The sequence below is a fragment of the Haliotis cracherodii genome, unplaced genomic scaffold (genome assembly GCF_022045235.1).
Source record: "Haliotis cracherodii isolate W230 unplaced genomic scaffold, xgHalCrac1.p SCAF_27, whole genome shotgun sequence".
Taxonomy (NCBI): Eukaryota; Metazoa; Mollusca; class Gastropoda; order Lepetellida; family Haliotidae; genus Haliotis; species Haliotis cracherodii.
Window position 1 is genome coordinate 180879 of NW_027266283.1, and position 72089 is coordinate 252967.

The 72089-nt window shown below is 39.2% G+C and overlaps 1 protein-coding gene and 2 pseudogenes across 1 annotated transcript; 1 reads left to right on the forward strand and 2 right to left on the reverse strand.

The window, feature by feature from the left end:
* Positions 1 to 5753: 5753 nt before the first annotated feature.
* LOC139473112 (involucrin-like) lies at positions 5754 to 6257 on the forward strand. Its single transcript, XM_071255634.1, has one exon. The coding sequence runs from the start codon at positions 5754 to 5756 to the stop codon at positions 6255 to 6257; it is 504 nt and encodes a 167-aa protein (XP_071111735.1).
* An 8410-nt stretch (positions 6258 to 14667) lies between these two features.
* Positions 14668 to 35880, reverse strand: LOC139473113 (ankyrin repeat domain-containing protein 50-like; annotated as a pseudogene).
* Positions 35881 to 36359: 479 nt separating this feature from the next.
* On the reverse strand, positions 36360 to 46410 carry LOC139473288 (uncharacterized; annotated as a pseudogene).
* Positions 46411 to 72089: the final 25679 nt, after the last annotated feature.

A 72089-nucleotide genomic window follows, 5' to 3' on the forward strand; every position in this document is an offset into this window, starting at 1 on the left:
TTCTGGTGTTTGTTGCAACGATGTGGCAATTTCACGTGTCTGATTTGAGGGAGAGTATGCTGCAATAAGATCGTCTTTGGAAAACATTCTCTCGATAAGTTTTGTAGGTAGGGAATTGGAATGAGGTCCAACTTTGGCATCAGTACCAAACAAGGCTTTGTATTGTGATTGTTTGATACTATAACGGTGTCTGCTGTTTATTTAAATTGTACAAAACGCATTCCCAAAAGCCAGTCTGTTGAATCACAATCTCATGAAAATACAGATCTGCGATCTCCGCCAAATATAAATCTGAGGACATTCCATTACGGGTCACACCAGAACGACCTGTCATCCGACCAATGAGAACATCGCTTATCAGATCAGGAACGTGAAGTCGGAATGTGTTTTCTAATGGTAGTAATCTCGAAAAGGCTAACACAAGGTATTCCTAACTGCAGCCACGGCCTGTACGACTGATTCCGTCAAAATCATCGTCTGTCTCTCGCTTCAATGGGAGACACATTTGAACGGAAGAGACGTTGCAAAGCACGTGTGATGTACTGCCAGTCCCATTTTCCAGACAATATGTACATTGCTTGCGTGAATCAGTCAATATGTATTGAGTGAAATTTTCAGTCAATATACATATTGCTTGATTATTGACATTGACTGTAACATATATACCAGCTCACACTGTGATTCTTACTCCCCCAGTCAGAATGCCAGCTCACACTATAATGATTCCTCCCTTACTGGATATACCAGTCCACATTAAGATGCTTCCCTCAAACTGGATATACCAGCTCACACTGTGATTCATACTCCCCCAGTCAGAATGCCAGCTCACACTATAATGATTCCTCCCTTACTGGATATACCAGTCCACATTAAGATGCTTCCCTCAAACTGGATATACCAGCTCACACTGTGATTCATACTCCCCCAGTCAGAATGCCAGTTCGAACTATAATGATTCTTCCCTTACTGGATATACCAGTCCACATTATGATGCTTCCCTGCAATTAGATATGCCAGCCAAAACAATGACGCTTCTTCCGTGATTGGAAATACCATCCCACACGATTGATTGTGAAGTTTGTGTAACATATTAAGCCCTAAAATCGGGGTACAGCTGCCCAGGCTCCACACATCACTATGTTTACGTTTCTCCCTTGTGAAGCGACCTGCTCCAGCGATAAAACAAAAACTAGTCGGCTCGGTTTCAAGTATATTGTGCACACAGGATTAAATAAAAGAAAACTACAGTGTGATTAGATTTAACACTTTTAATTTCTTGATGGAGAATTTTGGCGAGTGCAGCTGGTGGATGCCGCTGGGAAAGATATTTTATATGCGCCTCTTGTTACGACAATTTCAGATACTGGTGGTGTGTGTGTGTGTAGTGAGTGAGTGAGTATGGTTTTACGCCGCTTTTAGGAATATTCCAGCAATATCACGGCGGGGGACGTGTGTGTGTAGAAGTGTGTGTGTAGAAGTGAGGACCGGTCTCAGATGCCGGCCTTTCTAGGATTGCGTCCCATACTCGCATTCCGTAATTCACCCTGATTCACCTCCCTAATAATCCGTACAAAGCGACATATATTGCTGGGTCCAGCACATACTCCACCAAATTTCTGCCTCAAAGATTAACCATAATCCGAAACACAATCAAGAAAGGACTTTATTCACAGGATTGTCTGGTCCAGATTCGATTATTTACAGACCGCCGTCATATAGCTGGAATATCAATGAGTGCAGCGTTAAACTACAAACAAACAAACAACTATAAGGTCTTTTCTGAGCAAATCTTCATTTTTTCACATACAAATTCGTGGTGATTAAGCACTGATTTGTTGTTTTTCACTTCAGTTGACAAAGGCGTGTAATAAAAGGGTAATTTACAACCATGCTTGATAGTATCCTGCACAAAGACAGTCGATCCTATTTCCTTCCAGTTGCCTCAAAGTCTCAAACGTCCTCTAACTCTGATTTCAGCATCACCCTGAACGTATTCGTAGAAATTATCAGTGAATTCAATAGCCACAGGAAAACTAAAGCGGGGAACAATCGCTGTAGGCTTCCTATACGGAGAAAACCTGTTTTCTTAACAGCTCTGGCTTCAGCTCGGAACATCCTTCTTTGATCGTCGGAATTGTAGCCAGCTCATTGCTCTTATGCTGACACACTGTTTCCCACGCAGCTTCTGACGCATGTGCTTGTTTGATGTGCTTATTTCTTCTTTCAGTGCGTGAACTCCAAGTTGCGATTAGCTTGTGAAAATACTTCTCTTTTCCATAGTCAAAAGTAAATTTAATTCACTTCAAATTGTTCATAGAGTCAGCATTGAAGTTATACTGTATTTTATGGCCGTCACGTTTCACGAAATTTTTCTCAGATATAATTTTCTGATGATCCAAATATTTGTTTGTTTGTTTGTTGTTAAACGCCGCAGTCAGCAATATTCCAGCCATATGACGGTGGTCTGTAAAGAATCGAGTCTGGACCAGACAATTCAGTGATTAATATCATGAGCATCGATCCACGAAATTGGGATACGATGACATGCATCAACCAAGCCAGCGAGTCTGACCACCCGATCCCGAAAGTCGCTTCTTACGACAAGCAAAGTCGTCTTTTACGGCAAGCATGGGTTGCTGAAGACCTATTCTACCCCGTATCCAGTGATATAGTTTCAGTGAAGTCCTATTCAAACTATCATGCAAACCTGCGAATTTAGCATCCATTGCAATGCCAATGTCTTCTTTTGATACCAACTGTGGTAAAATGCTGATCTGAGGCGGAATGGCCATGGTTCAATGAACAGGTGCACGTGCTCTATACGGGAATAAAATTGCCTGCTTTGTGGCTAGACCGAAGGCGAGAATGAACTATACGCGCTAGGACGTCACTCACACAAGCGCCTTCCATGCATGAGTTACTCCCCTTTGTATCTGGTTTGTATGTGTAACCGCCTCGTTCTTACCTTGCCGATACCCTCCTGCCGAGGTCTTACTTTCCCGACCATAACCGAGGCGGAGTGCTTTATCCAACTTACAAACCGTAAACACAGCGTTAATAACATGTTTTCAGTAATTCGCTACGGTATTAGGCTTCGTTTAACGGTATTTAGGGGTACAACGAGGAATGGGCGATTTCTCGTCCGCACCGTTAGTCACGTGACTTTTTGCACGAGCTTTTCGTGGGCACTACCTCGTGGCACATTCACACTGAATGCAGTAGCCAAGCCACAAAACTCTCACCAGCACAGTAAAACGCATGTGTGCAGCGGGGGGAATTGAAGGGCGGAAGACGAGGGCGGAAGACGAGTCATTCCTTAAGAGCCACATCAGCAACGCGCCTTTGTCATGCTTGGACAAACAGGTAAGTGTTACATAATGACGAGACTTAAATGTTTTTGTGTGTAATCAGATTGTATTGCTTACTAAGGGTTGTCAGAACACCAACACCAGTTTATGAAATTCAGTCCTATTTTATCAAAACCATAATTCTTAAAATCGCCGAAACACACCGTTTTGTTTTGTCTGAAGGTTGAATGTAACGGTTTGCAGGCAGTTACTTAGTCCAGAAGAACAGTACCCAATGTGATGATTTGTGTGTACAATGATGTCCTCGAGAAACTGGTTGACATGAGGTTTCACTTTTGTTCGGCTATATACCAGCCTTTCAACACACGTCTCACTACATCAGTTATGACCAGTTGTTAACAGTTTAACAGGTGATGCCTCCTAACGAATCGTTTTGTATGCCTGTGATCTGACAAGTTAGCACTGGTGGAAAATAATATTCGATTACAAATATTAGTGTAAAATGCTAAAATAAATTTGTTAGTATTCCACTTCTGTGAATTAAAAACAAATATGGTATAGTTTTAGTTTGAAAAAATGCAGTATTACCATTGTTTACACTTTAATAACATTTACTTTTAGGACATCACAGCCAAGCTGTAAGAATTTACAAACGTTCCTCGGCATCTGAACCATCTGAAGCATCTGAACCATCTGATCCTGAGATAACTGAAGCATCTGATCCTGTCAAAATCCCTGTCTTTACATAACTTACATATATTGATTTGACCCTATCCATATAAACTTGGTATTTTGAGTATTTACTTTTACTCCAGTAAAAATATTAATCTTCTCATTGCATACAGAGGCTTCTTCGGATCTATCTAACCTTAAAGTTGTATTATCTGCAAATTGTGCAAGCAGAGATTCAATATTACCAATCGGTATACCTTTAATTATTTCATTATTGCAAGCATTTTTGCGCAAAGAATAAAGATATATGGTAATATTGCATCCCTCTGGCGACAACCACTTGTAACCTTAAAAAAGGGACTAGCCTATCCATTTACCAAAAGACTTGATCCAATATTTTTTAGGTTATTGATAATGTTCCATTTCTATATGCATTATCTAGAGCATTTATAAAATATCTATGAAGATCCAAACTAAAGGAATTTTCATTTGCTCTTAAGACATCTGGGCCAGGTTTTTTTCTTCAGTTTTCTTAATGCTTCAATTGCCCCATCATAAGTCAATTCTCCCTAAAGAGAAAAAAACATATCATCTTGTCTTGGCACATGAATATGATTTCTCAAAACCAGTTTGTGCTTTTTCACCTTGTTCTACCCAATAAATAAAAAAAAGAATGTTTGGGGGGTTAAATAGAATGCATTAGAAAATTGAAATTGTTTTCTCTTCTAATACACCTATAGCAGATTTTGCCTGTAGTTTACGATACAGCTCATTTTCACATAATGACCCTAGGGCAGGTCTTCCGGTAAGAAAACCTCAGGTGTAGGTTTTACTTTTCAAAAGTAAACCTTGTTGACAGGTTTTACTTTTGAAAAGTAAAACCTGCTCAGTAGTCAAGTTTTACTTTCTAGGAAGTAAAACATCGGATAATGTAAAACCAGAAAGAACCACAACACGGAACGTTCTGTTTATTCAGTGAAAATTCAGAATTACTGACTAATGCCGATCTGCGTCCTTGGTTTCCTTTGATTCACCATGGCCACCTTGTTTGGGTCCGACAGTTTCAGTCTTTGCCTCATCCTCGTTCTCCGAAGATCTTACCACCGTGCAGGAAGCAGTTTGATGCTTCAGTTGTCACTGGATCATAGGGTTCAGATGCTTCACTTGTCTCAGGATCAGAAGGTTCAGATGCTTCACTTGTCACTGCATCAGATGGTTCAAATGCTTCAGTTGTCACTGGATCAGATGGTTCAGATGCTTCAGATGCGTCAGTTGTCTGAGGATCAGACGGTTCAGATGCTTCAGTTGTCACTGGATCAGATGGCTCAGATGCTTCAGTTGTCTCAGGATCAGATGTTCAGATGCTTCACTTGTCACTGGATCAGATGGTTCAGATGCTTCAGTTGTCTGAGAATCAGATGGTTCAGATGCTTCAGTTGTCACTGGATCAGATGGCTCAGATGCTTCAGTTGTCTCAGGATCAGATGTTCAGATGCTTCACTTGTCACTGGATCAGATGGTTCAGATGCTTCAGTTGTCACTGGATTAGATGGTTCAGATGCTTCAGTTGTCACTGGATCAGATGGCTCAGATGCTTCAGTTGTCTCAGGATCAGAAGGTTCAGATGCTTCAGCTGTCACTGGATCAGATGGATCAGATGGATCAGGTGCTTCAGATGCTTCAGTTGTCTGAGGATCAGATGGTTCAGATGCTTTAGTTGTCACTGGATCAGATGGCTCAGATGCTTCAGTTGTCTCAGGATCAGATGTTCAGATGCTTCACTTGTCACTGGATCAGATGCTTCAGACGCTTCAGTTGTCTGAGGATCAGATGGTTCAGATGCTTCAGTTGTCACTGGAACAGATGGTTCAGATGCTTCAGATGCTTCAGTTGTCTCAGGATCAGACGGTTCAGATGCTTCACTTGTCACTGGATCAGATGGTTCAAATGCTTCAGTTGTCACTGGATCAGATGGTTCAGATGCTTCAGATGCTTCAGTTGTCACTGGATCAGATGGCTCAGATGCTTCAGTTGTCCGAGGATCAGAAGGTTCAGATGTTTCACTTGTCACTGGATCAGATGCTTCAGATGCTTCAGTTGTCACTGGATCAGATGGATCAGATGCTTCAGATGCTTCAGTTGTCTGAGGATCAGATGGATCAGATGCTTCAGTTGTCACTGGATCAGATGGCTCAGATGCTTCAGTTGTCTCAGGATCAGATGTTCAGATGCTTCAGTTGTCTCAGGATCAGATGGTTCAGATGTCTGAGCCCCTAGCATCAGGTAAATGGCAAGTTCAAATGTTACTTTTCCTACCCCCTTGGAGATCAGGGGACGAAGGATTCAGAGCTTGATGAAATGGTCTAGGTAAAACCATCATCCACTACCCTGACATGGACTGTATGTCGATGAAACTTACTTGTCCCCAAAAAGAGAACTCACTTGTCAAGTCCTTTTGGTCATGGGTCGCGTTTGCTTCTTTTGGCACTCTTGACAATATAATGATATTGATGACTCTGTAACGATGTTGGTGGAAGCATGACATTGGGAAAGACTGCACATATCAAATGCCCTGTTCCATTCAATTTGGTGTAAAGGGCAAAATATCTGTACAGAATTAATAAATGGACCACTGAAAACAACATATAAAGGTCAGTGCCGATATGTTTCGGGCTAGTTCAATTGTTGTACCGTTACATATAAAGGGTAGTGTCACACGATATTCACAAGAGGATGTAGAAGTGACAGAACCTCAAAAGAAATGTTTACAAGATCATTTATTACAAAGAGAAAAGATATTTCCAAAAATATCTACTAACTACTCTTACTAATACTACCTTACTCTACCAGTAAACTGTAACACTGTCCGACAATCACTGCTTCCACTCCAACGCAACGACTAAACTAATGTCTACTACTACTAATACTACCACTACTACTACGATTTATCTGCTCATACCAATAATGCTGCGCCGGCATTTAACAACAAAACAAACACTACACACTGAATACTACATTCACTCACAACATTCTGATACAAGACGTCGAAGGCAACATCTACACTGACCACAGCAACCGTGTGGTAGGTCATGCCTGCCTCCCTTCAGACGTTCTCCAAGCTACACATGTAGGTGCGTACCAAGTTGTCCCCAGGGTAGGAAGGAGTGTCTTGCCTGTATGACATCTACAGTGGAAGGACTGTACCCGCGTCGCTGGGAGTCACCTCCAACACTATTACTCCAAAGTATTAGAACACTTCCACATACACTGTATACATACGGGTTGAAATGTACACCACTACAACTGATACAGCTGAAGCTGGAAAATATACAAAACATTTTTTTACAATTTTACTTCATATTACATTTACAATATACATTTTGCCAAACAAAATATTTCAAATATTACTACACATTCAATTCATTAATTATTATTGTAATTTATTTATTACACAGTTTTACAATAAACGAATACTATAAAGTATGAACTACCTGCGCGCAACCTTGGCCAAAGATGTAGTGGTGGTCTGTGACGTCATCGCGCTCAGCTACAAGACCGTGACATGAGACGTGACATGAGACGTGCACGGACATTCAACATTAAACCTAAACATACCTGTAACACACGCATGCGACTTGGTTGGTATAGGGACGGTATCATATATTGCATGCGAACAGATTTGATTATTGTGATTGGACATTTGACAGGCCAACGAGGTTTGCGTCCTCTTGTTGTTCCATTGGAATTATCTGCAGAAAGTTTGAACTGCCAGATGACAATGCCAGGCCACATCTTACCCAGGTCGTCACTGATTATCTCTGATGATGGGACATATGGACATTGGACTGGCCCGCTAAGTCCCCTGATATATCCCCAAAAGATCATTTGTAGTATTTCCTCAGGCAGTGAACGTACACCATAGACCCAGCACCAGCCAACGTGACCCACCTTGGATTTGCTCTTTGAACAGGTGAAATGGCAGGCAATACCAAGAGCAACCATACGCAAGGTAGTCAATAGAATGTCATCATGGTGTCGTGCATAGATCACTCAACATGAGCTACGATCTATCTACGAGCAGGGTTTACATAAAACACGTCCCATTTTAATTCTGGAAACCCAAAAGTCCAGAAACTCTACCGTCCTTTCCCAGTCTCGGTCAAAAGTATTTACAAAAATAAGCATGCTGTTTTCATGGGAACATACTAAGGAAGAAAAAATGAAAAAAAAGTTCAAAAACTCAATATTTACACCAAATATGGAATTATCTGCAGAAAGTTACAAAAATAAGCATGCTGTTTTCATGGGAACATACTAAGGAAGAAAAAATGAAAAAAAAGTTCAAAAACTCAATATTTACACCATCTCGCCCATGGACCTGCCCATGGGCGAAGTTTGGCCCGAAGATTGGCCCATGGGCGAGAATATTTTCCTTTACTCAAAACTCATGTTTTTGTTTCGCAAATATTTAACTTGTAGTCCATCAAGTATCATACACGAAATTTAACTCATTTTAACTTAATTCAACGATTTTATAGCGATATTAAAATATTTTGCCCATGGGCGAGAAAAAGGTTTGGCCCATGGGCGAGCATATTTTCCTTTGCTCAACAGTTTTAGTTTCGCAAATACATTAAGGGATTATAAGCATGACACATGATTCAACTCATTTTAACTTAATTCAACTAAATTTTGGCGTTATTAAAATATTTCGCCCATGTTTTCGTCAGTCCCTTTAAAGAATTAACTAATTGTTTACAAAGTTTATTGTATCATGTGAAACACACTTTGTATTTATCATTACATTACTATTTTAAAAGGGCCTTTGGTTGGATGTTTCCTTTGCAGAAGTTTTACAAAATTCACCTTTTTTACAAATTGCAACGATCTTTAATGAACCCGGCCTTATCTCTCAAAACGTTTTGACAGTTTATCATACAGATTCATTCGCGTGTACACCAATTCATTGGCGTTATTTTTCAACGAATTAAAGTTTATTTTGTTTCTTTTTCACTTCCCATTTTTATGTCTCGTTAATACATCACACTGGGAAATTAAGTGACAATAGATATGCAATAAACAGGTACACGTGCGCGTATTTAAAGGGGAAAAACCGATTCGTCTTTTATTGCATAACGTCTAGCTGAATATCTCACATTCTAACGAAATCTCGAAATAATTATTTCATTATATGCGGTGCGATGTTTACAGGCGATTGAGTGAATATCATGACACTAAAGCAACTTTTAAATGCATTGTCTTTTTTGGTATGAAAATGTTAACAGTTCAGAAAAAAACAGCCTTCTTATGATAATTCTCATATTCTCATTAGTACGTTATATCTAATTACTGTGTCGGCATCATTTACAGGTGATTCTACAATACCTGCTCTCGGTCAATTACGATCTAAAACACCACGCGCGAATAAACAGTTATGCAGGTGTTGCTGTTGGCAAATACCTAGCCTGTATATCTATATTTTTTTTGTGGATACATGTATTACACATTTTCGCTGATATGTGGATATATTAAGCACAAAGACAAAAAAAAGTTCATGAAAGATGAATTAGTGCCTTGATATATTCAACGAGATGTGTATCACTGTTTAATGGGTCATTCAATAAAAGTATGTTTGGAGGAGATATCAAAGGAGCTGCCCAATATACACAGTGTCGTCCGGTGAACTACCACCCTATCCTGTCCGTAAGAGTTATGTAATCGGTACACAAATATATTTGATGCGGCGTCAGTGTGGAAGGAGTTTGAATTACGTCCGCCACTGGCCACAGAGGTAATCCTCAAAGTATAGTAACAATCAACAAGGTCAATGCCGTACTAATTACCTAGTGACGCACGTAACAACGACTGTCAATCTGTCTGCTACAGCTACCATACCACCATCCCTGTCACAACTGGCATATCAACGGCATATTCAAAATATTAATTGTAGAAACGTCGTTGAGAGACTAACGTATGTCGTATACAGTCCTCATATTTGATGAAAAAATAGTAAAGACGTCAACTGGGAATTCAACTGGATGTTACCTTCCTTATATCAGCTAACAGCCCTGTTTGTGAAAATATGTACTAGACATAAGATTTATAGACTAATAAATTCAATTGTAAGACCGCAAAGACCATAAAACCGAATTAAATATGTCTTGGTATCATCTCTTGTGTATTAGATGATGGTAATGACCTGAAATGTTTTAACGTTAGATTAGGAAGGAGAGACATTAAAGTGTTTTATAATACTTGGGAACATGAGCAATAAGATGTAGCAACATAAACATGCATGGAATGGAATAGGGAAAATAGTGAAAACAAATTGAAATAGATTTTAATAAAACATTATTGTTATAAATAACTTGCAAAAGTGGTGCCCAAAATTGTTTGACCGTGTTATGTGCGTTGTAGACTGACGACTAGCAAGTAATTGTCATGCTGTACGCATGGTTCCATATACAAATTCAGATATACAACCGGTATAAAACTGAGAACTGAGATGCCAAGTATCACCTGCATTCACACACGGAAGCAACATACTTGTATGTATGCCCTCTCCTCAGAAAACTGTATCACTAAAGTATTTGCATTGTAATAAATATAGTAATAATAAATCTTGGTAACTTTGGTAGGTCTCCGACAGATATGATTTTCAGATATTTTACACCTTTGATTGATACGGATTACGTAAATGTAGTCTAGTCACTGTCTCTAATGTATCTGCTTGGTTAGAAATTTCAATTGTCCTGATATAGCACTGTTCCTAAAATAAGCCAGTTTCTTTTACCGGGTATAAATAGTTGATTTGTTGTGTCACGCAGTCATTTATACTTGATCGAATGATTTCCACGAAAAATTTCCGGCAGAGAGTTCTGTATTTTATTATATACATGTATTGTTAATTGTAGAAGATGCTTACATCATTGTATCTCAGAACACAAAACTGATAACATTCAAACATGTAATTAATTAGTACACAGTTAATTGTTACATATAATTTCCTACATATTCCTTTTTAAACAAAAAGCCTACATGAATACTGAAATCGGTGTCCACTGTTAAAAGGGTATTAGTGCAGTCAGCCATGGTAAATGGAGAGACAATCATAAGGTGATTAATTATTGTCTGTTGCAGAATATGCGGTAAATGTGTAGTCATGTATACATATACACATTACACATATACAGATGAAATACACGATATGATACAGTGCAAGAACAAATTAAGATACGGTTTCTATTAAAAATGATTATACGATTATGGATTTAATTGGCATGTTTAAATTTTCAGGCCAACACGCTGAGATACAGCATCGGGCATACTCAACTGGAGTTGTTTTCTGCCGGTCGTAAGTTCATCGTTTGACTGAGCACACTTTTGTCGAGGTTGCGATAATTTCTTCTCTTTGTTGGCAGCCTGCCACTGGCCTGAATTTTGAGAAAGGTCTCAGCATGGGACTGTTAATTTCTGTCAAAAAGCTTACAAACTTGTAGATGTTAGGGCGGTTAGGACCAAACTTTTTTCAGCTCAGAGTGCCACTCTTCCCAGTGTTAGTGGTCCTGGAACCAATAGTGTCAAACAGGTTCTGCACAATACGTCCATCAGATTCAACTGTTCAGCAACATTGTCACTGAATTTCAGGTGAACGAGGGGAAAGGCAGACGCATGTGGATTTACTCTCGGGTTATTATGGTCTTGAGTTCACAGATTGGGGCATTTCATATACTAATTGAACAGAGTTCACCTGCACATGTCCACTTTAGTGAGACAGACTGTAACCAAAAATGCAATGAGCTATAGCTCCCAATCCCTTATAACAACGACAACAACAACCAGGGTGATGGCACAGTAAGGTTACACCGTGTCCACCAGACAATCTCAGGTGGCTAACGCCATATCTCCCATCAAGTCAGCTCTATTTTTCAGCGCATAATTATTTTTTTAAATTTTGAATAAAAGGAATTAAAAAAATCATATTTAACAAACCTACATATTACCAAATACAAAACTTTATAATCCTTTCTAGACTTTGTTCCAGTTAACCTGGATCATTCAACTCACTCGCGAAGGTCGTATACGACTTTAAAGTGAATACATCTACAGTGTACAAGTAACTTTTAACTGTATCATATATACTCATGATAAGCAATTACTTTCGTTCCTAATTCGAATGAGCACATTCTGGGGCTAAATCCGCTTGTCGTAAGAGGCAACTACCGGGATCGGGTGGTCAGGTTCGCTGAACTGGTTGATGCATGTCATCGTATCCCAATTGCGTGGATCGATGCACATGATGTCAATCACTGGATTGTCTGGTCCAGACTCGATTATTTACAGACCGCCGTCATATAGCTGAAATATTGCTAAGTGCGGCGTTAAACAACTAACAAACAAACAAAACTTTGAGGAATTCACAACAATCACTATGACGAGGTATGCATATCTTGCAATCAACCTGAATCGAGTTACTTGAATGTCAAACCCGGGCTTGGTTAAAACAAGAATTGCAGTTAGATCCGCTACATGTTGTAGATCTCCTGTAGTCAAGAGATGCAATACCGAGGCAGCAATGTCAATTTATGAGGGACAGACAACTACTACAAGATATATAAACAGAGCAGCCAAAGATACAAATGAAATCATATCATGTACGAAAATAGAAATCATATCAACACAAAAAGAAAAAGTGTATGAGTACTAAAACTTGCAATAGATATGTGTACCCTACGTACACACATGAGTCCAATTCAACAGTCTACAAAACCCGAATAACTGACAAACAAGTTTTGGTACCCCTTGGGTTCAGGCAAGTTATTTAATTCAATAATTTTGTCTTAAAATCCTTTTCTTTTTGTTTTCACCATTTTCTCTATTCCATTCCATGCATGTTTATGTTGCTACATCTTATTGCTCATGTTCCCAAGTATTATAAAACACTTTAATGTCTCTCCTTCCTAATTTAACGTTAAAACATTTCAAGTCATTACCATCATCTGATACACAAGAGATGATACCAAGACATATTTAATTCGGTTTTATGGTCTTTGCGGTCTTACAATTGATTTTATTAGTCTATAAATCTTATCGCATCAAATATATTTGTGTACCGATTACATAACTCTTACGGACAGGATGGGGTGGTAGTTCACCGGACGACACTGTGTATATTGGGCAGCTCCTTTGATATCTCCTCCAAACATACTTTTATTGAATGACCCATTAAACGATGATACACACCTCGTTGAATATATCAAGGCACTAATTCATCTTTCATAAACTTTTTTTTGTCTTTGTGCTAAATATATCCACATATCAACGAAAATATGTAATACATGTATCCACAAAAATATATACATATACAGGCTAGGTATTTGCTAACAGCAACACCTGCATAACTGTTTATTCGCGCGTAGTGTGACAATGTATTTAAAAGTTGCTTTAGTGTCATAATATTCACTCAATCGCCTGTAAACATCGCACCGCATATAATGAAATAATTATTTCGAGATTTCGTTAGAATGTGAGATATTCAGCTAGACGTTATGCAATGAAAGACGAATCGTTTTTTTCCCCATTAAAATGCGCGCACATGTACCTGTATATTGCATATCTATTGTCACTTAATTTCCCAGTGTGATGTATTAACGAGACATAAACATGGGAAGTGAAAAAGAAACAAACTTAACTTTAATTCGTTGAAAAATAACGCCAATGAATTGGTGTACACGCGAATGAATTTGTATGATAAACTGTCAAAACGTTTTGAGAGATAAGGCCGGGTTCATTAAAGATCGTTGCAATTTGTAAAACTTCTGCAAAGGAAACATCCAACCAAAGGCCCTTTTAAAATAGCAATGTAATGATATAATACAAAGTGTGTTTCACATGATACAATATACTTTGTAAACAATTAGTTAATTCTTTAAAGGGACTGACGAAAACATGGGCGACATATTTTAATAACGCCAAAAAATAGTTGAATTAAGTTGAATCATGTGTCATGCTTATAATCCCTTAATGTATTTGCGAAACTAAAACTGTTGAGCAAAGGAAAATATGCTCGCCCATGGGCCAAACCTTTTTCTCGCCCATGGGCAAAATATTTTAATATCGCTATAAAATCGTTGAATTAAGTTAAAATGAGTTAAATTTTGTGTATGATACTTGATGGAATACAAGTTAAATATTTGCGAAACAAAAACATGAGTTTTGTGTGAAGGAAAATATTCTCGCCCATGGGCCAAACCTTTTAATCGCCCATGGGCGAAATATTTCAATATCGCTATAAAATCGTTGAATTAAGTTAAAATGAGTTACATTTTGTGTCATGATACGCGATAGTGATTCATAAACACGTGCTCATGCTATAGTCGACTCTGCTTTATGCAGAGATTTCTATTTGATATGGGAAAGGTTTTGTCGCTTTAATATTGCTCCAATTCAGCAAATTCAAACTTACACGTACTATTTTCTGAATTGTTTAATATAATGAAATAGTTATTTATCTATTGGCTGCCATATTTCAAGAAAAAGAAATATATCTGACCTGAAGTTTGAATTTGTAAAAAAGAAAAACATGCCACTTCAATCAAGGATAAACCAATAAAAGCAATCATAGATACACTAATACTAGTACTAGTACTAGATATACTAGTACTCTGTCACTATTTGTTCTTCCCTGTTAGGCATAATTGCTGTCCTCTGTTGAAACCATGATATCATAATCTGTATGATCATGTGCATTTCTGTCGTCGATGTCCGCATCCTTCACCATGTATGCATGTCCTCCAAGATAGGAAACAGGGAGTATGTTGTTTCCGTCATCATCCAATAATGATACATCAGCTCCTTCTCTCACAAGTAAGTTATACACTTCCCAGCATCCCGCGCCGACTGCCAACATCACGGGTGTCCTCCCGTACTTACCCCTACTGTTGATGTCTGCAACCTTCTGTGAGAGGACATACATCACCATGTCCACATGTCCTCCAAGACAGGCCACATGAAGGATATTGTCTCCGTCATCATCCACTAATGATACATCAGCTCCTTGTGTCACAAGTAAGTCAAACACTTGTCTGAATCCCTTCTCTGTTGCCTTCATCACGGGTGTCCTCCCGTACTGCCCCCTACTGTTGATGTCTGCAACCCTCTGTGAGAGGACATACTTAACCATGTCCACATGTCCTCCATGACAGGCCATATGAAGGATGTTGTTTCTGTCATCATCAACTGATGATACATCAGCTCCTTTTGTCACAAGTAAGTCAAACACTTGTCTGTGTCCCTTCTCTGCTGCTATCATCACGGGTGTGCACCCGTACTTTCCCCTACTGTTGATGTCTGCACTCTTCTGTGAGAGGACATACTTAACCATGTCAACATGTCCTCCAAGACAGGCCACATGAAGGATGTTGTTTCTATCATCATCCACTACTGATACATCAGCTCCTTGTGTCACAAGTAAGTCAAACACTTGTCTGTGTTCCCTCTCTGCTGCTATCATCACGAGTGTCCTCCCGTACTTTCCCCTACTGTTGATGTCTGCAACCTTCTGTGAGAGGACATACTTCACCATGTCCACATGTCCTCCAAGACAGGCCATATGAAGGATGTTGTTTCTGTTATCATCCACTAATGATACATCAGCTCCTTTAGTCACAAGTAAGTCAAACACTTGTCTGTGTCCCTTCTCTGTTGCCACCATCAGGGGTGTCCTCCCGTACTGCCCGCTACTGTTGATGTCTGCAATCTTCTGTGAGAGGACATACTTCACCATGTCCACATGTCCTCCAAGACAGGCCACATGAAGGATGTTGTTTCTGTCATTATCCACTAATGATACACCGGCTCCTTGTGTCACAAGTAAGTCAAACACTTTTCTGTGTCCATTCTCTGCTGCCACCATCAGGGGTGTCCTCCCGTACTGCCCCCTACTGTTAATGTCTGCAATCTTCTGTGAGAGGACATACTTCACCATGTCCACATGTCCTCCAAAACAGCCCACATGAAGGATGTTGTCTCCGTCATCATCCACTAATGATACATCAGCTCCTTGTGTCATAAGTAGGTCAAACACTTGTCTGTGTCCCTTCTCTGCTGCTATCATCACGGGTGTCCTCCCGTACTGCCCCCTACTGTTGATGTCTGCAACCTTCTTTGACAGGACATACTTAACCATGTCCACATGTACTCCAAGACAGGCCACATGAAGGATGTTGTTTCTGTTATCATCCACTAATGACACATCAGCTCCTTGTGTCACAAGTAAGTCAAACACTTGTCTGTGTCCCTTCTCTACTGCCACCATCAGGGGTGTCCACCCATACTTCCTCATACTGTTGATGTCTGCAACATTCTGTGAGAGGACATGCTTCACCATGTCCAGATGTCCTCCATGGCAGGACTTATGAAGGATGTTGTTTCTGTTATCATCCACTAATGATACATCAGCTCCTAGTGTCACAAGTAAGTCAAACACTTGTCTGTGTCCCTTCTCTGCTGCAATCATGACAGGTGCCATCCCGTACTGCCCCCTACTGTTGATGCCTGCAATCTTCTGTGAGAGGACATACTTCACCATGTCTACATGTCCTCCCAAACAGGCATAATGAAGGATGTTGTCTCCGTCATCATCCCCTAATGATACATCAGCTCCTTCTCCCACAAGTAAGTCAAACACTTGTCTGTGTCCCCACCCTGCTGCCATCATCACGGGTGTCCTTCCGTAGTTTCCCCTACTGTTGATGTCTGCAACCTTCTGTGAGAGGACATACTTCACTATGTCCACATGTCCCCCCAAACAGGCATAATGAAGGATGTTGTCTCCGTCATCATCCCCTAATGTTACATCAGCTCCTTCTCTCACCAGTAAGTCAAACACTTGTCTGTGTCCCTTCTCCACTGCCACCATCAGGGGTGTCCTCTCGTACTGCCCCCTACTGTTGATGTCTGCAACCTTCTGTGAAAGGACATACTTCACCATGTCCACATGTCCTCCAAAACAGCCAATATGAAGGATGTTGTTTCCGTCATCATTCACTAATGATAAATCAGCTCCTTTTTTCACAAGTAAGTCAAACACTTGTCTGTGTCCCATCTCTGTTGCCACCATCACGGGTGTTACTCCCCACTTTCCTCTACTGTTAGGGTCTACCAAACCCTTAGATAAGATGCGTCTAAGCCGGTCTAGGTCTCCCTTCTTGCAGGCATGATGGAGGGCTGTATCTGCACCTTGGGGGTTCTGTGTCACTATAAGAAAAGGATTAATATGTCAGAACAGGGAGTAAAAACTAAACTTAACAATATACCCAAACCCTAAAAATAGCATACCAAATACTCATGTATTTCATTTCAATCCACTCTCATGCCGCCACTCATACCATACACATATATGTTTACCACAAGTAAAGACCTCATCTCTAGCCGATGGAAAAAGTTTCTCTCAACTTGTAAGATCTTTAAGCGCCGATTAAAGACTCACATTTTCAAGCTCACCTTCATTGGCTGAACTGAAAGCTTTCTTGTTTGCTTCCAGGACACATAACGTGTGGAGTTATGGACCTTCTTAGTTATTATTATACATCAAATGTACGGATCTAGCAAATATGCCTTCACAGTTACCCTCAAAGTGAATAACATATCTCTCTCTATCTCTTTAGAGACGCTATCTCATGCCTTTCCACTGGCCGATCGTCTTAGCGATAATAAAGAAGCTGACATGCATACATTCTCTTCCTCATGTGTGGTGATTTGGTGGTATGTTATGTACTACATTCTTTCTCTGATAGTCACTTATGGACGGCGGTGTAGTCTTCTGACTTGAAGATCCTCCCTCCTGTGGATCAGATCCCCATGTATTCCAACAGTCCCGAGTCTCGCTTGCTCCTCACCATATACACTTACCTCCCTGTGCAACCTCAGTGCCCTACGCCCTTTTTCAAGTTACCCATGTACATCAGCTGCCCACATACGGAAAAGGTGCAATGTTACCCACGGACATTTACACTGGAGACCTGCTCCCATTATGGTGATTTGACCCCTGTTCCCGTCAACCTTTATAATGTAGATTACCCCCACTTTTCAAATGAAGCAAAATTGTACTTGATGATATTGAATGTCTGTTTAGTTATTTGTTTCCCAGCATTAACTTGAACTGGTTCAGCCAACTTCTGTGTAGCATTTGAGATCTGTTGTTCACCTTCATTTCCAACACACAGGACTGACGTAGGGTGGGTAACTTCATAGTCCGTGTTTCCTAGTTTTCATCCTACCTCCACCCTGGAGTTAAGTCCTCTCTTCCTACCCCAGTAACGTTCTACATGCCATATCAAAAGCCTATTTAGTATATGTCCCCTCATTATTAACACAAGGTCATAGTCCAGTATAGCCCTCTCATGTATTTCCAGTTTAGTCAGGGGCGGTCGGGTAGCCTAGTGGTTTAAGCGTTCGCTCGTCACGCCGAAGACCCGGGTTCGATTCCCGACATGGGTACAATGTGTGAAGCCCATTTCTGGTGTCCCCCGCCGTGATATTGCTGGAATATTGCTAAAAGCGGCGTAAAACCATACTCACTCACTCCAGTTTAGTCTAATAAGGGATTGCCTAAAAGTCGGGCCTGGGCCAGGCCAAGACGGACCAAAGTGTTATTGGCTAATTACTCCATTATCGACGACCATACCTACATATTATTGATGCAACAGACACACATGACATAAATGAACAATCATAAACCCAAACCGTGCACCACAATTGAGTAATTGCGAGTAAATCGCTTGAAAATCAGAAAGTTGAGCTGTGTGTAAGCGTCGCTGAGCTAGGTAACATGTTAAAGAGTAATCGGTAAACGAACTAGTATTTGAAACGTATCAAATACTTCTAGCAATCGTGATACAAATTTGCATTTGTCGGCACAGCGTTTACATTTATAAGGTATTACTACTTCTAAGTAACTACCACTTTATAATGTCACTGTTCATCGTATTTAAAGCAGACACGTCGGTTTAAGTAGAGCTCTTTTCCCCATAATATCAACAGTCTCACAACAGTTCGGTCCGACGTGGACCATAAATATAATCAAATGTGTTTACATGTATCGTCTAGGATTAATCTATCTATATACCATTTTATAGTGTCTCAGATCGCGCTATTTACAGAAAACACGGTGCTCAAAGTGAGGCCTTTTCCTTCTACATTCTCAACATTGTCTTCACCAAATGTGTTTACATCTACAGACGAGTATCATATCTACCTATATACCACTTTATAGTGTTTCAGATCGCGTCAGTCTATAGGTAGAAATCACTGCAAACACGAAAACGTCGTTCTTTTCCGTATATGGTCATTGGACGGAAAAGCGACTAAAAATTCATTTAAATTGATTAATTGGCGAGCGTCTAGAAAGTGTCCGGAAAAGGGTCGAGTTTTTCAAGCGTAAAATGGACGGAAAAGCGATGCTTTTTGCCCCGCCTTGTACAACTGTTAACGGCCAATGAGATGGCGCTGGTCCTCGGACGCACGTGATGCCCAAGGCTTCCGAAAGCATCAGGTTTCGTATTTCCGGCATGCCCTGCTCTAGCATCTGTCGCGCGCAGTGCAGCCAGATTTGCTGATAAGCCAGTTTTAGGATGTGTAACATGTTAAAGGAATTCAGACACGCGCCAAGAAGTCAAACCAAACCATGTTACCAAGTTTATTGCGATAACATATCCGTCCGCTATGCACAGTTACCTCTATCGGATAATGGGTTGTGTTTCATTTGGTTATAACAGTAACTATTTTTTTATGTGACGTTTACAAGAAATACGGCTTTCCCATTGGACGAGAGGTCGGTCACATGACGTTTTTCACGTGACTGTATTCTTGAAATGACATAAACACTGACCACTTCCACGTTCCTGGGGAAAACCCTTGGAATTCCCTGGTTCATGTACGAATTCATACAGAAGCGTTGTTTCTCGTCATTTAGACCCTTTAATTTTGAACTTAGCGTCTTAGCGTACTCTGGGATAGGTCAGAGTTTGATTGCATAGCCCGTTTAAGGATACCCTCGCTACAACCCATCCTAGAGGAAAAAAACGAAAAAAAACAAAACATCCAAACTATCGTAGTGACAATCTACAGCAATCTACGAGTTTACCTTATTATCTATTTGACACATCTTTACAATCACCTTTCAATGATCGGCCAATTGATCAGTGATGACAAAGGCTTGAAATAACCACAGGTTTATTAACAACATCGGAAATATCTCCCGTCACGTTTATCGTGTCGGACATTTTGACGTATTGTACTTGATGTAAATGTATTACGACGCTCTGTCATTGTGATTGACTTACTGAGGCAATTCTTTAACAGGTCTTCTCATCTACTGATGATATTGTTTGGAATACATTTCTTATAAACAGACTAAAAGGGATGTTCCTCGCTTTTGGGGGAACTATTTTATTCCGGGGCGGCCTATTAAAGCTAGTTGTAAGTGAAGGCACCATGCGTGTATATGATCTGTTATTATATGTGTTTAAATAACGGTTTTTGGCGTTAATACAATACACTGACGCAAGTATATTCTAATCAAATCAATTGGATAATTGAAGCAGCCTGGTTACCCGGGTATGCTGCGCTGGCGCTACACTGACCCAGGCAATGACTGCACAATGGCCGCCTCCACTAGACGAACAAACATGAATGCTCTTGCAATGTATATGTCACGAGAATAACGTCCGTTGTTACTTTTAGTGAAGGAAAACATTATTTAAGCTGTTTCGAGACTCGAAAGTGTTCGTCACATCGGTGAAATGTAAACAATGACACACACCACATTTTCCACAGTGATATGTGCGTTAATATTTCGTGTCAGCTCACTGTTATCACGAAATCGTATACATGATACGATCTTCATTTTGAAAATTTGCATTATGCCCCGTATTTTCCCATTGTGAAATGGTGGTTTAGCGGAATTATTGAACGCCCAGTATCCTTAACAATTGTGTTTAATGATAGGGTCTGTCATTGGTTACGATATTTGGCCTCTGGATTTTATTCACATGAAAATCCATTTATTTGACATTTGTTTTCTTATTACACAATGAAATTAATCATAAATATATCTGATAATAGGATGGGAGGGGGGGAGGAGGGGGGGGGGGGGGGGGGAGCTAACTGGTCTTGTTATTGTGTGGTATGAGCTGTGACGTAGAGCCAAGAGAATAATGTAAAACATGAGACCAACTCAAGTCTATAATGATTGGGAAAGTCTAGATTTCAACAGCTCTTGTCTAAAATTAAGAATTGTTCTGCTAGAATAACATCTAATCTCTGAAAGGAACATATTTGACAGTAAAAAAACAGTTATTAAATGATAGTTATAAAATATAATAAAAAGGAGCCGAGAGACCGTCTTCATTTTGCCAAATATTGGGCTGTATTGGACATATTTGTTTCGGGGTGTGTGTGACAGACAAACCTGGTGCTTTTAAGAATAAAGATAAGCAAGTACAGCTGTTGCATATATTCAAATATGTTCGTGATAACCCAACCTTGAAAAATATTGAAAGATGAGTGGTAACTATTTATGTCATTATTTCAAATTAGAATGATAACACATCAGAAAAGCATGGCACTTTAATATACGTATCTTGTTAACCCAATAGTTTTTTTTTAAGTAAGCGCAGCATGTATATCGAGAGAATAGGTTTGGTGCGTGACTTATTACTTTCAAAAAGTGTGCATATTCTGTTTATCGACAATAAATGACGATTCTTACGGATAAATACGATTTACTTCAGAACTAGTATATATTACTTAAGGTTAGGGGATAATGTAAAAACTATGTAATTAACGGAAATTTTGGCCGGGTTTAAAGGATTAGGGTCCTTGCTTGGGCTTTGGGTTGGACGTGTAGACGACATTTCCAGGTTTGACGTCTCAATGACCAAAATGATGTCTGATGCAATTCTCTGCCTTTTCGGGTGAACAATTTGCTTGCCTTTGCGGGTGCCACTAGTGGATCGGAATGAGCTCGCGTTTTTGCGAGCACCCAGTGTCATCATGTTTATGGTGAATCATGAAACACGCTCTTGGTCTTGTCGTAATCGTAATCGTGCAGTTGGCGCTACTTTTGGCAAGGGTTTCTTATGGTAATGGAAATGCTTATGTCGCTTTTGTTGACTGATAAACATGAAAAGATATAATGTTAGTGTATATGGTCATGTAATTAAGAAACAAACGACGAGGGGGAGTTGTTTATTTTACGATAATTATGTTAACAATTCCTGTGCTAAAAATATCTTCCACAATCTCCATACCTCTTTCTCTGTGTTTAATATGAAAACATAGTAACTTTTTTAATAATCTGAAGGAATAATAATGATAATAGCATAATGATATCATTATTTATGTTACTTATCCTCAACTGAAGTAGTCCGCAACACTGTACATTCAGTGATGAAGCCCATGAACATATTAACTTTGTAACATACATTAATGGAAATTAACAGTTGAAGTTAGCAAATGATATCATTCGGTCGAACGTCTATCAGCCAATACTACATTATTGAATTGTGAGTCTACGGTGATTTTTGGAAGGCTACTCTCATAAATGTAATGACGCATTTTAAGCCAGGGTTCTATACTCGCATTAATGTGCTGACTTATTATTGCGTTAATTTCATGATTTACAGCATTCATGAAGAACATTTCCCTTTGGACCAACAGTGGGAATTAATTATGACTATCGACTTGCTAAATATTTTAGATATTCATGTTAGCTCAAACGATCTATTGGTGTGATTTATTGTTATGGTATCCACAAAATGATTGGATTTTTTTTCTTCCGTTTTTGTTGAAATAAAACTGAATTTTATTTGCTGTTTACATATCAAAGTTTGCCAAATTGTTACAAAATGTTTGGCCACAGCAAGGCACCACAACATATTGTGCTAGGCACGGTACAACTGGAATTAGGGAAGGCCGTATTCCTCCTTGTGGGTGACCTGCTTGGCAATATTGGACGGGAAAACTGCAGGGGGTGAAGGCACAGTTGATGGTACAGACAGATAAGAGAGATCATTTTACAAATGTGAAACCTCATTCCGCAAAGGAAGAGGCGAAAGCTGAAACTTGGTGAGATTTACCGAACAAAGGCAGTTATTTCTAGTTTCTTACTGATATTCGATGATACATTTTATGAAACAATTAATGAATGTGTGTGCGTGTGCGTGTGTCTGTGTGTGTGTCTGTGTGTGTGTGTGTGTCTGTCTGTGTGTGTGTGTGTCTGTGTATGTGTGTCTGTGTGTCTGTCTCTGTGTGTGTGTGTCTGTGTGTGTGTGTCTGTGTGTGTGAAGAAGAAGCAGAAGAATTGTACAGCATAAAAATGGCTACGTAGTTCGAATAGATAGGCACACTATGTCCCCAAACCCCAAGTCTGCATGTATCAATACTCATACCTGCCACATCCTCAACCACTTAACTTACTTACACAATCATCTCACAACATGTTCGTCAACCCTCGTATCACAACGCATGCACGCACACACGCATGCACTCACACACACACATCACATTCTTCTTTCCCCACCATTATGTCTACGTCAGCCATCATGGGTCCATGCGCATGCTTACATACATAATCCATCCGCCCACCATTCCCCAACATTCATCGAACAATAATTATATCCGCCCCCATGTATCGGTATTCGTGCTTACATACAGTCACCCTCCACCATTCCCCTATATCCATCGCACTATAACTATGACTATAACCGTCTTCGTGCATCCGCACTCATGTTCACATTGCATTGCATGCATCGAATTACACGTTTAAAATATCGTAAATATTTTACAATATGTACATATTAAATATCAGCAAACAGAGATTATCATAACGCAATAGATTTCATTCGTCAAAACATCACAGAAAGAAGGACAGCCTGGAATTTTCCAATGGCATCAGAATGCACTAAGAAGTTCAAATGGTCAGGAGGTGAGAGTTGCGGAAGATTACGATAAACTTACAGATCTCCATTTCGAATATCTAAAGTATGAATAAAGATCACAGCTTGCTTTGACGTGTACTGCATTCCTGCAGACTTAGCAATGTCATCAGCTATAAAATTTATCTTTAAATGCTCAAGTTGACAAAGACCCAAATGTTTATAGGCATGATCATATTATATTCTAAGCAAATATCTCCACATTTAAAAACATAGCTAAATTGAGTCTTTGACGGGCATTAAGAAGTGATACACATAAGGAAAAATATATGAATGTCAACGTCTTTATTATGAGGAACACAACGTTTCGGTGTACATACTCACTCCTTCATCGGGTGAATAAATGCTATGAGGCAGAGAACATATATATGTACTTGTAAGAACAACAAAAGTAAAAGAAGGAAACGTAACAAGGAAAGCCAACAGATAATTAGCGCCGATTACCCCTGCCTCCCGTTTGCCCATTGTCCATTGCCCATTACCAATCATTCATAAGTTAAGTTTTGGCTTTAATTTGTCCATCAACGTCTATTATCTCAACCCTAAAAAATACGAGAATATGTAGTTTACTGAGAATGGGTTAGATCGCTGACTTGTGTGCTGGCGATTGAGTGCCTCAATCACAGTGTGGGCTCAAATCCCGGACGGGAATCAACCAAAAAAAGTACGAGAATCTGTACTTTACTAAGAAAGTGTTATCCCAGTTATAACATTTGTCATCAAGAAAGCACAATAAATATATTCGGCTTTGGATGGGTAATAATATCACAGACATTTACGGATATTGATGACGACTTGGAGGAGCTTCGTAACGCACGTCTCTCAATTCAGGGATTGGTAAATCAAAATTCATCCTCGGCGTGACGGTAGTTCGAGTTGGATAAGCATGTTAACTATGATCTTCTTAAGGTAAAGAATGCCGCGCGCATGAATGTATTAATGAGATTCCCAGGTACTTGGGGCCTTTTCGTCACCAGGAATACGCACCTTGGAGACTTAAATGGGGATAGAGTGTACACAATATACTACCTGGTAGATTGTGTGTCATCAAACCAGACAACGTTGGTCTTTGACTAATTGTGGCGTAAAACGCACTAATTCAGGGGGGTGGGGTTGGTTAGAGCGGGGTATAGATGATAGTTTTAGCAACAAGTAAGGTCATCTTGAGCGGGACGGTATTCGCAGATGGATTAGCATATGAACTTTGATTCTCAAATTGAGGATCCACAATGTTCGACCTGGCAGAAGTGTGTAATCAAACCTCACAGCATTGGTTTTGACTGACTGTGGCGTCAAAACAAAATCATCATTTACTTGAACTGAATGTTCATCTTGATTGTTATGTTTAGTCACGGAGCCGTGATCCAGTGTACAGGGTGTCATTACATAAATAATAAAGTAATAATAGGATTACCAGAAAATCAGGGTGTAACACCCAAGCCAATAAGCTTCGCTCAGGAACACCAGAGTAAGTCAGTACAAAATTGAAAACTGCCTCATAATTATGTATGACAGGCTTGTCGGGTATTGCTACATGTATATGTGAAAGTTATTAAAATGAAGAGCAAAACTGACGAAAGTTACCAATAAACGTGTATAAGAGTTATATCGTCACTGCAAAACTAATGAGTGTTTGTCGTTAGTATTAACATTCAAATACGTTATATCTGTATTAGCGATATTGTCTACGTTCCACCGGTGAGTAAGCCTAACCCTTACTATCTCGTAGTATAAATATTGAAAGAAATTTGTATTTTGGAAGACATCACGATACAGTTTGGATCGGTTTGGGTGGCAGCCTTGATAGCCATAGAATAGGTTCATCTCGGAATCTCCCATATCACTGGGGCTCCTCTTCAATTTAAATTGAATTACTTGTTTCTTTCAAAACTATACAGTTTTAGAGACTAAGCATTAGTCTGAATAGATATCACCAGTTTGGAATTGTACGATTCCGAACTTTCACGAGACTGTGTTTATGAATCATTGTCAAATAGTGGTGACATGAAATCTCGGAAACAAACCTTCTCATCAAAGACAACACATGAGGACTCTCGCTAAGTAATTATCACTTTATTACATTGTTAAATATATAAATTTGGATTCAGACTCAATTAATTGAGCAAACCTATACGTTTGTGGACATTTGAGATGTGCCTAGATATGCACGTTTCGTTTTATTATTTTGCAATCCATTTTTAGTATTACCAACCGGCCCGGCCCGGCCCGACTTTTCTTGGCCCGACTTTTAGGCAATCCCCTCCAATAGCTGATGTCTCCTCTCACCTCAGCCAGTGTTGTGCCACTTCCACTAGACATGTGCCATTAAAATTAATAAGTTGCGGTGTTGTTTGAAGGAAAGACAACATACCGCTCTCCAGGGAACAATAGGCATACTAATAATCTAAGAGCACACTCTAGTGCCATATGCACAGTAAGTATCACCATTCCGTATGTGCAGTAGTATGGTGGTATGTTACGCACTACACCTTTTCTCTGGTGGTCACTTATGGGTGGCCGGGTAGCCAAGTTGTTAAAGCTTGTTCTCGTCATGCTGAAGCCTCAGGTTTAATTCCCAAAGTGTCTACAATGTCCCCCATTTTGTAGTTCTTCTGTCGTTATACCGCTTGAATGGTGATACAAGCGGTGGTACATTAACCTTACACATTCACTAACCTTTCTGTTTAGGCGGTCTAAGATTGAGTACCATCTTGAGCTTATCTTTTATCTTTCCAAAATGGCCCACTTTATCCTGGTGACGTCTTGTACTACTGCCCCAGGATCCCAGACTGCTTGTTTCACTGTGGAAGCCGCTGTCCCCAGAAACAAGAGACATCCGGTCGAAGTACTCCAGCTCCTCTATTCTCTACGGATGCAAAAAGTGCAAAAGCAGGAGTAAATATAAATGTAAGAAAAGTAAAAAAGGGGGGAACATCTCTGTGGGAAAGAAGCCAAACATTTTTTTTACAAACAACACATTTTATGCAGAAGATCAAGCATGGCCAGTAAAAGATGTTTTCTGTAAAACCCGAGAACACCTGTTTTCCATCAGAGATTACTTTTTAAAACTAAGTTCTCAGGTCATACAAGAATTTCAAATGGTATCAAGATGTACAGTACACTATTCAATTTCATTTCTTTACAGGACCCTCATGTTTTCTTCGGGGTGGTTGGGTAGCCTAGTGGTTAAAGCGTTCGTTCGTCACGCCGAAGACCTGGGCTCGATTCCCGACATAGGTACATTGTGTGAAGCCCATTTCTGGTGTCCCCCGCCGTGATATATTGCTGGAATATTGCTAAAAGCGGCCTAAAACCGTACTCACTCACTCACTCACTCATGTTGCCTGCAAGGACCCTTAAAAGAAATTAGTAGGCTGCATTTTTCAGTATTTTGATTTTTTTCCAGTATTTATTGAAAACTGTTTGATCAATGTGTTCTGTGATTTCTTACCAAGTATAACGTTTTATTACTGCATCCCTGGGGTAGTGGATACAGTATCTGACTGGAGAGCGGAGGGCTGATGGTCCAGACCCCGCCGGCGTGCTACCAAATCACATAGAAAGATGACACTTGTTACCCTGCCTGGCGATTGGTATTGTATCGACACAAGAAAACCGGACACAAGTCGAGCCCAGTATGAGCGTCCACATACACATTCATTCACGTCGCTATGTGATTGAAATAATCTTGAACGTAACGTGAAACCCTATTTCACCACACTTCATCTTAACATTGTATTGCTGATCAACAGTTACCTTTTTCAGTTGAATGTTTTCTTCCCTAAGGCTGACGAGGGTACCTGAGAAAAAAAAATGTTATTCCGTGAAACATTACAGTCATATTCTAGCATGACAAAAAGAGATTCCTGCGTTTTGATTGGTCGTCCAGAAGTATCGAATATGTTAGACCATGATCGTTCTAATTGCCGCTTTACCACAACTGTAAATATGTATTAAGATTTTGGACTTCTTTCGCAAACTTACCATTTTGCTAATTTCAAATACTGATCCTATATCTTTATCTAAAATTGCTAAATAACCCTTTGCAGTTCCTTCATCCTACAACCCTGAAACAGGCTCCGCTAAATCACTAAATGTTCCTGAGTTTGTACTTTGTAAACGTGGGAATAGATGCTTTGAACATAAGTAACAATAACAGAAATAAATCAGTTTCTCTAAATGTTCCACAATATTTCAAATTTCAGAAACCATCATACCTTTCCCTTTACGACACCAACTCATTCAATTGTAGGAACGTGTTGCAAGACGTGGACTTCTAAAGTACACTCCACTATTATGATGGCATATAGTTCTACAGATTGGAAGTCTAAACAGTGTGACGCGTTAGGCTTGACCTCACAGTACTTGATAGAGTAGCGGCAATAGTCAAGTCATGTTGATAAGGAAGAGAATCTATATGGATGTCAACTTCTTTATTATGAGAAACACAACGTTTCGGAGTATATGCTTACTTCTTCATCCATAAATTCTCCATTCACCTAATGAAGGAGTAAGTATATACCCCGAAACGTTGACATCCATAAATGCTCTTCCTTATGATAAGTGTATCACTTCTAAATGCCTTTCAAAGATCCAAGTCATGTTGATGTTATTAAATTGATCAACGAGTCCAAGTACGATTCCGACAATATCATGAGCATGTGTCCATGAATCCCTATCAAATAGTGATGATAGCAAGTGTTCACGATAAGACTACCGTAACCTGCTTTACCGCTGGCCCCACGAAATCGCTCATGGCTCATTTCGGTATACAATAAGGTACCTAGCTACATTTCAGTGCCACTTGGCAACGGATGCAGTAGTTTCAGTTTGTCTCTGGGTATTTGACGTAATACAACCCAGCCCATTACTTGGGATTTAGAAGGAAGGTTAGATCTGGCCTATGCTGCTTCAGAGTATCTGAGTCTAACGTAAACTTTTTTCATCTACCGAAATTGTATTTTCCAGTCGTAAATACTGAATCCTAATTATGAGTGGTATGTGGTATATCTACAGTGACAAGTATATTCTGAACTTATTGAGATAATTTATTATCAAAACACTTATGATGGAAACGTTCGCACCTTGAAATGTGTCTGTGGAACATCCTGCTCCGTCAAGGCTTGGTTTGTTATCCTGCTCTTCAAGTCCTACCTGTGATGACAAAAATCCAAACTATTTGCATATATTTGGTAAAATTTATGTAACAAGTATTCGGAAGCAAGATGTGTTGAAGATACAGAGTGCGTTTCATTCATAGTATTTACATTTAAGGCTTGTTCGAGCTGCACATCTTCATCTGTCTATTAGTATTGCCTTACCGTGTTACTGTCATCACTGTGTCTTGCATGTGTGTCTCCTGAACCTGTAAATAATTGTAGAGTTCAATTAACGTCATGTGGCGCATCACTGATATCACTAGCCACTTACAGTTGCAGTTTAACCCGCTGGATGCCGAGTTATTTTTCTGTTGCACAGAGATGAAAAGATAAACGTTGAGCGAGAAGTGCGGTCGGGCAGCAATGCATCTATCTTTAACTATAAAATTAGTATATTACATTCCCTATCAGAGTGTGTACAATCATTGAAAATATAAGATTGATTGGAAAAACAGACTGATATTTTGTTGAGCGTGAAAACACAACAACATTTTGCCACTTTTAATCATACATCGATACAAGTACTGTGCTACAAAAAGTTTATTTGACAGCTTCATTTAAACTATAATCGAACAAAATACTGCCTAACATTTTAATGACCTTGTGATATTTAAATACATTCGTAAGGGTATTTATAACGTTATATATTCGATACAAAAGGCAACTTGTTGTGAATGAGGGGAATCAAGTTTTCATTATGGCGTCAAAACAAGGCAGAGCGGTATACACATGCGTGAAAAAAGGGGCACAACTCCGCTGTCCTGATGACAATTTGCTATGGATCACAAAACTGTATTGTCTTGTTCAGAGTAACCAAATTATTGCAACACAAATATCGATAGGATATCTTACACGTGCAGGTATCGTGACAAATCATAAAGTATGATATCGTACTACATAAACAATAGTGAGTGAGTGAGTATGGTTTTACGCCGCTTTTAGCAATATTCCAGCAATATCACGGCGGGGAACACCAGAAATGGTTTTCACACATTGTACCCATGTCAGGAATCGAACCCGGGTCTTCGGCGTGACGAGCGAACGCTTAACCACTAGGCTACCCGACCGCCCCACATAAACAATAAAGTGATAAAGAAATTGATGGCCCTAGCTAACATGATCACCGCATACACCCCATTGTGTCAGTGTGATTTGACTCATGTTGACCAATTATTAATGGCGTACAAGTCTCATCAAATGTCTTGAATTAATAAATCATATACTCAAGAGATTGTTTCAAAACAAACAAATGTACTTTTAATATCTAATATGTTGTTTTTTTCGGAAATGTTGGCTATCCGGCCCATAATTCACAAAAAGTCACAAACAATTTATTGATGAACGGTCCGCCTTTGTACATTCAGTGATTTATTATCAATATGCATTATCAGCAAATGCTATCAATTCATATAAAAGTGTTTTTCAATTTATTGATTTCTCACATTGATACCATAATTGTTATGCACCTGGCTTCCATGCATGTTAGTTATTACAAATTGTCATGATAAAACAATGACAATAAAGGGTCTTTTCACAAAGCTTAAATTCCTCAAAATATCCCACAAAAGACAGATCAACAAAAATGTTCTTCCTTTTTGATAACTATATTTAAACCCACATTGATACAACATAAACATAATCTTCCTTTCTACAAACTATTTTCCCATCGTCTAGACTCAATATGCAAATTAAGATTTCCACAACGGAATTTACATTTCTTACGGACTCTTGAAAAGGCGACTATGCTTGCCGTAAGTGGCGACTAACGGGATGGTCAGGCTCGCTGACTTGGTTGATGCATGTCATCGTATCCTACTTGCGTGGATCGATGCTCATGATGTCAATCACTGGATTGTCTGGCCCAGATTCGATTATTTACAGACCGCCGTCACATGGCTTGAATATTGCTGAGTGCGACGTTAAACAACAAACAAACAAACAAAACTGACTCTTAATATTTACTCGCTACTGTTCTGGTTGTAACACACATTTACACTGTTCATTAAAAAAATTATATTTACTTTCCCATATATAATACAAAGCCAATGTTGACTTGATACATCTTTCAATCGTTGAGCAAAAGAAACTAAACGTATTTGGGCCTTCCCGACGCCCTGATTTAACCAAACGAATCTATACCCATGTTCAAACTAAATATTTCTAACAAATCCTACCCTTATTTGACTTCAATATATTTTATCAAATTTTGGGGTACCCATGGCTTTGCATGGACAACAATTTTATCCAGTAGGATATGCAGTTTCATAACACAGAGTAGAAATAACGTGTAGATCTACCTTCCTATACCCTTTAAAACACATTACATGTTGATATCGTCAAACGTCTGAGGCGTAGATAACAATAGGTGTGATCATTCTATCAAACAAGAACATTGATATATTTACAATGAGCTTATAACGCTTAATACACCGTAATAGATGAAGAGTAACTTTCTAAGCGCATGATAAGTGTAGACAGTTTTTCACCCATCTTAGTGTACATGTAGTTGTGACATACATGTAGATACCAAGATTTATTACCGACGTGGTGAAGATACAGATGGTAAGATACTAAATCCGTACGTCACACGTGTATCGTACAAGGTTGACGTCGTTTTATTCGTTTTGATTGGATAACCGTGACCTCAGTCTCACCGGAACTACTTTTTGCATTCATTAAAAAATCACGAGACGTCTTTCTTTTTTACAACTAGGCAGAACGGAAGTAATCTCATGAAAGCGGGAGACATTAACACACACTTTATCAGACCAAACAATATTGCCTTCACATGCATCAAATTCGCTTTGCATTTTATATCATTTAACCACAGAGCAGCTACAGACATTGTAAAATCGAGCTATATCCATATGCAATGAACGACTACCGATAGATCGAGGGTTCCCTATGAGCGTGACGCACCCGACTACTTTCGCGACTTTCAATTGGATTGAACTTAGACGGTAAAGCCTGGTGAAATGAAGTCAGTTTAAACTACCTGGTCAGATATGTAGACTTACGTTGGATGCCCCGGTTGTGCCATCACTGCCCCCATTCGAAGCGTATTTTGTGACATGGCTTCCGAAGGTAACAGACACGACTGAACGATTACTTAAAGTGAACTGTTTCGATACAAATCATTCGAAAATTCCATGGAAGTGTGCCTGACTTCTGTTTTTTTGTTTGGCCCAAACATCACAAATGAGAAAATAACGTTCCCTATTATTTTCAAGCGCAAAACGCTGTGAGTAGATGACGGTCGTCTTTTCTAATTCCGATGGTGACCTTGCCCTTCGTTCGAAACTGTTACTGACATGTAAGCAGACATAAACGTCTTTGGCGAGCACTCTGATTTCCCTCTTCCAAAATGGTGACGACAGGATATAAATTCAGCTGGTAGATCAAGGAAATCGAACCATTTTGACTGCACAGCCGGGACCCCGTCGGTGCGAAGGACCGAGTGTTATTCCAAGATTCAAAGCACAGCGCTAAATGACTTTTAAATTTGTTCGACAGTTGTCATGCGCACCAACAACAATGCACTTGAATAACCATTAGTTGAATAAATCTTTAAATAAGATCTTGAGCGTTGATGCCATCATTTTTGCACAAACAGAAACAGCAGAAACATGTTGTTAATGCGTATGCATAGAAATATTAACAATGCCTATATATGGGCATCTATCAATATTCACGTGCGACCAGAGTTGCAATCGGTTTTAGTTTGGTCTGTCAACGAAAGAAAGTTTTTTTATATATTTACACTTAAATACATATTTTGACGTGTGTAATAAATAAAATATCACTCTCATTTTCTTTAGATACCATTTTTACGAAACTCGTGAACTTTCTATGGTATCTGACCGAGCGAAAACCACTCGTTTCGTAAAAAAGATATCTAACGAGAATGAGTGTAGTATTCTCTATGTATATTCAGATAGTGTTTCTTAAATATGTCCGTCACAGTTCCATTTTTCAGTTGTTTTAAATTGCCGAACACTTCTGGATATCACGATTAGCATTTTGTCTATTCACTTTCATGCTGTAATTATTGTAAAACGTACATAAAATATTAATTTGTTGATTTAATTTACACATGCTTTCGGCATCATTTTCCATGTCATCATAAGGTGGGGAAATCTTCCGGTATTACCAACATATATACCACTGCAGTCAGACTGTTTAATCCTTTTAATAAATATCATATCAATATTGGACGTTTGTGAATAACCTCCCTTTGTGTGGAATTATCAGGATAATCGTATAACCTTTGTCATTGACGTGAACGTCAGCATCAAAATCCACCCACCACTCTCAATGAACTTGGTGTTTCTCTTACTGATGAATGAAACAACATGAGTGGACCCAAGTTAACATTGGTTGACTCAACACAATCATTCCTCGAAGAATTCGTGCATGTCTGATCAACAGAAATAGTTTTACCCGTGTCGTTGGCTGCAAAAGGCAATTTTGAATTTGACCCCCGACCTCTTAAAGACCTAGTGCTTCACCATCTCAGTAAACCAGCTGTTTGAACCCATTATATCTGATCTCTTACTCCCCAGCAGGTATGATCAGATCATTTGCCATTTGCCAATACCACATACATCAGAAGATATTTCTTGATGATTCCCACTGCCCCTTATTTTGTTCTCATCGTACAACAATATTTACATATGTCATCACTTCTGGTGACCGACTTTTACTCAATGGCGTCATCACTGACATTAGTACGCGGGGTTTTCAGAGGAGGAATTTCGTTTATTCAGGAATCGCTTCAACATAAATGTATCATGTAAGTAATCAGAAACAATCTGGCAACCTGCATATTTTTTTTGCTTTCATTGAATAAGTTCGAGACGTCACGGTGTGAAACAAGCCAATAATCATTAACAAATACATATCCAGTATTAAAAAATATAATTATTTGTTTGTTTTGAAATATTCTCTCGAGTGTTTGATATATGTAAAAAGTGGTTCCTGAGAGATTCCAGTCTTGTCCAATTAAAATACACGATCAACCTCTGTACTTTTGTATCTATTCAAGACATTAACATTTACATTACATTGAACACAGTAACATCCCAGCTGGCGCTATTTTGGGTGGTTTTGTATGTGTAACATAACGATTGATCTTGTTATACTTCCAGTTGCAGTCAAACGACGTCTAAATGTTCATCGTAAGTGACAGCAACACCGACTACAATTCGTACAATTAGTGGCTAATGTCGACTTCCTGTTAGTAATTTCTTTTTTCGGTCAATGTTCGCGAAAGGTCGTTCTGACGTGACCTGTAATGGGATATCCTCAGCGGTTGCGAGAACTTTTATCCGATTTTAATGAGATTGTGGTAATCTAGGCATGTGAATAATCCTGTAATTAAAGCAGTAATTGTTTATTGTTAAGCAATTTTATCTCTGCAGCCGTTGAAATATGCAGCTACTCGCCGACTCGTCTCTCATCAAAACACGGGCTGTGTACTCGCGTGCAGATGACCACGGAGTACGCTGATCACTGTGTCGGATTAACGAGACTGATTAATAAGTGACTTCAGCAATTCGTTGCAAATTAGGCGTGTCCGAGTCGGAAGTCGAGACTGTCGGATTAATGGGTCTCCGCGAACGAATTTTCCCGAAAGAAGATATGGGGATATTTGTTTCGCTTCACATTGCCAAGAAATATACGCATGTCAACGCATAATGCACAATAAGTTTTGAACAATTTTGACGTATTTGTTTCTAAATGGGGAAAAGTTTAAGGTGGAAATAACACAACTCGTGGTTATTAATGAGGAACATATGAAATTGTAATCCCGATGATCGCAAAAGACTAGGCTAAAAACCTTTGATTAAGACACGATTGATATTTCCAAAATTAGAAACAAATACTTGTTTTAAATCCTCCACATATATGCAGGCAAACTCTTGGGTAATACCATTTCAGTAGGTAACACATACAAATGGGATTGCATACTATGAACGATGTATATACGCCTGTAAAACGGATGAACTACATGCATTGTATGATATTCTGTCAACTGTATAATCATTATATTTTGATCTAAAATCATATCATAGTGGGATTGATTGTGAATTGATTGGCTGTATATCTTTTCGGATCATACCAACTACATATATGATGAACAGGACTAAACATGAGCGGTGTCAAGAGCATCAAACAGAATAATGAGTTGGTGTCCAAAAAAGGTGTGTCCCAAATGCCTTTAAAAAAGCAAGTTTATCAAAATAAGTTAACTTGCCTGATTAATGTTCCCGCCTGCACGTTAATCAAACTGAGTTCACATGAAGCAACGTTCTTAGTCCCCGATCAGCAACTAACTACATGTACTCGATTTTAGAACATATTCACTATAGGATCGCACGAATATCTGATTTCGTTTTAAAGAATGACCAACAACGCCAATGTAATTAAAAAAAACCCAGCTGATCAATATTGTGAGCAACGATCAACACCCCCACCATTTTGTGGCCGCATGGGGGACATGAAGCAGGGTGGCATGATTCACAGGATTGACAATTGATTTCCCACCTGTATCCCTGGGGGGCATGATTCATAGGGTTGACAATTGATTTCCTACCTGTATCCCCGTGGGGCATGATTCATAGGATTGACAATTAACTTCCTACCTGTATTTGTGTCTTCTCCAACCATGCAGTATGTCATGACTTCCTGGTCAGACTGGTATGGGCTGGACCCGACTGAGGTGTCACTACTGCTGTCGAACATGGTGCTACTTTAGTATACCTGATGGTGCTACCTGGGCACAGCTGGGGGTACTACTTAAGTACAGCTGGTGGTGTTAGTTGAGTACAGCTGATGGTGGTACAGCTGGTGCTGCTACTTGAGTACATCTGATGGTTCTACTTGAGTACAGCTGTTGGTGCTACTTGAGTACAGCTGATGGTGCTGCTTGAGTACAGCTGTTGGCGCTGCTTGAGTGAAGCTGATGCTGCTACTTGAGTACAGCTGATGGTGCTACTTGAGTACAGCTGATGATGCTACTTGAGTACAGATGATGGGAAAAGTTAACTATTGGAAAGTTGATCCCTCCTGTCATTTAGTTTTGTAGAGAGGTTTATGTCACTCTGAATCTGTATGCGTGCATCTATTTCATGAAACAGATGAAGAGGTTTCACTGGTCTTGTTCAGGTAGGAAAATCACTGGAGGGGAAATTGCTCTTTCTTTGTTTTTGAACGATTTCACATCATGGACACACCTAAAGCTTAGGAAATGTTGCATTCAAAGCACGAGTACTTGATAATTTTTGAAGCCATTCAGCATTGCTCATTCTTCTTACAGTTTTGCTTTTTTCATCGAGAATGTAGGATCTCGGCCCTTGTCTATCATAAAAAACAACCCCATCGCAATATCGAATCGCTACTTCCAAAACAAATAGCTCAGATTGTTGGATAGGGTAAAAGTCTATGTTTATCAGGTTTCTAGGAGCGTCTGTAAACTTGCCCTGCTTTGTCAATATAGACAGATCAGTCTCAACCTTCCTGTACATACTCTCTATCAAGGATGCCTGACTCACGTGAAGCTTGAAACCAACAATGTCTGCAACCTTTGTTTGATAACCTCTTTCTGTGACAACTTTCTTTTCGTTAACACCCAAGTAGTATGACCCGCCTTGAACCAGCTTTGACATAGAAGTTATATTGTCTTTCAGCTTAAGAGTGTGCCAGATATGCTCAGTCAGTTTTTCCACATCAGCTCGTTTCCGCTGAATCTCTTCAGTGTTGTCTTTAAATGCTTTCAACTGTATATGTCGATTCTCATGAAACGTTTTCACATTATCTGGCAGGTTCCTAAGAGAAGCTTGGTACTTCGTATTTGTTTCTGTTTTGTTTAATACTTCAAAAAGGTTCAGGGATGTTACAATCAGGTTCTCATTATCATTGTTTGCCTTAGTGTTGAAATCAACTGTTGCTACACCAGCTGTTTTGTTAACGTCAACTACAAGAAAGTCACGCGCGTCTGTGAATTTCGGTTTCTCGCTGAGGAAATAACGTTCATATGAGTCAGTATACAGTTCCCCACCTTCAAGTAAGTTTGTGAATGTCTTTACTACAAACTCATCAAAGTATTCGAGACACTTATCTTCTGATGATATCCCCCTCAAGTGTACCAGCAACACTCCTCCGCCACTGTTACGTAAAGCTGACACTGCTTTTGCTACTTTCCCCAGAACTGACGACTTTTCTTTGCTTTTCTTTCCCCTTACGATGCTGTATTCTGCATGTAGTTGTATCTTAGCGTGTTGACGACCTGTCTTGTGTTCGTTTTCGTACCTGTGTCCTATTGACGCGCAGACTTGGCATCCAACTGCAACATAAAATTGTCATGATTAAACTTCGAACATCTGTATATCACTGAATACCAAACATATTCATGATATACTATTTCGAACTGGAACAGGTACGAGGAACTGGTTTATGAAATAATTCAGTCCAATTCATCCAGCAATACAATACACAATTTAGTAGAATATGTCAACATGAAAACATGCTGCAAATATTGCATTTGAAAATGACCGTGTGCACATGGTAGTATTGGAAAGTCCCCATTGGATTTCATTTCCCACCAATGCGACCATTTCCCACCAATGTGAAGGGAATATATTAGTCCTTCAACAGTTCATAAAACAGTGATAATACAACAGACACAAATGTACAGCAAATTTAATTAGCAGTTTAAAACAATAGATTATTGTATAACAATGCTGACTATGGAAACTTATCCAACACCTAGTTGGATAAGGATACGTTGTCATAACCCATTGCTAGCGGCAAGGGGCAAAAATACTCGCTGGGGTGGTCAGGTTTTCCGCATTGCGTATCATCAGACAGCGGGTATGTGAATTTTATACCTATGATTTCAATCATTGGTTTGTCTAATCCAGACTTGACGGTTTTCACACACACTATATTTGTGGTAATCACTTCATATTTTACTTGATCATATTTTCTAAATACAATAATCAGAATATATGTCTCACAAGATAATCAAAGTATTGTAGAACCAACGCCTGGCGTATTCTTACCTTAAAGTAAATAAAGCGACAAGACCCTTTACATATCCAATAGAAAGCATTCAATAATGCATTCATACATATCACCTACATCCAAATTTGTAAGTGCTAATACCTGTCAACTCTTCTTCTTCACTCTCAAAGGTGTACATGCCATCTGTGAAAAAATAAGAGATGCATTTGAAACATCGTCATGAAGCATACACCCTTTAGTTATATTTCATAAGTAGATGCCCCCAAAAGATGCTTTGGTCAAATAAACTTGAGCCATGCATAATACTTCTCAACTCACAACCACGTATACTTGTAACTGTGGACGTTCCTGTTTTCTTTGTTCTTGAAACGTCACATGCTACCGGTAGGCAATATAGAGACATGGTGGCAGTCAACTCACGACAGATACTACCGGTAGGCCATATGGACGTATGGTAGCAGTCAACTCACGACAGGTGCTACCGGTAGGCCATATGGACACATGGTGGCAGTCAACTCACGACAGGTACTATCGGTAGGCCATATGGACACATGGTAGCAGTCAACTCACGACAGGTACTACCGGTAGGCCATATGGACATATGGTGGCAGTCAACTGACGACAGGTACTTTCGTTAGCCATATGGACACATGGTGGCAGCTGACTCACAACAGGTACTACCGGTAGGCCAAATGGACACATGCTGGCAGTCAACTCACGACAAGTACTACCGGAAGGCCATAAGGACACATGACAGCAGTCAACTCACGACAGGTACTATCGGTAGGCCATATGGACACATGGTGGCAGTCAACTCACGACAAGTGCTACCGGAAGGCCATATGGACACATGGTAGCAGTCAACTCACGACAAGTACTACCGGAAGGCCATAAGGACACATGGCAGCAGTTAACTCACATCAGGTGCTACCGGTGGGCTATATGTACACATGCTGGCATATGTTAGATGGCTAAGAATAACCTTCAGTTTATTCATGCATGTTACTCAAGTAGGAATACAAAAAAGCATTTCAGTTCATTTGTTTGTTTGTCACTTTAACTACCAAATAATCAGTTTGTATATTAAAAAAAGCTCACCTTGACCAGCACCGTTCATTCTTCTGCATTATGTTGTTTTACCTCACCACACCCTGAAATGTAATTCATATTAGAGAAATGAATTTGGCGTCAACAAGATTTTAAACCAGAGTTATATCTACATATTTTTGTACATCGATTATTTTCATATTATGGGTGCTGTACCGACTGACGTGATTTCACTCCTGTCGGGGTATGGACCAGAAATATATATGTGCTTGTCAGGCAACGGTGACTTGGTTGAGTACATGCCATCGTACCCGGCGGCATCTCCCGTTGCTCATTATATCAATCACTGGTTTATACGATCAAAACATGGTTATTTACAGACTACAGTGATTTAATCCCAGATATATGTGAGTAGTAATGGTAACAATTCGGAGGACCTTGCCCAATGAAATGTTTTGACGTTGGATGCACGTGAGTGAAACATCATGCTTAGCACGTTGCGATGCATGCAGGTCTTTGAATGAGATGACAACATTAAGCCTACACTGGGGCATTCAAAACGTTCCCATTTCCAATAACTTTACACGACTCCACGGTCCATGACGCCATGCCAAGATTGACTACAGATGAACGTCACATGGCACTAGGCATGTTGCGATCTGATACCACTCATCGCAAGGCGGCACAACGGTTTAGTTGCCATCGTAACGCGATATCAGCATTAGCCCGTTGATATGCACATCGGGATGACGTGATAAGACAGGTCACTTATATGTAGACTGAGAGTTACCATCCCTGCTCAAGACCAATGGATCCGACTAACCTATTCTGCGCAATCGGCTTCAAACTGCCACAATAGCCGGGAGCATTCCCAGCTATAGGCGGATACATCCCCAGACTGTCATTAACCACTTAAGAAATTACGGTTGAGGTCCACGCATGCCTGCAATACCCTCTATTTTTGACTCAACGTCATCGCCAGGGTCGTCACCAATGGTGCCGACGGCATCTCAGGCATCGTCTATACTGGAATAGACGTGTGATGTTCACTGACAAGTGTCGTTTCAACCTGTCGTCATCAGAAAGCTGTCAACGTGTCCATCGACGTCAAAATTACCTCTACACAGATGCTTGTGTTGTGGAGAGGAATCGCTATGGCGGAGGCTCTGTCATGGTCAGGGGACATCACAGCACGTAACAGAACACATGTGATTTTCGTCGATGGTAATTTGAACGCCATTAGATACCGAGATGAAATCTTAAGAACTGTTGTTCTTCCTTTCATACAACGTCATGGACCCGGCATCATCCAACAGCAGGACAAAACAAGTTCACACACAGCACATATTGTTCAGCAGTGCCTCCGACAAAAAGGTTGATCTTCTTCCCTGGTCAGCGGACATTCACCGGACCTTTCACCGATTGAACAAGTCTCTGACGAAATAGATCGTCGACTTCGACGTCAACCAAACCCTCTGCAACACTTTTGGTTGGTTGGTTGTTGAACGCCGCATGGCGAGCATTATGCAAATGACGATGACGTCATTTCTTCTTTCATTTTTCACCAGACTGAAGCATTCTAAACCAGTGGGATACAGGTACTTCGGCATCGTTTGCAGAAGTGTGAAGAACTTGGAGAGGATTATGGTGAAAAATAATTCCATCAATGCCGTCCATAAAGCTTTAATCAATCTCTCGTAGGATAGGTGATGCAAATGATGTTGTGCCTTTGTTGTCATAAGCGTATCAACTGGCCAACTGATGTTTTAACTTTATAGTGAAAATGAGTTAAGTCCGTGAATCAATGTAGTAACAGCGCATTCTATGAAAACTATGTATATTTAGTAGTTCATAAATCATACCCAGGAATGTACAGCATGAACAAAGAAGGACGCCTCACTGTCAGTGATGACGCCTTATATCAGCATGTTTTCCCACAGGATTTATTGAAACTGATAATATGGCGCGAGATCTCCTCGTTTCTGAATCGTGTGATATATACATCCCCCAATACAAATAATGCGAACTCATGTCAAACCCATTTACGCTTACTGAGACTATTTCAAGAAATCGAGTTCACTTTGAAAGAACAAGACTTAACATTCGTCATAACGACTGAGTCTCTGTCTGTCTAAATGAAGTCTTGTCCCGATCTTGACGCCACAATGTTAACTTCGTTCTCAGGAACGTACATTGTACATGCATGTAACAACCCTCGCCTAATACATAGCATAGTGAAGGTGTGGAAAGGACCCCATTTTGCCCAGTGGAAATTTCAAACGAAAACTAAGTTTTAAAATTCTTGATTAAGTTTTGACAGTTGATATCATGAGATACCTTTTTATGGCTCAAAAGAGTGAGAAAGGCCAATTTTCGACCTTCGAGAGAAAATATAACTTTGTGCAACTACGTGACTGAAGCTGAATATTTACCATATGTTCGTATTGTGGTTATCTATGTTGTTACTGACATCATGAGGTACCTTATACGACAACTTCGGTAATGAAAAAAGTTCACTGAAATCCTCAAATGACAGTCTTTCATAACACATTTTAGCATTACCTCTAATAATTGAGCATAGCCACACCCGTTACAGTTGCACTAGTCATTGCCCGACATGGGTACCATGTGTGAAGCCCATTTCTGGTGTCCCCCGGAGTGATATTGCTGGAATATTGCTAAAAGCGGCGTAAAACCATACTCACGAATTCAGTTATAATTCTTTATTCATGTACATGTGTAGGCCAGCGGCCCATTGTACAATATTCGGTCCATCATTAACATTTATAGGGTTAGTGTTTGGAGTCTAACATTCATAGCATGGTATATAAAGTTGCAACATTTCTAATTACAGTTTCATTGTTTACCGCCATAAGCATATTGAATTTAGCAAGAGTAGGATGTACAAAATACTTCTGTGGTAAATACTGAAGACGAAGTTCATCATAAGCGTTACAAATTAATAAAAAATGATATTCATTCTTGACATATCTTTGGTTGCAACTATTGCACAATCTCTGCTCTCGTGGAGTATTAACGTATCTACCAGTCTCAATATGGAGAGTGTGGGAGCTACAGCGAAACTGGGCTAGTGCAACACGAAATTTGTTGATAGTGATAGCAGACAAATACAACTCTAGACTGAATGAATTTTTGAAAAGTGTATAATGGAACATTTTAGAACTATTTGCTAAAGACCAATGCCAGTCCTGTTCGTAAGCAAATTTTAACCGATCTTCACATTCGGAAATAAATGATTCGGGGCAAATAACATATGGGTTCTCCCATATATATCCAAATCCAAGGCTGTATAAAAGAGTTTTGACTTTTGTAGCCCAATTAGTTTTACCATGTGTGGCTAGCTGAAATAACATATCATAACTTTTCTTAGGATATCGTGAATTTGGTAGGGACATAAGTTTACACCAATATTTTATACAGCGTTTATACGCAGATATGTACAGTGGGTATCTTCCACACTCTCCTCGCACAACATGATTGGTAGTAGACGTTTTAACATCTAGCAGACGTTTACAAGCAAGCATGGATACTTTCTATTTCTTAGCAGTTTTCAGAACTCCACATTTCAGCCCCATATAACATAATTGGAGCAATTTTAGTATCGAATATTTAAAAAAATACTTTCAGTGGAATAGGTTTAAGTGATGAAAGGGATTTTAGAACCGAGAACAATACCCGTTTAGCCTGTAATGAAGCATTGTAAGTATGTTTCGACATGATAAATTCTTTGAAAATAAAACTCCCAAATATTTGTACGATGATACACATTCCAACTGACAACCACTGAAATACCATTTCTCAGATCTAGAAAGTACACCACCATTCTTAAAAACTACTATTTTCGACTTATCAAGATTTACCTTAAGGAAATAATTATGGCAATAGTGTTCGAGTACATCGATGCGTTTTGGAGGCCATATACAGTATCTGATATAAGAATTACATCATCAGCAAAGAGTAGCAGCAATAGTTGAATTATGTCTGGATGGAGCTGGATTCCGGGTTCACAGTTAGCCTTAATTTCAACAGCTAGATCATTGATAAACAATGAAAACAAAAACGGGCTCAGTACACAGCCTTGACGGACACCCAAGTCACAATCGAATACATCTGAGAAGTTATTGTTAAACTTTACACAGGAACGTACAGTCGTATATATGGATTGTATACATTTAAACATTTTAGGTGACACACCACTGTTATTCAAAACTATCCATAGTTTTGATCTGTTTATAGAGTCGAACGCTTTGGAGAAGTCTACAAATAAAGCATATAGTTTACCTCGCTTCTTCCCCAGATAACGCTGTATAACTGACTGTAAAATAAACATATTATGAATTGAGGAATAGCCACAACGAAATCCTGCTTGCGACTCCATAACTTTATGATAGGCATCACACCAAGCCTGCAACCTTCTATTTAGAACAGAAATATATAACTTGCTAAAAATACTTAATACTGTAATCCCTCGGTAGTTATCGGGTGTATTAGTATCCCCTTTCTTGTGTAATGGTACAATTTAGCCAGTCAACCAGGAAATCGGAAAATAAGTGGAATCAAACATAACGTTAAACAGACAGGTAATATAGGGAACTAACACATCGCATGCGTATTTGAACATTTCAGCAATAAGTTTATCACTGCCGGCAGCTTTGCCTGTTTTCAATTTGTTAATTGCCTCAAATACCTCCTGCTGTTCAATTGGCGAGTCTAAGATAGATTGAGTTAAGTCATCAAAATTGTTATCTGGCACAGTGTTATCTTCATCACCCATTTCTGAATCGAACAACCCCTTAAAATGTGAAAACCATTGCTCAATATTTATATTTGGCTTAGGACGGACAGTGGTAGCAGACAGACGTTTCAAATTTGCCCAAAATATTTTACTGTTATCCAAGTTAGTCAAAATGGTACTCTGTACATTGTCTTGATATAACTTCTTTTTTTCACGGATAACATGTGTATAAGTATTTCTTGCCTTAATATAGTTACAAAGTGATGACGAATCTTTTCGTGATCGGAAAACCTTAAGAAGCCTATATCTTTCAAAGCGGTGGTATTCACACTCCTTATCGAACCATGGCTGTTTACTTCTAGAAATATAAGAAGGGCGTTTCACACATTTCGCAGCGGTACATAAAACATCTGAAAATACCTCAACTGCTTTATCAATTTTACCTGAAGCGATAAAATCTGAACACTTGTCAAGCATTGAAACAGAATTTGTAGACAGTAAACTGTCTCTAAAAGTTTGAGTTTTGTTCTCGTTCCACACAAAGCGGTAGCTGTCCCCGGGTCTCGTGCAACACGCTCAGGTCTCTCGATCCAGCATTGGCACGTGCGTGAAATGAACATGTAACTGGCATATGGGTCGACTCTGTTCTATTTGCAATGTCAAACTGTTTGCACAACATAAACAATGAAGGGGATGCAACAATATAGTCGATTACGCTTGTGCCATTGTGGCTGATGAAGGTATAGTCACCGTTTGCCGCGTCTGATCCACATCGGCCATTGAAAATGCACAAATTCAAAGCACTACATACGTTTAGTAAAATCTTACCAAGGCGATTAACAGTAGTATCACAAGAGAAACGTTTGGTGATCACGTTGCCATAAATATCAGAAGGTTCCTGGATGCCAAGCAAGATCACTCTCTGCGGCATCGGGCTCATTACCGGTTCGGGAATTAAAGTCACCTCCAAGCATGATAAACATATCACCGTATTTTTGTATAACATCTAACAAGGATTCAAATAATAAACTTATTCCACATTTTGTTGGTTTACCCCTGTACCAAGTTGACCCATCAGGATTGACATAAACACAGGCTACCAATACATCTTTTTCTAGCTTAAATACCGATTTATCCAAAATAACATATATCACATTCTGTCCAATAATGTGCTCTTTGACATAATTGACTAGAGACTTTCTAATAAGTACTACAATCCCCCCCGATAATCTCCCAAAAGATGACAATCTCTCTGCAGACAAAACATATGGCTGGTAATCACCAAGCTGTTGATCAAAATCACAGTCCTTGGCCCATGTTTCTGTGAGTCCAGTAAAGTCAAACTGTGTGATATATGAAACAAATTCATCGTCTAGAAGTTTATTAGTAATACCGGAAATGTTCCAGAACAAGAAATCTGAAATTGATTTAGTAACACAGCGATAATTCGGGCCTCGGCCACACCTCTATTTATCATTAGTATCTGTGTCCTGCCTATCTGAATGGTGTTGGTAATCCTTAACTACAAGGGCACCATTCTTGTAGTAGCCTTGCTGGTTATTACGTCTCAAATCCTGGAGTACTTTCCTCTGGTGTGTGGTGAGATCACTGCCTCTACCATATCCACTCTCCTTCAGTTTATCGCGCAGGCCTATTGCTCCCACTTTGCAGTCCATAGAATTGAATCGAACTATAATAGGTCTCGGGCGATTAGACTTTGCATAGCCAATCCTATTGGCGTTCACAATGTCGGTTGCTGAAAATGGAGTACCATCATTATGGGTGTTCAGTGTACTCACTAATTCACTCACTAGTCATTGCTTGGATTAGCAGTTTGTTGTCCCGAATGAAACGATTCGACAAGTGGGCTTGCTGCATGTGCAATGTATATATATCACATGCACCTAGTATGTGCATTGTCGGGTCGCTCTTTCTCCAAGGAATATCATTTAAGCAGTGATTTCAAGAGTCAAGATGGGGGTCGGACTATATCAAGGTCCGTCAAAATCCGGTAATATATGGTACAGTTTGTGATGTTATAAGTCGTAAGCATATGTAGTGGTATTGTCGTCAACCTCATCTTGCATCGTTTGTTGCCTCGACACCAATGTCTTTTGGCAATGTAAATGAGACTCATTCGGTGACTTCTACAGGATTTTAATACTTCCTTAGTTTGATTTCTTAATCTGATACAAGCACCATTTAGGTGAGCATAGGTCTTTTGTATAGTATGTCAAGTAATCACCAATACTATCACCACACCAACTGAAATCATCTTTCAGAGAAGGTGGTCAGGGAAGCTTAGCATGTTGAACATATTGGTTACACTTACCCTAATCGTACAAGGAAAAGTAATCCATTTTCTTCAGTATAGCACTGTACAACGCCACAACCTCGACGCCAGCACACAGACCACGACCGCACTACACCTTCTTATTCCACATCTGAGTCACAGCAGGTGTACAGATTCAATTTCAATACAGCGTTGTGTAAGATCTGCACTGAATGCTGTCAGCCAAACGAGAAACCCCTGTCTGCATTGTGAAGTGTCTATATTCTGAATTGGTTGAACTGTAATGGTATGATATATTGCTCCTATACGGTTATATGTGAGCTCGTGGTTTACCCTTAGCAAAATTACGTCACAGTTCTTTCAAGAATATCTCCCTTCACGTAGGGACTATCTCTTGAAATCTACAAGCTCAAGATTACTTGTTAATGATAGTAACAAAACTGTAGGTGAGGTGAGGTGAGGTGAGGTGAGGTGAGGTGAGGTGAGGTGAAATTGGGTTTAACGTCGCGTCTAAGATTATTGCATGCGACGTGTATGCACGTGTGTGTGTGTGGCTGCTTGTACTAGTCCGGACTGATGCCGATTTATAGTGCTAGCCCACTGAGATACCATAACAGTTTAACATGAATACCCCACTCAGACACAGTATACTGACTCCGAGCCGACCAGTCCTTGTTTTAGCCCCTTAATGCCGAGCGCCAGACAGGGTAACAACAAGTACCATCTTTTAACGTCTATTGGTATGAAGAGGCCGGGGATCGAACCCCGGACCTTCCGCTCTCCGGGCGGAAGCTCTACCATTAGACCACGGAGGCGGTGTAACAAAACTGTACGTTTTCTCACTATAAACTAATTGCGGCGAGTATTGGCCACTCACTAAAATGGAAAGAAACCCCCTCCTGTTTTGTTCAGTTTGTGTACATGGACTCAAGATCTCATACAATGATAATACTGGTTGATTGAAACTGTACACGCTGGTGTAGCAAAGTCGAACGTGTTTAATAAAAAGTGTGAGTGGCGGGTGCTACGTATGTGGCTAGAGCAGGTGGTGCTTATTCTATTTCGCGAACACCTGGTGTCATCACTGATCATCATATAAGTTAATGCTTCACGGAATTGGCTTGTCATGGTATCACAGTTGCGTAGAACGATGCTCCAGGTGTCAATCATTGTGTTATCTGGTCCAGACCAGATAATTTACAGACCTCCATCACATTGCTGGTATATTCCTCAATGTGGTGTTAAACAAAAAAAAAAAGAACTTACAGAAATGATTGATATAAATATGATTATGAAATTACATGATTCGAAACACACAAAGAATGATTCTCTGTGAACATGTGACAGTGTTAGAATACCATATCATCAGCAACAATTACACACAAAGAAATCGGTTTGTACTTTTTCTACAGCATATAAATATACCGTTGTGGCATCGTGATGACATGACGTCACATTAATCAGTTTGACGTATTATGAACATGCCAATCAAACGCATCTTCCCGAGGCAAGAGAGTTAACTGACAATAAAAGTCCAGTTTCCACCCTTGCCAAACTTGGCTGGTATTATGGAGTTATATTTTGGCTGGACTAACGAGTCTATACATAGCCCAATCAAAATCGCGCAACGAAATCGAAATCCTTTTCGCAATCTGTCGTGCAGATTTCGGTCGGTTGCAGGATTTGCAAAGCATGTGCACCGCCAACTCGTTGTCAACAGATATTTTCCGAATCTTTTCATTTTTTTAATCAAGGTGCTCCCGTGATTTGATTCACTTCGCGATGTAAGACCCGTTTTCTTACAATATTGTCTTGACTGGGCGCCGCCATTTCGTTTGAAACAAATACAAGTGATACGAGAGGTGGAATCTGATTGGTCCATGGGAGGGGCATAACTCGTAATAGCCACTGGTGGCGCTTAGATCGAGCCCAGGAATTTAAGCCTTGTTCGGCTTTTTCGACTTTTAAAGTCAGTTAACTCTCTTGCCTCGGGAAGATGATCAAATGAAGTTTACAATAAGAGAGTATATATTGTAATGATAATTAGCATCATGTTGATTATGAATCATGAATGCCTCACAAATCGGAGGTCGTGCATATGATAATCATGCTGTTATGCCATTCTGCAATAAACATCTCTACAGAGAGATTGTAAGAATATGCACATTCACAGTATGCTATGCCAAAACCCATGAGTCAGATAAATCAGGCTGTGAAATAATATTCCTGCATAAGACGCTAAATATATTAATTATAGCCAATTTTGGAGAGTGTCTAATGGGTCCCGGGCTTCAGTCAGTTGTAAATATCTTCTGTGTGCCCTGTTTGCCCAGTCATGCTTTAATAAACGAAATATAAGTGCCTTTTCGGCACACTGAAAATGTCACATTTTGAAGTTAGGAAAGTTATCCAACATATTGATATGGCTGACAACTAGCCATAATTATATATGTGTACTTTCAATATGCAGTGTATTTATTGAATAATGATGTGTATGCCAGACATGCCATGGTGGATAATATCTTTGACATTCATGTATAAAGGATTCTTTTCATGTCTTTCGTGAACACCTTGTGTAGTCACTGTACAATAGTGATTCATAAACACATGCTCATAATATAGTCGGAATCGTACAATCGACTCTGCTTTTAGCAGTGGTTTCTAGTATTCAATATGCAAACGGTTTCCTCTTTTTGTTTAAAGGAGTGTTGTGACGAGGTGACCTGGTTCAAATATTTACGGTTTGAGATACAACAGGTTTAGTTACACTGTAAGAGTGAATGTTTGAATTGATATGTGTCTCGACAAAGACATACATATAATATGAATCACAAAACGTAGCCGTCTTATAAGTAGATACACAAACAGACTGGTGCATTACATATTTCACTCCATAGTTATCTGTTCGAAGGCGTACATATTTCTTTATACGCAGTCTGTGCGGCATTAACGAGTAACGCTGAATATGACTGAGGGTGTTTTATATTCAGAACGCATACATATATATATACATGTATGTGTCATATACTCTGCTAAAAAAGATAAGCAAAATTAGGTAAATCGTGAATATCTGTCAGAGTGTTGCCGACATCTATACGAAATTAATACAAAAAAATGAATTGGTAATTTTTGCATGGATTGGGATTGATTTTTGTGGAAAGAGTGAGGTATCTCAGAATTTTGTTGAAATGATGGGGGAAATCGTAAAAACACAACCACGTGAGAGCCTGGCGCCGAAACACATCAACATGACATGTACGTGCAACATCACGTGTTGGGCTATAGAATCGTTAGGTTTTCATTTGCATGCCATCACAATCATACAGCCAGTGAACAGCGAAAACATGCTACGACTGACCGAGGCCCAACATAACAACGCCACTGGCCGACTGCGTATTCGCGCAAACGACCAGTTTGAGGGGTCATTTTGAAGGATCATCGCTGCATCTTCGGCTATACGTCAGTGTTGATAAGGCCAGAGAGTATGGCCACAACTGCGATGGCAGTTTAGTGACGAGTTACGTTTTATGCTTCGAACTTTATGCACTAAACCAGATGCAGGAAGTGAGTAAGTGAGTTAAAATTAACGTCGCATCAACAATATTTCAGCCATATAGCGACGAGACCACGTTAATGTATTCACAACATTAAGTGAGTCATTTAAGCAAAGTTATATTTAGAAACAATTTATGAAACATATTTGAGCATAACAATATCATATATACAGTTTTAACACGCGGGCTATAGGCCACCAGTAACCAAAGGTAGGCCACCTCACTGGGGATCATGGGGACTAACAGAACCTCGGCTTCCTGTATGATACCCATCAGGATTTATGTCACTTTAGCCACTGGTGGTTGCGGACAATGCGAGAAAATATTGAAAAATACTCGGCAATGAGTTCACTTAAAAACACTGGTTGATGATAGTTACATTGATTATGATAGGATTACGTGTCACACAGGGGGACAATAATTTTACGATTCTTTAACTCCCTGGTCAGAGTCTTCAATAATTTAAGTTGATAATAGCATCACACCAAAATGAAAAATAAAGCATTTAATTTTATTCAGATACATATTTAACATTGATTACACACATTCAATCAACTTAATATGAGATGCTCGGTGACTCGGGAAAAGAGATCTTTCCGTTTATGCTTTGATAATGTGAATTCCTTACGATTGCAAAGTCCACTCAGTCAAGCAACATATGCTTGACGGTGAATCTTTCATCACAAGTGAACACTTTGAGGGTTCCTCCTCATCTGTCTTAAGCAGATATTCGTGGGTAAACCGACTGTGGCTAATACGACATCGTCGTAAAACGACCTCGACATGTCAGCAGCATTGGCTATTGAGCTACCTGTTAAGTCTACATGACCTAGCTAGCAAAAGACGATGTCACATTGGCCAGTAGAAAGATCATTATAGAGTTCTAAAATGTCAAGGGTAATAGGGTTATATAGTGAGATACTTTTAAGTGCCTGAAGGCAATTCAACAAATCAGAGAAGAAGATGGATTTTTTAGATTGGTTTTGTTGTTGAATATTGGTCAAAGCTGTTAAGATTGCTTTGGCCTCAGCAGTAAAAATTGGTTGTATGCTTATTGATAAACCAAAGGATTTGTTTCAGATTTATTTTTAGTTGGGTTAGAGTGAGGTCTACCTCTGGCTACACCATCTGCCAGGGAGGGGAAGACAGAAGAGGGTAAAGTGATGTAATATAAACATCTATTTTAGCTGCAGTGATGTATGGTTGAATTCGGACACCAAGTTGTGGAATCAGATTGGACAGATTTCGAAACAGGTTTTCATAGTGAGGGTGGAAAACGCAATTGTATGCTGGATTTGATATATTTGAATGCAATTTAGTAATGTATTGCTGTTCAAATGAAGGTTCATCAGCCTCCACACACAAACTATCCACGAGAGAGGTCCTAAAAGCTCCAAGACCGAGCCTTAAGCATTGATGATGTATTGTGTCTACTTTTTCTAAATTGCTTTTGTAGGCTCCATCATAGACAGAGGGAACCAAAGTCTAGTTTGGAGCATATTAATTATCCGTACCAGTGGAGGAAGGTTGTCCGATCCCCTAGGAATTTGTTACGATTTTAACGAATCAAATAGATATTTGATGTGGAGTAAGAATGTCAGATGACAGTCAAATATGAGGCCAAGCAAGTTAGCCTCCTCTACTACCTTGATAGGAATACCATCTAAATATAAATCTCGATCCCTATGCGGTTTGTATTTACGACAGAAATGAATACAGTCTTTTTTTTAATTTAGAAAATTTTGAAGACCCATTTTAAACTTTTGCTGTCTTTCTATTGTATTCATATTCTTACCACGACAAGAAATGTTGAAATCGTCCACTAAAATGAACCATCATCGTCTCCATTAGCATTTACTATATCTGAAACTGTCAGGTTTTAGTTTTTCCGAATATAGTGTTTGGAACAAAGACCAATGGGCCTTTGCAAAGTTCCACCTTGTTGAAGGTTGTTCATCAGACGGATTAATAGTTGTTAGTATTGTTAGAAAATGGTCACTTTCACAAAGGTCATCATGGACCGACCATTGGATTTCATTTGAAATATTTGAATCTGTCAGTGAGAGATCGAGGGCAGAGTATGTGTCAGTGTCAGGATGCAGATATGTGTTATTATCATCATTGATGAGGCACAAATCATTGTTTGAAATAAAATCTGTGAGGACTTTCTCCTTATTTTTTGTATCAATACCCCCCATAGGGGATTATGGCCATTTAAATCGCCCATGATAATCATGGGCTTCGGGAGGTGATCGTACAAAGGCTGAAGGTGTGAGGAAGGTGGAGGATACAGTGAACACAGTGTAAACACTATATTCAAAGTAACGCGGACAGCAACATCTGGTAAAGTAGTATCAAGTGGAACAGGGCTATGGATTATGCCCTTCTTCACCTGGATAGAAGAACCTCCTGTAGCTTAACACCAGGAGGGGAAGACGAGTGGTAGGAACTACTGATGGATATCAAATAGATCTGTGTTGTTTAGATATGTTTCCTGGAGACAAAAAGTTGACTGTTTAAAATCTTGAATCTTGTTATTGCTGCTTCTTTTTCAATTATTTCTTTTTCCTGTTTGTAAGTTTGACAACTTCTGGTTCTGGCCCTGTTATTGGTTTAGGAGTCTCCAACTCAACATTTTTGACGATTTGGGGTTTTGGGGATGTAACAGCTGAGTTTTGGGGTGAAACGGTTGAAAGTGCCTGGACAGACTTGACCCATATTCAGTCTGGCAGTCGATAGAGGCAGTGGTGACAGGAGGACAACAGGAGAGACAACAGCAGAGTAAGAGATAGTGGTTGCAGTGGAACCTACAACCCTCGTTTTAGCTTCAAAGTAGAGGTTTTCTTTATTCTTGATTTTCAGTATCTGAAAACCATGTTGCTACACACGGCAGTATTTACAAAATGCCACATGGTTCCAAGTTTGAACACTTCATATCCTTCCTGCAGACTGTGGCCTCGTGTTTGTCACGACAGCAGTAGCAAACAGCAGAGGCACGGCAGGACTTGGATCCATGTCCAAACTCTTGGCAGGTGCAGCACTGGAGTGGATTGGGGATATACACCTCCACTCCAATGCTGCAATAACCAGCTTTAATCGAGTGTGGAATCTTTGAATGATCGAAAGTAAAGAGGTAGGTGTTGGTTGGTTCAACAACACCATTCTTCTTGACAGTAAACCGCTTCACAGCTGTGACTGACTGTTGGACAAGTTCAGTGTGTGATGATCAGAAACAGAAACCTTGATGTTGACAAAATCTTTTAAGTCCCTTTGTCATGGAGCGATTACAACACTGCCATGACCAGCAATGAATCCCGTAGTGCACTTTTGGGGCATTTTAGGGCGTCGTGTGTTTCAGGGGGTTCTATCAGGACATAACCCTGACGAATTGAAACAGGTTCTCCTCCAGACTACCTCAATAACAGATCCAGCGGATCAACGCAATGAGAAGACGACTCCCAGCTGTCACACTAGCGGGAGGTGGTTAAACCAGATACTGACATCAATTGTTATAACAACTTTAATGATTTTTTTTCTAGGATTGCATTTGTACAATAACATTTTGTACAGTTTCCTACCATCCCTATAGTTATTCAGGATGCGTTTTGCCTCATGTCTTACCCTCGTTTGCACTTGCCATTACATTCTTAAAATGTCACCGTGTTCCACAGTTTTCATGTTTTTTTCGACATATGCTTATGACAAATTATTGATCTATGCATCGCTCCCAAACATGCAGTTGCCATGAAATACAGTGACATATTACTATTCTTACTACTGTAAGGTGTTGCGATACATTTTGCAAGGTGTATATCCATACATGCCGTGTCATTTCTTGAAACAATTCAGTCTAATTATTATTAAGCATTACTATCCTTTACATTGGGGGAACATGAAATAACATGTCACATCTAAAGCAAGTGAATGAGTGTCATTAATATTCGAGCATCATTACGGCGACCTTCGACCTTATAGGGTATGACACGGAGCCTGATCACCGGATTATAAGTTTAGTTGCCTCTAACAAGAAGCATCAAGTACTGCGGACCTTTTCATAAACTGAAATATTTTGTATCATCGTCTATCAAGAATTTTGGAATGTATTTGGAGCCAGATCACAGTGTGAGCTATTTCCATCTCCATTCTGATGGTAACATCAGTCATCTCATAATATCATATACAGCCCACACACTCCTTTAAAGTCTCAAGTCTGGACTATTGTAATAGTCTTCTGTTTAGTCTACACAAGAACAGATCTTCAGAACACTGGAGCCAGTATCATATCTTTTACGTCGAAACATCAAAATATTACCAAAGTTCTGAAAACCTTACAATGGCATGTGTGTTTTTCAATACCAGATTGCAATTGCTCCCGACTACGTCGTGGAGATCATGGACCAATAACTCCATCCATATTCTTTCGATCAGAGCATCAACACCCGGTGACAGTGCCTAAGATACAAACTCATGGTCTCATGATCAGAACATTAGTTGACGCAGCAGCATACCCTGGTTTCACTCCCAGGCCTCTTTCGATTCAGTCCGGAAAACCAATCTCTTCAGACGTCACTACTTCTAGTACTGTGAAGACCCGTGAAGATCCGGGGTAGATTAGGTCTTCAGCAACCCATGCTTGCTGTAGAAGGCGACTATGCTTGTCGTAAGAGGCGACTAACTGGATCGAGTGGTCAGGCTCGCTGACTTGTTGATGCATGTCATCGTATCCCAATTACGTGGATCGATGCTCATGATATCAATCACTGGTCCAGACTCGATTATTTACAAACCGCCGTCATATACCTGTAATATTGCTGAGTGCGGCGTTAAACAACAAACAAACAAACTTCTAATATCCATCTGTTCCTACTCTCTACCTCTGCCGTATCGATACAATAAGACACTATTTCTGATGCAAATACGATTGATAATAGTCGGCACAATAGCCAACACCGCAAAGACCACGGGGAATGTAGCTTTTGGCATATGCAATGTATTTTCATATAAATGGCATATGCCTTATGAAATACAGAGAATATTGTAGATTGCCGTAAGCAATCTTCTCGTTAAATTTACCCACGAATATCTGCTTAAGACGGATGAGGACGAACCGCTACGTGTATCGCTTGTGGTGAAAGGTTCGCCGTCAAGCATTTATTGCTTGACTGTCTGGTTTTGCTGTCGCAAGGGATTCACATTATCAAAGCGTAAATCGGAGAGATCTCTATTCCCGTGTCAGCGGGCATCTCATTATCAGCTATTTGAAAGAAATTGGTATGTCTTATAAATTTTGAATATGTATCTGGATAATTAAATGCTTGTTTTTAAATTTGGCGTGATGCTATTATCAACTGACATTATCTAAGGCTCTGTCCATGTGGTTAAAGTATCGTAAAATTATTATCCCCCTGTGTGACGCGTAATCCTATCATAATATTTTTCATAAATTGTTTTGAATATACCTTTGCATGAATGACTCCATTGTGAATATATTAACTAGGTTTCGTCACTATTTGGCGGACAAAATGCCGATGCGTTGTGAAATTTTAACTCACCCACATCAAGATGCAAGTATACCGAGTTTGTTTTTATGTAACTGACAATTGAAAGAAAAGTTGTTAAATAGAATTTTGTCAATTTATCCATCACTCATCCTGCAATGATTTGTCAAAAAGTAATCTGTCGCTGTGTAATGTTCAATGAAGACAGGGGTAAATAAAGTGACTAAACCCTTTCCATATCCAATAGAAATCACTTCATACAGCAGGGTCAATTGTACGATTCCGACTATATCATGAGCATGTGTTTATGAATAGCTATAGTCACGACACCAGGTGTTCGCGAAAAGGTGAGCGTATCCTGGCCCACCGGTGGCATCCGTCACAAACACATGCAAAGGCAAGTCAATTGTTGACCTGAAATAAAACACGCAAACATATGGTACAAGTCAAAAAAGGGAATTGCATCGGACATCATATTTGTCACTGATGAGTCAAATTTGGAAATGTCCTCCACATGTCAACATTAATTTTCATATACCAATCAGCAGTTGTGTATAATGCGACATTAGGTTTTGAATATTCTTTTTAAGGTTTGAAAAATAAAACCATTAAGAAGTATTCTTTGAGCGCCGGTAAAGTTCTTTTTATGAATATAATATTGCTAATTTAAAACATTTTCATTTGAAAACCAACCATATGATAAAATCAACTGAGAGGTATAGTTTCCTTTGCTCCTCAGTTTATGTGGCCGTGAATCTAGATATGGCTGACGGCGGTGTTATGAGGGTTGTAAACGACTAGGCGTGTACTCAAGTAACTCGCGAGACGCCTTTGAAAAACATTCTTCAACGCTTTGTAATGCACCTACTTCAAAACCAACGATCTCAAAGGCACATTCATTGTACTATCTGGGCGACGCTACACTGGTCTGTACAAAAGCCTTTGATTCAATGTTGAGGGCTGGTCTCAGGCTCAAACGACAGCAATATGGCATTGATGGAAGATTTATCGACGCTATACACAGCATAACTACTGTTAATTTTAGAAATTAGTTTGCAGCTCCACAGTAAACGAGGGCGACAATCTTTCCCCTCTTCTATATCTATGTTAAAAATCCGAAGCCTTATTCATTGGCAAAAGATGTAATCGTATCAAAGTACACTTAATATTTTTCTTGCAGTTTTTCTTAGCTGCAAGAAAAATATTAAGTGTACCAACCTTTTTTTAATGATTTAGAAACACATATGTATTTTATTATGTCAGAAGTCCAAACGATGCATGTGTGAGAAAGAATCAAGGCTTGCTGTCAGCCATTTGAACATGTTTAATAACTTAAATATCGATGTTTCACATGTTTACGCAACTTAAATAGGTTACATATCAAGTAGGTGAAAACGGGCCCTTGTCCTACCTCTTTCAAGTCAATAGTCTCAACACTTCAACCTCAATATTTATACGAATTTGGAGAGAATTAATTAGGGATTTGGAAACGAATGATCTTTTGGTATTAAGATACCAAAATAAGTTATGCATGTAAGTATCGATGACTCATTATTATTATTATTATTTGTTCATTAAGAATGCTTTGAATAACTGTTGATTATCAGTCGTCTAAAGCACCGCAAGTCGCTATACAGAGTTGCATCCGACGGGTGCGCAGGAAACATGTGAACGCGAGTTCGACTGAAAGTCAGACGTGATTATGTTTTTTGGTTTGTCAGCACAATACCCGTGTTCGTGAGTTTATGACGCTTTTTTGACTTGGTTGAAAGAGAATGCCCTCAACCTCAAAAGTTGTGAGATGTAGACATCAATGGGCTGGAGCTGCAGGATTGTTGCTCGACGTAAAGGGAAAGTGGATTAGTTGAAATAAGGCTGAAAGTTGTGAGATGTAGACACAAAGGGCTGGAGCTGCAGGAATGTTGCCCGACATAAAGGGAATGTTGCCAAGTTGACATAAGGTTGAAAATTGACGTCTGTGCCCTGTGCAAAATTATTTAAGGTGACTCGCAGTGATATAGTTGACTACCATGAAACATATAGAACCATCCGAGTCATGGCTATGTGTGATACTGTTATACCTACGTAAATATATGTATGGTATATAAATATGTGCTTTAATGTACAACTGACAGTGAGACAGTCAAATCTGTCAGTCTCATAAATAACCTATCTATGCCAAGTCACGAAAATTAATATTTACAAGCGACTGATCAGCTGATTGAAAAATGTTTGCGTGTGTGCTTTTTGAATTATCAACAAATAATAACTTAATAATGCGAGATACAAAGTAAACCTCTGCCAAAAGATATAATATAACACTACTGATGCTCGTGTCTGATTTTAAACATTTCCTTCCATAATACAGCCTCAATTCGAATCAATATTTTATGTTTCAATGTTGAATTTCAAATGATTGTGTAATGAATTATAACACGGCGCATATCACTAAAATTCCGAAATCATTATCATTAGCTGCACTATAGGTGACACAAGATAGTGATGTAAAATGATTTGACCAATGCTATGATAAGTGAATTATGAATGTTTTATTATGAATTACATCAACTGAAATAAGAAAAGAAATAAGAAATTATGGCCGTTACAGCTCATTTTGATCTCCGGCATTTTGTATTAATAACTATATGCGTGAGTACGTAAGCAGAGGATAGAATATCGTAACCGTATATTTTGTTTGTTTGTCGTTTAGTGCCGCACTCAGCAATATTCCAGCTATATGACGTCGGTCTGTAAATATTCGAGTCTGTATGAGACAGTCCAGTGATTGGCATCATGAACATCGATCCAATTGCGATACGATGACATGCATCTACCATGTCAGCGAACCTGACCACCTGATCCCGTTAGTCGCCTCTTACGACAAGCATAGTCGCCTTTTACGACAAGCATGGGTTGCTGAAGACCTATTCTACCCCGGATCTTCACGGGTCCTTGATAGATTATGTGTCATCAAACGGTGTAGCATTGATCTTTGACTAACCGTGGGAATTGGGAATTTGATGGTCATCCTATCTGTTATTGCTGAAAATAATAATTCCTCAAGCATCCAAATAGTACACCTTTGTTTGTGCTGTATCTCTCTTGGATTGATATGAAAACCAAAATTCTCAATTTACTCATACTAACTGTTTCGGATTAAACGATTGAAAAAGAGTTACAGTTTGAGGATGTATTGAAGTTAAACATATTAGCAAATTCAATTGAGGCTCTAGAGTAGCTTGAGTCTTTTATGGCAGAAGTCGGGACGTTTGTCTATACATTGTCCAAAACGCCGCAGTCAGGTTAGTGTATGAGTACAATTTAAGATGTGAGCATGTATCTTCAGAGTTAGAGAATGTAGATCTGTATGTAGAAAGTCAGCTTGTCACGGGTGGTTATTGGAAATTATACAATGTAGACCTTTTATTAGAGAGTCTACTTGTCACGTCAGTATAAAGGCGGTGAAAGGGACTTTTGCATTCTAAGACGGTTGCTAAAAGTCAAAATCGCTGACTATACTATATCATGCATTAAAGTACACTTTTTTTAGTTACGTCATCATGGGCTGGCGAAATGATGCTTTTCAAATAACCTCCCCGTGATCTTACGTATCCTTGGTAACAGTGTTTTGTCATTACTATCAATCGAGATTGGGAATCCACATCAATTATCGTTCTGTCAAATAGTTACTTAAAACTTCTCGAATAATTGAAATAATTCCCTGCAGCTGGGAAGGTATGGCAATGTGATGTCAACAGTCTCTCGTGCCGCGAGGTTATCCCAGACATGATCAAATCCGTGTGCAGATACAAAGTTGTCCAAGGCGGGCGCTGATGCCCTACGAAATCAAAAATCGCTATTGCTCTTCCTCAGCCATGTTCGACCAACGGGGTCGCCATTTCAGGCCTAAAGCTGTCGCTTTACTTCGGTAATGGTATCACGAAGTGAAACCAACTCCGTAAGCACACTAATTCAAGTCTTGAAGGTACTCAGCCTGCTAAAACTAGGGCTGGAATCAAACATGCAACTTTTACGACAGGTAAACGTCTCAACTCAACAATAACCAGCGATACAGAACATCCACTAAGATTACATGTGTTACCTCGACCCCACAATGCACAATGTTTCGAGTCATGTGATTTAACTGAAGCAAATTAACATAGAACCTTAAAAATAAATACTTATTACTGCATGGGACTAAGGATAATAGAAAGGAAATCTTAAACAGAGACCTGACAATAGAGTGTCGACTTGTCACGTTAGTACATGAGGTGGTGTGTATATGTGTGAGTGAGTGAGTTTCGTAATATCCGCACCATGCACAGCACGATGAAGGGTAGCAAGATTGCTATACTCTCATGGCGTTGTTGAGCGAGTTAGTGAGCATTGTTATACGCAAAAGCATGCACGACACGATAAAGGACAGCCATTTTTCGTCTTCGTTAGTTAGTTTCTGGACACAATCAAATGTAACTGTAAAGAAAAATACGTGATGACATTTCCATCTCACACAAGTATCAGCACACACAAACACCGACGTACAGGCTATATGCAGCTATATGAATACGGTGTTTGAATTGGCTGTATTGTCACAACACATAAAAACAGCGAGTGTTCGAAACCAATAACCAACACTTTGAATTCAAACAGTCGCGGTTTTCCTTTGATCCGCTATTATGAATCATTTGAATGGTATTTGCATGTGTAAAGTTGGACACATGTTACATTTCAAAGAGCGAAAATTCACAAGAACTTCGATATGTTCTCCTTTGTCAACTCAAATAATGCCAATGTCATCGCCAGGCATGACAGGACTTGACTGAAAAGCAAATCAGCTCCGAATGCGGTCTGCGTTTCAAAAGGTAGCGTTTTAACGATTGAAAAACGATTGATAACTGGCAGTGATGTCTTTTCAATTACAGTTCAAGTTATTCGTCGTACATGAATAACCTCTCAATTGTATAGTATGCCTCTAACGGTAAGAACGTTATCAAACCACCTGAATACTGCGAGCAGACATTAATACATATGTATTTCTATATGGGTAAAAGGTGTGCATACAAATTTATGCAAAGTGTAATACCGACACATTAAACTGACAAACCTTAAGCCATTATAACCCATAATAGACATGTAATTCATACAGCCCTGACCATTTCACCGTCGCCCATGTATGAGTCATGTATAAACATACAGAGATACATGCACCTTGCCAGTTACAACAATGTCAATGTTGGCTGGCCATATCTAATCTTATCTAAAATCTAGAATATACTGGATTAAATTAGTTAATTAGCCTGTAACAAGATTTCTGCAGAAATGTTAAAACAAGCTATTACTCTACGATCAACAAAGATAGACTAACTGGACATCGTCTGTTTAATATCAGTTTTATTCATGTGGTAATGGTAATACATGGACGGAACAGGAAAAGGATACAACAGATCATGTAATAGATCAGTCCTTAGTCCTTGAAATATATGAACATTCAAAACTGGCATTGTTCTCTTGAATTATCCAAGAAACTGTTAAGTTAATCCCTCTTTGAAAACAGGTAATGTAGGGAGCAGTACCAATTGATGTAAAACTAAAACCATTTTCAATAGGATATGCACATTTCAGATTGAGCGAACACGAACCCTTTATCGAGACAATGTTAATCTGGAAGATATATGGGGATGTTGAGAACGAGTAGAATGTGTTAATTTTGCGATTTAAACACTGCAAAAAAAGCAATATATTTTTACTGAAATATCTGTTGTATGTTCAACTCATTTTACAGTTCATCGATGAATATACATGACGTTCTCGTGGTTTTCAGCAATTTGTTTTGTCTAGTAACAATGTAGTAACAAAAAAACTTTCCGTGTACATATTGAATCCTATAAACTTTAGACGTTCCATATGTCTTACTTTACAATTTTATACATCTATGTCATGTACAACAGGCCCATGGCCACTGATTATTATGACAGAACAAAGGCTGTTTCCATACAATCATCTATGGAGACGGTACATACCATGCACTAATTTTTGACATGATGTTTTCCTTACACTGGTTGACGTGTATTCTGAATACCCGCCAAATCTTTGCCCATTTTACCCCATGGCCACGCGTGATGCCTTCATATTCACTTTGAAGTTAATTGTTAGACATATCTAATCAGCTGATCGACTCTCTCGCCTTGTTATGTACTTTCCTTTCTGACAAGGCAGTGTAATCGGCATCGACAGCCACCTTTATTCTATTCTTGATGCTGATTTCTGTACCCGAGTACAATTGAATTATGATTCTAACCTATTGCATAGAAAATACGATAATGTTAATTAGCTATGTTGATATTTACCCAGCTCACACATAACATTTTCAAAACATTTTCAAAAAGTTTCATTGTAGTTTTTCAAAACATTTTCGTCAAAACATTTTATTAACGTTTTAGTTTTTTTTTACAACTATTCAAGATGTTATTGAAATGTTTTCTAATGTTACTCAAGAACATCATGCTAAAACATAGGCGAAACTATTTCATAACATTTTATTACAATATTTTCAACACGTTGCAGAAATGTTTTGCCAGAACATATTTAATGAACTGTTATCATAATGTTTTAAATACATTGTGTACACATATGTAAAATCATCCGAATAAGGTGTAAATGTTTTATAATTATTAAAATGTTATTAAAATGTATTTAAAATGTTTTTCAAGAACATATTGCCATAACATAGGCCAAACTATTTCATAACATGCTATTACAATGTTTTCAGCAGGTTGCACAAATGTTATACCAGAAACTATTTCATGAAATGTTATTGAAATGTTTTTAAAATGTTCTTCAAGAATATCATGCTGTAAAAAAGGCGATACTGTTTTATAACATGTTATTGCAATGCTTTCAACACATTGCAGAAATGTTATGCAAGAACATATTTCCATGAAATGTTATCGCCATGTACTAAAGTGAGTACCGATTACGACCCCAACAGCCTTTTGTTGAACACAAGCTAGCACACTCCGTTTTCATAATGCTGTGGATTGGTAATGCAGGAATAGCACATTTTCACAATGGTTACAGTTTAATCAGTAGACAAATTGTCAGAAAAAAATATAGCAGATATGAGTAAGACAAAACTTCACATAATTTGTTTGTTGCTGATCACAGATAGTGTCACAGGCAATTACATTTAGTCGCGCATATTTTTGCGTAGGCGTGAGAGATAACGTTGAGAAGTAAATAAATATAGATGTGTGGTATACGACGTATTCTCTATCATTTAATTATTTTTCATGACTAATTATTAAAATGTCTTAAAATGGTTTTGGTTTTTCCCAAAATTAAATGTTTTTAGCATTCTACAAACGTTTGTAAAAAGTGATATCACACAAACAATTCGAATTTTAAAAAAAAATGTTGTGACAGATTACGTCCTATTCTGCATCCGCCATCATCAGTTCAAGTTTACTCAACATCCAAGTGGCATTGTGCAGCAAGAGCTGGATCGTCGAACTCTGATTTCTTAAGGGGTAAGTTCATTTTCAAAAGCAGTATCCATTTATCTGAGCAGTTTCTAAATGACATTATGTAAATATAGTATTTGTTACTTTTAAACAATGTCTAAATGGCATTGTGTATAGAAAGCTTTCGGCCATGGGAGCCGTGCCAATTTACACTTGTCAGAGGGGTACACAAAGGACTTGATCTAGGGGTGCTTTGCATAGCGCAAATCGCTTGCAAGCGAGGTACAGCGATTCGCCTAACAACAGTGTGCCTACTTTCAGCCGCTTGCAAGCGAAACAATCGGTGGCTGAGGTCGCTTCGTTATCAAACCAAAATGGCGGCAGACTTTGACAGCGGAAAAAGAAATTCTTGACTTGATCAACGAGGAAATGAGCAAAGGTAGCCAACACCGCATCATCCTCAGTCTGCTTCGCATCTTCAAAGTAGTCATAAATTTCATCAGCTCGTCATCGAGCCTCTTTTATTACGTTCTTCTACGTCAAGGCAACGAAGCGGTAGTTGCGCCGCCATTTTGGAAGAGTGCACATGCGCTTCGAACTGTTTCTTTAAGCAATTCTAAGCGATTCGTGGCTTTTCAACGCGACTACCAGTTGTCGGATTTTCATTTTTGTGGAAGCCTCGGTGGCTGAGGGGGTTAGACAATAACATTCCTTGAAGCCTAACAACTGCACCAGACACCAACCTACAAAATACGTAATGATCGAAGTGAAAACTTCAATGTGCATATGCGGAAAATATATTCCCTTATGAACTTGAATAATCATCAACTTCTCATCAGCAATGAATGACTTTTACCCGTGTTGAATGAAGAGCAGTAGTATAGGTAATAGGGGTTCTGGCTCACTTCCACTGGAGCTGGATTCATATACCTATACTGCTACTACAGGGGGAATTTTTTATGCCAAAATGATTATGCGATTCAACGATAGTCATGAGATTCAGCTAAATTGACCACCACCTGGAGTCTATGATATAAATTTTTATAGGTAATAGGGGTTCTGGCTCACTTCCACTGGAGCTGGATTCATATACCTATACTGCTACTACAGGGGGAATTTTTTATGCCAAAATGATTATGCGATTCAACGATAGTCATGATTTGTATTAAACGAAATATCAATATTAATTAATAATGAATAAAATTTACTATAGCCCACGAGGATATTGGAAAGGTGTAGGAGCAATAAAAAAATTAGCCACCGCTGCTAAGGTATCTAAAGATGTGGCCAAGGATTGGTTAAAGAAACAAGCGATGTGGCAAATATATTTACCGGCACCGCGTTATATACCGAGGAAGAAGTTTAATATTTTTACAACGAATGAAGTTCATCAGGCTGACCTCGTGTTTCTTCCCCACGATAAGGTAAAACGCAAAACGTATAAATACGCTTTAACAGTAGTGGATGTGGCTAGTCGATACAAAGAGGCTGAGCCATTAACCTCCAAAGATTCAACAGAAGTAGCTAATGCACTGAGTCGCATATATAAACGCGGACCACTAAAATGGCCTAAGCTATTACAAGTAGATCCCGGTCGCGAGTTTATGGGATCGGTAACTAAACTTTTAACAAAGCATGATGTCAAAATCGTCCGTGGTGAAAGAGAGGCCCACCGCAGTCAAGCTATCGTCGAAAGATTTAACAGGACTCTAGCGGAACGTTTGTTTGGCTATCAGTATGGGATCGAAATGAAATCCGAGCGATTGAGATCAACCGAATGGGTGACACGATTATCAGCCGTTGTATCAGCGCTGAATAATGAAGTAACGAGATTAATAGGGAAGAAACCATCCGATGCGATTAAAATGAAATCCGTGACTTCCGAATCTTCAGCACCGAGGAGAGGCAAAGAACAAAAACTTCCGGATAGAGTAAGGGTAAGATATTTATACCAGCCCGGTGAACTCGAAGGAGGCCTACGTCGCGCAACCGATCCCATATGGTCCCTCAAGACGTATAACATTAGTCGATTGGTTACGAAAGAAGGAGAGCCTATTCTTTATTATCTTCAAGATGGACCGGGTAGGGCATTTGTACGAGAAGAGTTGTTCATAGTTCCCGACGGTACGGTATTACCACCATAACCATAAGCATAGGTAGTTACACCATCAGTATCAATCCATCTCTTTGTATCTAAGGGGGATAATGATGTCTTGTTCATTCTTAATCCATATATCCTATGATCGTAACTTCTTAAAGAGTTCATCTCGTGTTTGAACGTTCTACCATTGAATAATGATTCTTTATACTGTTCATGTTTGATATGCTTTTTTACCACATACTTCTTAACACCCTTAGCTTTTCTTATCTCTCCATTATCGGACTTTTTTATAGAATACATCTTAGGTCTTAATCCTACATACTCCGCTATAGGAGTCCCAGCACATTCATCCTTCATCTTACCTAACACCTTTTTATTTACTACGCTGTGCAGAGGATTATCTTTTGGGTAATCACTCGTGTCGTACATATCTATTTTTTCTGCCATATCTTTATACACATCCTCGGTTTGTATTTCCATCAACAAAGAATCTGTGTCGGTATATAAACACCTCGCATCTATCGCCGTATTGCTTCTTAAGTTCGTTGTAATAAAAGTCATACATTAAGTGTTTTGACAAGTCGAGAATACTCATACCGACGTACACCGGTCTGTTGAATTTTATATTACTCTTTTGCATATGCAACGCGGTTAAGTCGTTATCGAATATCTTGCTTCTGTTAAAAGCCGGACTGGCTATAAGTTTCCTGAGTCTTTCTTCCTCATTAGATCTGACTAATTTAACATCAACACGCTTCCTTAGATTCTCCATAGTTTTACCGAATACCGAGTTATTCATGAGCTTATATAGATTCTTTTCGAAATCGCTGGTAGCTATCTTTCTTAAATCTGTGTTCAACCTTATATAGGGCTCCATCCAAGGGCTTTGATCAAACTTAAGAACTCTGTGTATTTTCTTAAGTTTCATACCTAACGATAGATACAACTGGAGATTTCTGTAGTGAACTATATATTTTGTCTTATCCATCAAATTTGGTACGAGTTTTTCTACGTTAGCTAACCTATTATTACCCATCAATGAACGTTGATATTCCGACATCCAGTCTTTATTAACCATTAATCTTTCGGGAGCTAGCGGATAACTGTTATGGTCTTTATGTAAGGAACTCGGATATTCCAAGTCAACTTCTAGTATGTACCCTTTATTCTCATCATTCACATTGATATTATGGATATCATTCACTTCGATATCATTCACACTGACCCACTCAAAACCACCCGTGGGTAAAGGTTGACTCATAGCCCATCCGTACAAATTGTTAGCGTCGAGATATAATATGTGCGTGTCGGGTTTACTCGGATCATATCCTTCCACTAATTTATTATTAGCCTTGGAATACCTTTTGGCCGCCATCGATATACCCCCTCTTAATCCTTTCTCAATAAACAAGTGCATATCGTAATCTGTGAGTAGTTTTAGTTCTACGCCGGTCTTCTTCAACAATGCATCCCACGATAGTCCGGGACTGGAATAGTACCATGCCGGGTCCAAGCCGTATTGTTTTAAACACGTCTTTCTCAATATCTCGAATATATCGGCGAGTAACAGTACATCGGTTTTTAAGTACAGATCGTGATAATCGCCTAAATTCTTACAACCTAATTTATCCCAGACCGTCAGAGCGTGTTCATAATCGGCATCTGTTATTCTAGATTCCGTTAAGTTACAATAGAATGATTCGAGTGGTGGTAATTCAGTTTCTTCGAATCTAGACCAATCATCCATATATTCGTAAGGATATACACCTTTTCTCAGCAGCAAATGACGAGTTATCTTATCTGTATATTGATTTGTTATAGCAAAGTCATCGGGATTGTTCGCTTTAGCTAAATTGTCCAGGGAAGATAACAGAAACTGTACGGAGTCTATGAATCTAAGCCCATTACTTTGCTTTATTCTAGATTTCCCATCCTTGTCCCTATAATGTATAGGTTTAGTCAACGAGAACGATATGTATTTTTCCATATTGTTAGGAATGCACGTTAAACCGCCGTCGGTCTTTGAGATAGCTTGCATAATGAGATGTGAATCATATCCTCTAAGGTTATGAAACACAACGGGGATGGGTATTGTTTGAGCATTCATTTTTAGTTTCAAGTTACACTCGTTATGAGCTGCTCCCCGATAATTACCCGTGACGTGACAATGATCTCTTACGGAATCCCCATCCAGAGGTTTATTACAAACGTGACAACTCGTTGACTTCTTGTGGGCCCTCCAATCATCTATCGACATACGCATGGGTTTCTTACACGATAATTCTTCCCTGATTATTCTCTCTTCATTTTGTAGATATTCTAGGAACTTTCCAGCTGCATCGGGACCTCTGTAAATCACGGGAGTGTTTGTTTTCCCATCATACCTTACAACTATATATCCAAACCCACAAGGAATATGTTCTTGAGTTTTGTACGTAAAACTACTCTCTTGATTATTATGGTTGGTATTTTCTATGGGCTTGATAAGCGCTTCGAAGTCGGCATAAATTACGTACGGTACTGGCATTTGATTACAATAATGTTCAAATTTTAATATATTTTTTCCCTCTTTAGGCATATCGATCCTGATAGCTGTCTGTCCAACACCTCTACAGTCTTCTTTATGCGATTCTAATAGATCTTGTCTGCTGTACCCATGCAGGCATCTTTCGCAGAAATATTTCTTTCCCTTATATTTAGTTTGATCGTATAGCACCCTGTTTAAACTCTTTATCCACGTATAATGATATTTACCATCTTTTTCGATCAGAAATGAATTGATTCTGGGAATATGTTCCGGAGCGGAGCTTATCCTGTGTACAACAATTCCTTTAGAATGTCCGAAAACATTTATAGCTAAATTATTTTGCTTTTCCACCTTATCAATTTGTGATATTGGTGTAGGTTCGTCTATACCATCGAAGTTGAGTCCATCGTTTTGGGGATAGCTAGAAGGTCTGTCCGCATTTTTGTCTACGGGGAACAATGCAGATCTTATCATCATTCTTAAACAATCATCGGATTTATTTTTTACATTAATTATGGCTTTTTTCTTCTTATAATACGGGGGTAAATCTATATAAGATCCACCTTTGAAAGGCATATAATTTGCTATATCTAAATATAAACTATCGATTCTATCCACACCCCAACCCGAACCTCTATTAGTCCAGCGTTCTAAAGTTTCCTGTATCCTCTGAATTGATGTATCTAATGATGCGTTTATAGTATCGGATTCGGTTATAACTTCTTGATTGCTACGGAAATATGGTTCGGTATATTCGGTACTATCGTCTGCGTTACTTTTACTCAATGTCATTTTAATCGTCAGCTGGTATTTTATACTTTGTAAATCATCTAATTCCTCGTTAATTTTACTCGATATGATGGGCTTAATGTCGTTAACATCCATGTTGGAATTAATATCCATCTTCCAACCTCTTAGATATTTACCAACGCCGGCGGATGTGGGTACAAATATTAATTCTTGTTGTTGTTGATTATCATTATCATCCTCGTCTTGTTGATTATTATCTAGTAAAGCGATCAATTCAGCTCTTCTCATTCGAGAATAACCTCTCAGCCCACTGTTTCTCGCTCGAACTCTGAGTTCTCTAACAGTCTGGGGTGGTTCCAAACCGAGTAAGGTAATCAATTCAGCTTTTCTCATTCGAGAATATCCACGTAGACCACGTTGCTTTGCCATAGCTTTTAACTCTCTGACAAAAACCATTGTGGTTGAATGGTATATGCAAAATGATTCATTTGTCTAATTGGTTGTTTTCATATATCTAAATACGTATCCTCCCCAACCTATTCCTCTCATTGATGTAATCTCTCTTCCTAGCATAAATAATCTGATTCCTGACCCTATCAGCACCATGTTTCTTACATAAACAATAATGACCTTTGACCCCTATCCTGCATTCAGAACACTTATAGTTTATGTGTCCACGCTTGATGTAATAATTGTTTATACCGCAGTAAACATCAACACAGCGGCGGTTACATAGAGTCGTCTTCCCCATGAGTGTAAACTTGCAGTTATTCATGGTATATACATCTATCACATCATTTGTCTAAATGCAAATCACATCTACACTAGGGAATAGCTGAAAATCAATACTGCGGATAACCCAATAATAACAAATGCGACCTCTCGGTCTTTCTGAGCCTCTGACGGTGTATAAAACTGACTCATTGTTGGTCTAGGTATTGGGTCGAGTTTTTTCCCATAAACGAGGTAGTATTCGTGCATGGCAGATTCGACATCCTTAAACGTTTGAATTGAATGTCCTTCCTTAATCAGTTTTTCATGAATAAAGTCTAATCTCTTCATTCTCTGCTGCGTATATTGTAACTGAGCTGCTTGGTATTGTTCTAATGCTTTATTATGTCGTTTACGCTCCTCTTCAACTTCTTTAGCGTTTGATTCCCTCATACTGGAAAATAAATAATTACTCCCCGAAAAAGCTAGAGCATTAACAACAGCTCCACCGACCATCATCGCAATTGATGCCATATAAAATATTCAAATGTTTATATGAATATAAATATTCAAATGTTTAATTACTTCATTATGTCTTCCGGGATAAGTCCTTGTTTGATGAGCATATCCTTCGTTGCCATTGCTAATCCAATATCCAGAATCATCATACCTATGTCAAATCCATTAAAATCTAACTTGGGAGGTGTGGCTTTAGTAAGCATTTTAGCCATACGGGCATATCCAATGGCCAAGCCGGTGACCACCGCTGAATGATACGTCGCGTTTACCAACATTTTACCGTCTGTAACTGGAGTAGTCATGCTTCTTATAGCATTATATGAGGACTAACCTCTAATTGAACTTGTTGTTGCGGCGGGGGTGACGTTTTCTCTTCTCCGGTCTTATAAAAGAACCATACAGCCGCTATACCAGCAACTCCTACTAGTGCCCATGTTTTAATCGGATTTGAATTATTTATTAATTTTGCTTTGCGCGCCAGCCCTCCCTTCCTTCCTGCAGCTATTTTTTTGGGGTTCTTAGTAACTCTAGCTTGTTTTTGTGTTTGTGGTGCATTCAAATTCTCATTCACTTGTGGTTCCTCATTCACATGTTCCGCAATCTGTTGTTGCGTTTCCGCAATCTGTTGTGGTTGCGCAATCTGTTGTGGTGTCACCTGTTGTGTCTCCATTATTTATTTGAACTTCGTTCTTTATATTATTTAGTGGGCACGTATGTTTAAATTGACAATACCTAGCCGTTATTAAAGCTGTGGTGAACGGAGCTAAGAACATTCCGAATCTATGATAAAACTCACAGCTCACTGAGCTTATAGCGTGTTCGATGAATGGGTCTTTCTCTAGAGATTCGCATAAATACATGCGATGTTCTGCCGGGATGGGGAGAAACGTACTAGCTACGACTGTGTATAGTTGTAATATAGACGACCCTATAGTTTTAGTCATGGTAGCTCCCAGTCTAGACTCGTAACGCGCGTACAGTTTTTTAATCTCTTCGTCGGTCATGTTATCAATTTTTTCGATGGTATAATTTTCTCCCAAATATTGGGAACATTTTCCACCGGCTACCAAAGCCGCGAGTCTTTCTCTATGTTTATCTGCATGTTGATGTGTATCTACATCAGATTCTTTGAGCATTTGTTCGATGAGTTCGTCGCATTCCATAATGTAATACCTAAGGAGATATTTAAGTCTAACATAATATAATATGACGTATCCAATACATCCCGTAATAATGAACTGTTGCGAAAGAATGAGGATTTCGAACCACATTTTATGTAATATTAACCGCTAATGTTCAATTTGCTACATTTTGCTACATTTTGCTACAATTTTGCTATAATTTTGCTACATTTTGCTAAGCAATTGCGTAAGCAGCTGGTTGATCGGTTTTTAATACGAGTTTACAGTGCTTCGTTGCCGCTAACACTTTTCTGACTTTGTCACGTTCATTCTTGGTATAAATGACGTCATTTTCCCGTAAACATTCCTCGAATGAATCTCGATCTTTGCAATGAAACAGCGCTACCCATTTGGTCTGCTCTCTGAGATCTTTGAGGACAGAGTTGTATTTTTGAGTAAGTACCCAAACGCTATGTTGAGTATGCCGACTGGAGAATGCTAAATACGAAAGCATATCCTTCTTTTTTGTGAGTTCTTTACTCGCGCTGCAGTCGTCTATTACGAAAAGGGTTGATTCTCCTTTGTATTTTTCGTGACATACTCGGAGACAGTCTTGTAAACGATCGCCCGGATCGACTCTGTGTATTCCGTCGTCATTCATTACCCAATCTCTGGATAAGTACGTTTTATTAACGCTTATAGTCGGGCACAGAATAATAATATGATCGAAAACGTCCCGATAATGACTTTCTAAAATATCTAGAATAAAGGCTGTTTTTCCGCAGCCCGTTTGCCCGCATATGATAGCGCAGTGCGGATCTTTAGGTAAAAGATTATTAATAGATTGCTTGCACGAATCTCCCATTTTGTATATTAAGTTGCGCATCCATAATCACGTACAAATATATGTTTAATTTACCAGCTGATTCCTGGAGCTTCGTTATCTGTATGGTGGCACCCTCGCTAGCATTTTCTATTCTCCTCCCACTGCCGTGTAGTTGGTCATCGTCCGTTGTTCGCATGTCGAGCCATAGCGCGTACTTCGAGGTGAGGTATTCACCCATCGATACACTCCCGAGAGACAGATCTTTCACGACCGCGTTAACTTCCGGAGAGCGTTTTATAGAAGGAAGTTTTTTAATCTCATCCCACTGGTGATACGCTAGCATTCCTTGGCTATATAGTTGATTAGGAACGCCCTCGATAGTCAATTCTACTTTTGTAATCTTGGGATTGTAGAACTTCTCGGTATTTCTTTTAAACGCATTGGAGGGGTCCTCGAACAACATTAAAAAACCCTTCAACGACCTCGTGGGGACGTTTAGATTGATATTCCACATCGTATCTTTTTTGTCCATCGTGATCTTTCGATGTCGCAGCACGCGATCGTACAAAATGGCTAAACTTCCCGAATACTGGTTACGAATTTGTCTGGCTAATTCGGGATCCGTTATCATATCGTACTCCAGCGAGATATTGTCAATGGAATAGCTAGCTTCTTCAGCAGCTCTGATTACTCTACCGTAGTCGTTAAAAGTGAGTTCGTATTCTAACCTATCACCTAGGGATGCTTGATAAAAGGGCATGTGGGA

What these genes read in the sequence shown, in the direction of transcription:
- LOC139473112 (XM_071255634.1), top strand. Translation starts at nt 5,754, where the DNA reads ATGCTTCACTTGTCACTGGATCAGATGCTTCAGACGCTTCAGTTGTCT.